The sequence below is a fragment of the Oryctolagus cuniculus genome, chromosome 1, assembly GCF_964237555.1.
Source record: "Oryctolagus cuniculus chromosome 1, mOryCun1.1, whole genome shotgun sequence".
In the NCBI taxonomy this organism is placed as follows: domain Eukaryota; kingdom Metazoa; phylum Chordata; class Mammalia; order Lagomorpha; family Leporidae; genus Oryctolagus; species Oryctolagus cuniculus.
The window spans coordinates 208,896,885-208,968,973 of NC_091432.1; the positions used below are offsets into that span (position 1 = coordinate 208,896,885).

Consider the following 72,089-nt stretch of genomic DNA (forward strand, 5'->3'; position numbering starts at 1 on the left):
AGAGAAACAGTGTACTATGTTGCTAAGTAGGATATTTGGTAGGTTAGGTGTAGTAAGTGCAATTCTGATATCACATTTTCAACTTAAAACAGAATTTTTGGAACATAAAACATCGTAAGTCAAGGAGCATATGTAGCAGCTACTCACTTAATATTTGAAGAAGTGAAAGAATGAACAAACAAAAAAAGTAGTGACTCAGGGCTGGCGCTGTGGCGCAGTGGGTTAAAGCCCTGGCCTGAAGTGCCAACATCCCATATGGGTGCCAGTTCTAGTCCCCGCTGCTCTACTTCCAATCCAGCTCTCTGCTGTGGCCTGGGAAAGCAGTAGAAGATGGCCCAAGTCCTTGGGCCCCCACACCCACATGGGAGACCCGAAGGAAGTTCCTGGCTCCTGGCTTCGAATCGGCACAGCTCTGGCCATTGCGGCCATCTGGGGAGTGAATCAGTGGATGGAAGACCTCTCTCTCTGCCTCTACCTCTCTCTGTAACTCTGTCTTTCAAATAAATAAAATAAATCTTAAAAAAAAAAAAAATTAGTGACTCTTCACACTGACTCTCTAAACCTACTCTTCTCCCATAGTACTCTTACTTCCTATCCTGATTAATAGCAACTCAATCTTTCCATTTGCCCAAATCAAAAACATAGTCAGTCTCTTTCTCTAACATATATAGCAAATTCATCAGCAAATCCAGTTGCCCTAATTGATATCTAGAATCCAACTGCTCCTCACCAACTTCATTGCTGCCATACTGGCTAGAGCCAGCACCTCCCCTAGAGTAATTTCCACATAACAGCTGAAGTGATTCTTCAAAAAATATTACCCATGTCAGGTTACTTTTGCTCTAAACATTTCTTTTCTTCTGTTTTTTGTTTCTTTTTTGATTGACAGATGCTGTTTTATCCATATGGGAGAAACACTGTGCAGGAGCTAAGAACATGCATGTGATCTAGGGAAGCCTTGGGACCTTGGGACACCTATCTTGAGGCTACTAATTTAGGTTCTGGATCCTTACAGCAAGGCCAGACTGCCACAGCCAATCTCATTCTCAGATTTCTCAGCTACCACCTGTTGCCATGGTCACAGAAATTCCTTAGAAGTCCTAAGTGGCCAATTGCTGGAGACCAGAAAGTTCACAGCTCCCTTCTTTTGTCAGCTGATGTGGGACAGTGAAATTATTCTTGTCCTGTTTAGTGAAATTGGGTCTGCGTACTGAAATCAAGAAAGGCACAGCCTTGGGAGAAGGTTCTACTTTTTTCTTTATCTTTTTACCCGTCCTGCCAGGAGCAAAGAGTACTGGCCACTGCCTGCCCAAGTCTCATAAATCATCATTATCCCTGCTTGCTAGGCCTGTTGAAAAAACTTCAATAGCTTATCAATTCACACAGAAGATAAAGCCAAGTCCTTACCATGACCTTCAAAACCCTTTTCGATTTTTCCCTCCTTTACCTCTGTGAATTCATTTCCTGGTCTCGCTGACCAGTGTGGTACCTGGCCAAGCTTGAGTTCTGACTGCTATTCATACATGCCAGATACACTCTCACCTCTGCCCTCTACAATGTGTTTTCTCCACCTAGAATTCTCTCTCCAAATATCAGCCTGTGTTGTTACCATTAGACCTCAGAGTCTTAGTACTACAGAATCTCAGACCCCTTTACCAGTCAGGTCTCAGGGTGACAGAATTAGCTCAAATCCCCTATCTAAAAATTCTCAAAATGTCTAGATAGCCACCTTTTTATCCGTGCATCAGAGTCTGGTAAATGCTCACATAGTCTCCATGGGGTAGCTGGATGGAATATTTATTGTATATTTTTAGGGTGACAGTAGAGCTATTCCTTAGCCAATAGGTTCTGACTTAAATATAAGAATGGGTGAGAGATAACAATTTCTTCTTTTTTTTTTTAAGAGATATATTTATTTATTTGAAAGAGAGAGAGTCAGAGGGATATCCTCCATCCACTGGTTCACTCCCCAGATGGCTACAACAGGCAGATCTGGGCCAGGCCAAAGCCAGGGGCCAGGAACTCCACCCAGGTCCTCATGGGTGGCAGGGGCCTAAGCACTTGGGCCATCAGCATCAGCCTCCCAGGCACATCAGTAGGACACTGGATTGGAAGCAGAGTACCTGGGATATAAATCGGCACTCCTAAACAGGAAGCTGACATTGTAAGCTGCACTTAGCCCACTGCACCACAAAGTTGGCTCCAAGATAAATTTTCCATTCAATCATTGGTATGAGTCTTCTACTTGCCAGGGCTTGAGTTTTTAATTTCTTGTTATGGAAAACAAACAATACGTGGGTACTAATTTCCTATCTTTCCTTAGTAGTCTCTGGTTTATCAGCCATGGTTTGGATGTTGCTACTGGTGTCTTCTAAAGGTCCATGTGGTAAAGGCCTGGTCCCCAGGGTGTTTGTAGTAATGGTCATTGTAGTGATGGGAAGATGATTAATACACATACTGTAATATCTCTGTAGGCTAAGGTCCCTGGATGGGACTGTAGCCCATTAAGTTTACTATACCTCCCTTGCCTGAAATGATTAAGTGAAGCTGCCTGACTTCCAACATTCCAGTGTGCCCTGAACCCAACTGCGTCTAGGAATCCCAGTCTATGGCAGCATCTCCTACTTTAACCTCAGGCACAAAGGACCCCTGCCACTCAGATTTCCGACAGTGCTAACAACTCTTTTTTTTTTTTTTTTTTTTTTTTTTACAGGCAGAGTGGATAGTGAGAGAGAGAGAGAGACAGAGAGAAAGGTCTTCCTTTTTACCATTGGTTCACCCTCCAATGGCCACTGCAGCCAGCGTGCTGAGGCCGGCGCACCGCGCTGATCCGAAGCCAGGAGCCAGGTGCTTCTCCTGGTCTCCCATGGGGTGCAGGGCCCAAGCACTTGGGCCATCCTCCACTGCACTCCCGGGCCATAGCAGAGAGCTGGCCTGGAAGAGGGGCAACCGGGACAGAATCCGGCGCCCCGACCAGGACTAGAACCCGGTGTGCTGGCGCCGCAAGGTGGAGGATTAGCCTATTGAGCCATGGCGCCGGCCGCTAACAACTCTTTTGTAACACCTTAGTGATATGGGTGTCATCCAGGTCCTGCCAGAGAACCTAGTCAGCTGGTCAGTTTCACACAACAAACTGCTTCTAACATGCGTACCTTGGGGGATTTGGGCCCCTTCCTAAGCTCTTTGCAAAGGAAGTTCTGCCTTCTCCATCATTACTCTATGATGTCATCAAGGAAACACCCCAATGGTATAGTTTGGCCAGTTCCAGGAGTCCTTTTTCAGGACATTCACCACACGTCATGAGACTGTGTTCCCATATCAATACATTATCCCCTCCCCACCCTTATATCCCACCTCTCTCTGACTCTATATCCCCTAAGACCCACTCCATATTTGTTGCCTTGGCTCCAGTTGGCCAATTCCTGTGCTGCTTTTGTTTGTATCTTAATTCCTTTTGGAGTAGGGACTGTATTTTTTCACTTAGGTTCCAGTGGGACTTTTCCCTAGTTATTGGACTGAAGGCAAAGGCAAGAAGCATAAGTATCATCTTGTAAGGGACCCTCTTAAAAAAGAGTTCATTGCAGGGCTCCAGTCTAGGGGACACTGCTTTCCTCTGACAAGGGTAAAGGGATTGATTCTGCCAACTTCAGCATTCCGAGGAATTTGGAGATGAACAATTCTTACACTGATGTCCTCAGATGTCTCCATCCCAAGTGCTGATTCCTACTCTTCCTATCAGGGCTCTGTGTGTGAACCTGGTGAGGCTTTACATTCTGTCTTCTTTATAGCTCTGCTACTCTTAGATCCTGGGCCTGAGTTTCAGCACTGTCTTCCTGAAGCTGCAGGAGCTGAGGTTCTCAAAGCTGCTGTAGGGTCTTTTAGATTTTTACAACATAAATTTAATTGATCGTAGCTGACTAGGGTCAGTCATTTATCTTCTTTATGGCTTCTAAAGAAAGTAATGAAAGTCAGCTAATGCCACAATCCATAAAATGGAAAACAATCTCATTACCTCTATGCCATTCATGTGCCTTAGCTAGCTCATAACCCAGTGCTTCATCTCCCACCTGTACTGCACCATAATCTACCACCAGTGAGATGCACCAGCATGCCACATGAGCACCACCACCCTTACCATCAGCTGTGGGGTGACTGGCAAGTGAACCAGTTCCAGAGTCCAGCCTGGGAGTCTGCTTTCTAAGACCATTCTTGGTACCAATTGTCTTAGGCTGGGCTCCTCTTTAAACAGAGCATAAAACAAGAGATGTCAGAGAAGAGCAGTGAGGAACTGGAGGGAAAGAAAGCAAAAAGACAAGTCAATGTATTATCAAGTTGGTCATCACTTTGAGTAATCAGGGCTTGACACTACCAAGACCTTCTGAGGCGGCATACAGACTGTAACACAGAATTATCTGCCTGAGAGAGGAATGAGGGCAGGTGGTATTTACCCATCAGCTCCCACTCCCCATCCTCAAGGGTTGCCCCATAGGATGTTATGTAATTCCCACCTCCAGGCTGCACTACCAGGACGACTTCCATGGGTGAGGGTGGAGGTGGGGGTGGAGGTGGGGTGGGGGTGGGGGAAAAAAGAGATGCTCACTGCCTCTAAGGACAGACACTGGCAGGTCACACCGATGCAAAGCTGATTATCAAAGCAATGGCACCAAAGCAGACCAAGTCTGAAAATTCTCTGTTAAAGGTTAAATGGTAAATGTCCTGCAGGTTAGAAATAGTCTCTGTCATATACTCTTTGTTTCTTTTACAAAATTTTGAAAATGGAAAGAAAGTGTTCTTTGTTACTTTGCATAGAAGGCCACAGCAGATACAGCCAGTGAGTGGGCTGTACCGTGACACCTTCTGACAGGCCTTCCCTGACCCCTGCTTATGCGTAGCTTGTCTCTTACTACTCTCAGTCTCCCTGCTTGCTTCATTTCTCTAACATCATTTTCTAAAAACGTTATACAATTTACATAGTTTTAGTTTATTGTCCAGACACTGGAAGGTAATGTCAGCTTCACACATGCGTGCTATCTCCTCTACTTTGTTCACTGCAGTATTCCAGCATGTAGACAAGTGCATGCCACATAGTAAGTTATTAGTGTATTTTTTCATTACATAAACTAAACATCCACAATAGCACACTTGTGTTTAGCACTTTACAAATAACAAGAGTCTTTGACCCACATTTTAATATCGATTTTTTATTCATCTTCACAATCCTGTTGTCACCTAGCAAAGCAAGCTAAGCAATGAAGACAGCATGGGAATAGAGGAAAAATCAGGAACTTTGAAGCATGTAAACTTGGCTTTGAATTCTGGCTCTAACACTGGGATCTTGCACCAACTGAACAACTTGTCTGCAAGCAGCTCCTTATCAGTGAGATGGAGATAATACTCGCCTTACAAGGCTGTGTGAAGAGTAAATGAAACATGTACTTGCAGGAAGTTAACAGCGAAATGCAGTACAGAAGTTGTATATTAACAAGCTTTGGGCAGGGGTGTAGGAAGGAGTTTGAACAGGGTACTTCTTATATCACTATGTGCCATTTTGGAAGAAAATGGCAAAAAAATATGAATCTTTGCAAAGTCTAGTCGCACTGACAGAGGAAAAGGCACATAAATCTCCACTGTGCACGAGTACCACTTACGGCACTGTCCTCAGGCTGAGTTTTGTTTAAGTTCGGTCTTGCCAGTGGAAAGGCAGCTTTCTTAGGCAGGTATTCAGCCTGGTTGCAATATAAGCTGTCTCTTGCCAGGTGTCTTACTCTAGTTTGATGCATTTATGGAGGCTGTCTGGATTCATCGACAATTTGAGCAATCTACCCTTGCTTAGTGTTAAGAATGTGGGGCCATAATCAGACCGAGATTTGAATCTCAACACGAGAATTTATTTAGTCTCTCTAAACCTCAGTTTACTCATTTATATGCCTCCCCACAGCCATGTGTCCCAAAGTTGAACATGTAAGCTCCTAGATTCGCAAGACTGCCTGTCTACTCTTCTTCCTGATTTTCCAAGTGTTCATTGGCTTACAGACAGGTGGATAAAACGAACTTGTATTTGCTCTCAGGGCCCTGGTGTTATCTACAGAAGAAACATTTGTATTCAGAAGAGATGCCTTAATCTTTGTTGTTGCCATTAGTGGGTCTGGAATAACCACCCAGGAGCGTACAGTAGTCCCCAAAGGCGGCATCCCAATCATCCCTGGATGCGAGCATTTACTCTCTTAAGTGTCTGCAGACAAAGAACTAACTTTTGGCCAATAGCTGTGCCTGAAGTGATACTGCAAGTCTTACAAGGCTGGGTTATAAGAAATGTAAGGAGGGGCCGGCACTGTGGTGTAGCGGGTAAAGCCACTGCCTGCTATGCTGACATCCCATATGGCTGCTGGTTCGAGTCCTGGCTGCTCCACTTCCAATCCAGCTCTCTGCTATGGCCTGGGAAAGCAGCGTAAGATGGCTCAGGTCCTTGGGCCCCTGCACCCGTGTGGGAGACCTGGAAGAAGCTCCTGGCTCCTGGCTCCTGGCTTCGGATTGGCCCAGCTCCAACTATGGTGGCCATTTGGGGAGTGGAACCCCCACTCCCAGTGGATGGAAGAGTTTTCTCTCTCTCTTTGCCTCTTTGTAACTCTGCCTTTCAAATAAATAAATAAATCTTTAAAAAAAGAAAAAGAAATGTAAGGAATGCAGTTTCTCCCTGCTTTCTTCAGAAAATGCATTTGGGGAGAAGCCACCTTCTTAGAATTCCAACTATTCTATGCCATGAAGACCCCCATGCTATGTAGAAATCTAAGCCACTCATATGAATACGCCCTCTGGAAGAAAATCAAGCACCTGGCTGACTGCTCCAGCTTTGTTCCAGGCAATAGCCAGTACCAATTCGCTGGACATGAGAATGGACAGGCCATTTGAGTATTATATTAGTCCGCTTTTTGCTACTTTAACTAAAACACCTAAGAGGCGCTTCTTTGGGGGAAGAAAAGGTTTCCTTCAGCTTACAGTTGAGGTTGCAGGATCAGGTGGCCCCACAGTCCAGTATCTGGTGGTGGCCAATTATGCTGGTTGTGGAGGCACATCCATGTCATGAGCTCAGGAGAGAGAGAACCTGGGCCAAACCTGTGTCTGTGCAGCTGTTCCCAAACAAAATTAGCATATGCATTGAGTGTGCAAGGTAGGAAGATCAAGTCTCAGTGTGAGCAGGTACCATCAATTGGCTGGAGGTCTGGGAAGACTAAACAAAGGTGATTTTGTCCCTCTCTGAGAGTTGGAACACATTCAATTCCTGCTTAGACGTCAACTGCTGGCCTTTGGACTCCAGGACTTACCCCTGTGGTCCACTGGGTGACTTTCAGACTGTCAGCCACAAATTGTCCTTCCTGCCAATCTGGTACAACTCAACAGCTCCCAACAATATTTTTTTAAAGATTTATTTATTTGAAAGGTGGAATTACAGAGAGGCAGAGGCAGAAAGAGAGAGAGAGGTCTTTCATCCGCTAGTTCACTCCCCAGATGGCTGCCGTAACGGCTGGAGCTGCGCCGATCTGAGGCCAGGAGCTAGGAGCTTCTTCGGGGCCTCCACATGGGTGCAGGGGCCCAAGGACTTGGGCCATTTTCTACTGCTTTCCCAGGCCATAGCAGAAAGCTGGATCGGAAGTAGAGCAGCCGGGACTCAAACTGGCGCCCATATGGGATGCTGCAGCAGCTTTACCCGCTGGCCCCTCTCAGAAATCTTAACTCCTTAGATAGGCTCTGAATCTTTTGCCTTCACAAAGGCCCATGTGTTCCTTTAGTAGATTTGTCCACCTGCTCTCCAGAAATTTTCAAGTCTCAATCTTTTCCTTGATATTCCCTCCAAAAAATTTTATAAACAGAACATTTCTAGAAGGCCATCCAAGAAACTCATTACTGTGATTATGTTAGGTGCTGGGTAGAAAAAAACCTTCTAGTGTTCATTTCTTCTTCCATTCAAAAAAGGATTTTCACCACAGTCAGTTTCTATAATTAAAGTAAAATGAGAATAATAATGTATATCTCGTAGAAAAGAATTAAATTAGTGGATAATTCACCACTGGGCACAGGCAAATGTTAATGGTGTTTTTCTACTTCTGCGCTCTTCTTTAAGTAGCTTGCCTAATCATAATAAGTGCTCAGATTTGACTTCAGGGCTCTGAATTACAAGTGGAGTGTACTTTCTACTATATAATACTTTGAATCTTGTAAACAAAAACATTTTTTTCCAATAAATGGGGGGAGACTCATGACCTGTTTGTACCTGCAAACAGCAGGTCCTGCATTCAGACAAGGAATAAATTCACTTCTACTGTGTCTATAATTTTAAGAAATCACAGAAACCTCTCTCATAGTACTTCAAAGTTACAGGCACATCACTTTATCCCCCTGAGTATTCCCTTCCTGCTCCATAGGGCTATGGTGGGGTCCAAAGACAGGGTGTTCAGGAAAGCATGCTGAATTCTTAGTTAGTGAACCTGCAAGCTCTTAATGAAGACATTTTTCAAGTGTGCTTCTATCATGTCAGCTCTGTGTCACTTCTCATCAGCTCCATCAGCCAAGTCTCAGCCCACCACACCTCGAAGGAACTTTTTATTAGTTCCCTCCAAGGCAGGTGGCCCTTTGGAAAGAGCCCCTCTCTACATATTCCTGAAAGTGCTAAGTCACTGGAGAGGAACCACCTGATGCTGCATACGCATGTACCCAGCTGCCCCAAACCAGCTCCAGATCAGGGCTGAGCTCCTCCCCTCTCTCTGCACAGCCGGGACATCTATGAGTAGCAGGGGGGCAGCCTTTTCTTCCATTCTATGTCTAGAAGCTTCCATCATTAATTTATTAATTTAGAAAAATAATTTATTAAGCCTTTGTTTCAATCTAATAGGGAAGGCATTAAATAATTATAACAAAATAATTATTATAAACAGGAAATAATGGAAGCTCATAGGAAGGCCACCAACTCTAAAGGGACGGAAAAAGCTTCCGAAAGTGTCCTTTAATGTGAATCTTGAAGAATAAGTGGGAGTTACTTAAGTAAGTGAAGGTGGGAGTGGGAGGTGGGAGTGGACAAGGGTACAGAGTTAAAAAGGCAAAGGGGAAAACAGAGTTAAAAGACAAACTTGGGGAGTGAGAGCTTGGTCAGGCCGTTAAGATGCCAGTCAGAATTCCCACATACCACATCAGAGCACCTGGATCTGGTCTCCAGCTCCAGCTCCTGATTCCACCATCCCTCTAATGTGGATCCTGCTGGAGGCATTGATGAGAGCTCGAGCGCTATGCACATGGAAGACATGGCCCAGTCCAGCCCTTCCCACAGTGGGCATTTGGCCAGTGAACCAGCAGATGGGAGCTCACTCTCTTTCCCTCTCTTTTTCTCTGGAAATGTGGGTGTGTTGTGTATATATGTGTGTTTGACTCTGTTTCTCAAAAAAGTGTAAGTAAAGGATAAGTTTAGGAGTAGGCGTTTAGCCTGGCAGTTGATTCTTACATATCCCATATCAGAGGTTCAGTTCCTTGCTCCAGATCCTGACTCCAGCTTCCTGCTAACGCAGACCCTAGGAGGCAGCAGTGATGCCTTAAGTAATTGGGTTCCTGCCATCCATGAGGGAGACCTGGGTTTCATTTCCAGGTTCCAGCTTCAGCTCTGGCCATTTCAGGTATTTGAGAAGTGAATCAGCAGACAGGGATACTCTCTCTCTCTCTCTCTCTCTCTCTCTCTCTGTGTGTGTGTGTGTGTGTGTGTCACTTTCTCTCTAATGAACAAATAAATATTTGTAATACAAGTTTATTTTTATGCAAAAGATTTTGAAATCCAGGAGAGTGTTTGACACAGCAGTTAAGACACTACTTGGATCGCCAACATTCCATATCACAGTGCCTGGATTCCAGTCTCAGTTCTACTCCCAATTCCAGCTTCCTGTTAATGTGTACCCCAGGAGGCAGTGGGTAATGATTCAAGTAGTTGGGTCTCTGATCCATGTGGGAAACTGGAATTGAGTTCTCAGGTCCTGGTTTCAGCCTTGCCTAGCTATTGCAGGCATCTGGGCACTGAGCCAGTGGTTGAGAGATCTGTCTCTCTCTATATATATATTTCAAATAAATAAAATAAATAATTTAAAAAAATTATGTGTGAATTTCAAATTTCTAAAGATTTATTTACTTGAAAGAGTTACACACAGATCTTGAACATTTTTTCATGTGTCTGTTGGCCATTTGGATTTCCTCTTTTGAAAAATGTCTATTGAGGTCCTTGGCCCATCTCTTAAGTGGGTTGTTTGTTTGATGTTGTGGAGTTTCATGATTTCTTTGTATATTCTGGTTATCAACCCTTTATCTGTTACATAGTTTGCAAATATTTTTTCCCATTCTGTCGGTTGCCTCTTCACTTCCCTGACTGTTTCTTTTGCAGTACAGAAACTTCTCAATTTGATGCAATCCCAAATGTTGATTTTGGCTTTGACTGCCTGTGCTTCTGGGGTCTTTTCCAAGAAGTCTTTGCTGGTACCTATATCTTGCAGGGTTTTTCCAATGCTCTCTAATCATTTGATAGTGTCGGGTCGTAGATTTAAGTCTTTAATCCATGTTGAGTGAATTTTTGTGTAAGGTGAAAGGTAGGGGTCTTGCTTCATGAATCTGCATGTGGAAATCCAATTTTCCCAGCACCATTTATTGAATAGACTGTCCTTGCTCAAGGGATTGGTTTTGGATCCTTGATCAAATATAAGTTGGCTGTAGATGTTTGGATTGATTCTCTGGTGTTTCAATTCTGTTCCATTGGTTTATCCATCTGTTTCTGTACCAGTACCATGCTGTTTTGATAATAACTGCCCTGTAGTATGTCCTGAATGGCTCACATTCAGAAATGTACCAACAATAGATGCTGGAGAGGATGTGGGGAAATAGGGACACTAACCCACTGTTGGTGGGAATGCAAACTGGTTAAGCCACTATGGAAGTCAGTCTGGAGATTCCTCAGAAACCTGAATAAATAAATATCATATGTTCTCCCTGATCGGCGACAACTAACTGAGCACCAAAGGGGAAACTTGTTGAAGTGAAATGGACACTATGAGAAATGCAGTGACTTGATCAGCTCTTGTCCTGACTGTTGATGTACAATGTAATACTTTATCCATTTTAGTATTTTTTTTGTTCTAGTACTATTGGTTGAACTCTGGAATTAACACACAATTATTCTTAGGTATTTAAATTTTAACTGAAAAGTGATCCCTGTTAGGAATTTGGAAAACATCATGTTGAGTGAAATAAGCCAGTCCCAAAGAGACAAATATCATATGTTCTCCTTGATCGGTGACAACTACCTGAGCACCAAAAAGGAAACCTGTTAAAGTGAAATGAACACTATGAGAAACGGTGACTTGATCAGCCCTTGCCCTGACTGTTGATGAACAACTTAATACGTTATCCCTCTTAGTAGTTTTTTTGTTTGTTCTACTTAATACTTTTGCTTGAATACTGTAATCAATACACAGTTATTCTTAAGTGTTGAAACTTAACTGAAAAGTGATCGCTGTTAAATATAAGAGTGGGAATAAGAGAGGGAAGAGATGTGCAATTCGGGACATGCTCAAGCTGACTTACCCCAAACGGTAGAGTTAGAAACATACCAGGGGATTCCAATTCAATCCCATCAAGGTGGCATGTACCAATGCCATCTCACTAGTCCCAGTGATCGATTTCTGTTCACAATTGATCATAATGATAGGACTAAGAGCCAAAGGGAGCACATAAGCAAGACTAGTGTCTGCAAATACTAGCTGATAGAATAAAAAAGGGAGAGAACGATCCAGCATGGGAAGCGAGATACACAGCAGACCCATAGAATGGCAGATGTCCTAAACAGCACTCTGGCCTCAGAATCAGCCCTTAAGGCACGCAGATCTGGCTGAAATGCCCATGAGAGTATTTCAGGCATGGAAAGCCAAGACACTCTGGCAAAACAAACAAACACCTAAATAAAAGATCTCCGTGAGTGAGATCCCAGTGGAAAGAACAGGTCATCAAAGAAGGAGGTACCTTTCTCTGAAGGGAGGAGAGAAGTTCCACTTTGACCATGGCCTTGTCTAAATATGATCAGAGTCGGTGAACTCAAAAGGCTTCCATAGCCTTGGCAATTCATGACAAGAGCCTGGGGTGATTACTGATGCCATAAACAAGAGTGTCAATTTGTTAAGTCAACAACAGGAGTCACTGTGCACTTACTCCTCATGTAGGATCTCTGTCCTTAATATGCTGTACATTGTGATTTAATGCTATAACTAGTACTCAAACAGTAGTTTTCACTTTGTGTTTCTATGTGGGTGCAAACTGTTGAAATCTTTACTTAATATATGCTAAACTGATCTGTATATAAATAGAATTGAAAATGAATCTTGATGTGAATGGAAGGGGAGAGGGAAAAGGAAAGGGGAGGGTTGCAGGTGGGAGGGAAGTTATGGGGGGGGGGAGCCATTGTAATCCATAAACTGTACTTTGGAAATTTATATTTATTAAATAAAAGTTTTAAAAAAAGAGTTACACACAGAGAGAAGTAGAAGCAGCCCACCAATAAATTTTTTTAATAATACATATTTTCCATGTACTTTATAAAGATCCCTTGCTTGCATGGATTTCAAATTTTTGCCCCAAAATAAGCTTATCTTTTAATTAAATTTTCCACAAACTTTCTGAGGTGCCTCTGGGTGTCTGTGTGTGTGTGTGTGTGTGTGTGTAGCAAGAAAAAATGTTTTTTTTTTTAAAGATTTATTTTATTTGAAAGAGTTACAGAAAGAGGAGAGGCAGAGAGAGAGAGAGAGGTCTTCCATCTGATGGTTCACTCCCTCCCCAATTAGCCACAACAGCTGCAGCTGTGTCACTCTGAAGCCAGGAGCTAGGAGCTTCTTCCAGGTCTCCCATGTGGGTACGGGGGCCCAAGGACTTGGGCCATCTTCTACTGCTTTCTCAGGCCATAGAGAACTCACTACACCACAGCGCTGGCCCCAGAAAAAAAATGTTTTAAAAAGAGAAAATGGCATGTGGGTCAAAATCAAGGAAGCACAGAGATTTTAAGAAAAAGGAAAGGTGGGGCTGGCACTGTGGCACAGTGGGTAAAAGCTCTGGCCTGAAGCACCAGTATCCCATATGGGCACCAGTTCTAGTCCTTGCTGCTCCACTTCCAATCCAACTCTCTGCTATGGCCTGGGAAAGCAGTACAAGATGGCCCAAGTCCTTGGGCCCCTGTACACATGTGGGAGACCCAGAAGAAGCTCCTGGCTCCTGGCTTCAGATCAGTGCAGCTCCACCGTTGCAGCCAACTAGGGAGTGAACCAGTGGATGGACGATCTCACTCTCTGTTTCTACTTCTCTGTAACTCTGTATTTCAAATAAATATTAAAAAAAGAAAAAGGAAAGGTTGAGTATAGCCAGAATATAGCATTTGAGGTGGGAATGGGGATGGTGAGAGAGAAAGTATACAGATGAGAAAAGGGCAATTTTTATTTGTCCTCTTTTTGGATGTTTTCACATATGTATTTATTCAACGAATATTTATTAAGCACTTCACATGTCTATTAATGGGAGATCATGAAAAGCCTTATAGGCTAGGTAAAGGAACTAGAACTTTTATCCTAAAGACAGTGAAGATACTGACATGTTTCCCTCAAAGTTGAGCTAGCATCCTGAGAAAGCTGGTATCAATCACCAAGACCCACAACTCAGAGAGAATCGAGGATCCTGAGAGGGATGCAGTGAACACAAAATTTCTGACCTGAATGACCAGTGGGTAATTGAAGAAATTAAAAGACAAATCAAAAAATTTCTGTAAATGAATGAAGATGACAATAAAACACAGCAAAATTTATTGGATATAGCAAAAGCAGTGCTAAGAGGAAAGTTTGTAGCAACTGGTGCCTCCATCAAGAAATTGGAAAGGCACCAAATAAATGAGCTTTCAATGCATCTCAAGGGCCTAGAAAAACAAAAGCAAACCAAACCCAAAAATAGTAGGAGAAAAGAAATAATTAAAATTGGAGAATAAACAAAATCAAAACAAAAAAATACAAAAGATCAGCAAGACGAAGAGGTGGTTTTTTGAAAAAAATAAAATTTACATATAATTGGGCCCAACTAACCAACAAAAAGGAGAGAGGAGACTCAAATTAATATTAGATATGAAAAAGGAAAGGTAACAACACCACCACAGAAATAAAAAGAATCATCAGAAATTACTTCAAAAAGCTATATGCCAACAAACTGGAAAACCTTGAAGAAATGGACAGATTCCTGGAAACACAACCTACCTAAATTGAGCCATGAAGATACAGAAAACCTAAATAGACCAATAACCAAGATAGAAATTGATTCAGTAATAAAGACCTTCCCAACAAAGAATAGCTCAGGACCGGATGGCTTCACTACTAAATTCTATCAGGCATTTAAAGAACTAACTCCAATTCTTCTCAGGCTATTCAAAACAACTGAAAGAGAGGGAATCCTCCGAAATTGTTTATATGAAGCCAGCATCACCTTAACTCCTAAACCTGAAGAAGAAGCAACTGAGAAATAGAACTACAGACCAATTTCCCTGATGAACACAGATGAAAAAAATCCTCAACAAAATACTAGCCAATCAAATCCAACAACACACCGGAAATCTCATTCACCCAGACCAAGAGGAATTTATCCCTGGTATGCACGGATGGTTCAACATTTGCAAACAAATCAATGTGATACATCACATTAACAAACTGTTGGGGCCAGCACTGTGGTGCAGTGGGTTAAAGCCCTGGCCTGAAGCACCGGCATCCCATATAGGCACTGGTTTGAGACCTGGCTGCTCCACTTCTGATCCAGATCTCTGCTATGGCCTGGGAAAGCAGTAGAAGATGGCCCAAGTCCTCGGTTCCTTGCACCTGTGTGGGAGACCCGGAAGAAGCTGCTGGCTCCTGGCTTCAGATTGGTGCAGCTCTGGCCATTGCAGCCAATTAGGGAGTGAACCATCAGATGGAAGACTTCTCTCTCTCTCTCTCTCTCTCTCACTCTGCTTTTCAAATAAATAAATAAATATTTTTAAAAACATTTAATGTGATACATCACATTAATAAACTGTTGAACAAAAACCATATGATTATCTCAATAGACACAGAGAAAGCATTTGATAAAATACCACACTGTTTCTTGATGAAAACCCTAAACAAATTGGGTTTAGAAGGAACATTCCTTAACACAATCAAGGCAATTTTTGACAAACCAATGGCCAGTGTCTTATTGAACAGGAAAAAGTTGGAAGCCTTCCCACTGAGAACTGGAACCAGACAAGGATGCCCAATTCTCACCATTACCATTTAATATAGTCCTGGAAGTTTTAGCCAGAGCCGTTAGGCAAGAAAAAAAAAATCAAAGGGATACAAATTGGGAAGGAGGAAGTAAAACTACCCCTATCTGCAGATGAAATGATTCTATAAGAAGAATGTAAAGACTCCATTAAGAGACTATTGGAACTCATAGAAAAGTTTGGTAAAGTAGCAGGTTATAAAATCAACACACAAAAATCAATAGCCTTTGTATACACAGACAATGCCACAGCTGAGAAAGAACTTCTAAGAGCAATCCCATTCACAGTAGCTACTAAAAACATCAAATACCTTGGAATAAATTTATAAGGATGTCAACATCTCTATGGGGGCTGGCGCTGTGGCGTAGCGGGTGAGGCCACTGCCTGTAGTGCCAGCATCCCATGTGGGTGCCAGTTCAAGTCCCGCTACTCCACTTCTGATCCAGCTCTCTGCTATGGCCTGGGAAGGCAGTGGAAGATGGCCCAAGCCCTTGGGCCCCTGCACCCGTATTGGAGACCTGGAGGAAACTCCTGGCTCCTAGCTTCGTATCAGCGTGGCTCCAGCCATTGCAGACAGTTGGAGAGTGAACCAGAGGATGGAAGACCTCTCTCTCTCTCTCTCTGTGTAACACTGACTTTAAAGTAAAATAAATAAATCTTTTTTAAAAAAAAAAAGTCTCTATGATGAGAATTACAAAACATTAAAGAAATAGAAGATGATACAAAAAATGGAAAAATCTTCCATGTTCATGGATTGGAAGAATCAGTATCATCAAAATATCCATACTATCAAAAGCAATTTACAGATTCAATGTGATACCAATCAAAATACCAAGGACATTCTTCTCAGATATAGAAAAAATGCTGAAATTCATATGGAAACACAGGAGACCCAGAATAGCTAAAGCAATCTTATACAACAAAAACAAAGCTGGAGGCATCATAATACCAGACTTCAAGACATACTACAGGGCAGTTATAATCAAAACAGCCTGGTACTGGTACAAGAACAGATGGATAGAACAACAGAACAGAATAGAAACATCAGAAATCAATTGAAGCATCTCCAACCAACTTATCTTTGACAAAGGAGCTAAAATCAATCCCTGGAGCATGGAAGTCTCTTCAATAAATAGTGCTGGGAAAACTGGATCTCCACATGCAGAAGCATGCAATAAGGCCCCAACCTTACACCTTACCGAAAAATCCACTCAAAATGGATTAAAGACCTAAATCTATGACCCAACACCATCAAATTATTAGAGAACATTGGGGAAATCCTGCAAAACATTGGTAAAGGCAAAGACTTCTTGGAAAAGATGCCAGAAGCACAGGTAATCAAAGCCAAAATTGACAAATGGGATTACATCAAATTGAGAAGCTTCTGCACAAAAGAAATACTCAGGAAAATGAAGAGACAACTGAAAGAACGAGAGAAATTATTTGCAAACTATGTAACTGATAAATGATTAATAACCAGAATATATAAAGAGATCAAGAAACTCAACAGCAACAAAATAAACAATCTAGTTAAGAAATGGGACAAGGACTTAAACAGGTATTTTTCAGAAGAGGAAATCCAAATGGCCAATAGACACATGAAAAAATGCTCAAGATCACTATCCATCAGGGAAATGCAAGTCAAAACCATAATGAAGTTTCACTTCATCCCTATTAGAATGGCACTCCTACAGAAATCAACAAACAACAAATGCTGGCAAGAATGTGGGGGAAAAGGTACCCAAATCCACTGTTGGTGGGAATGTAAACTGATAAGGTCACTATGGAAGACAGTGTGCAGATACCTCAGAAATCTTAATATAGACTTATCATGATCCAGCCATCCCACTTCTGGGAATTTATCCAAGGGAAATGAAGTCAGCAAATGAAATATTTATCTGTACATCCATGTTTATTGCAGCTCAATTCACAATAGCTAATACATGGAATCAACCCATCATCTGAAGACTGGAGAAAGAAATTATGGGATACGGTCTCCATGGAATATTATATAGCAGAAAAAAATAACAAAATCCAGTTGTTTGCAACAAAATGGATGAGGCTGGAAAACATCATACTTAGTGAATTAAACCAGTCCCAAAGGAAAAAATACCATATGTTCTCCCTGACCTGTGATAACTAATAGAGCACCTAAAAGGCAATCTATAGAAGTGAAATTTTCACTTTGAGAAGCAATGACTTTGAATAGCCCTTGTCTTGCCTATTGAGGAACAGCTTTATTTTTTTTCAGACTATTTGTTGAAATCTTTATTTAACATAGAGTTAATCATATGTATATAAAGTTAATTAGGGGCATGGTGGCATGGGGGTAAAGCTGCCGTCTGCAGTGCTGGCATCCCATATGGGCACCAGTTCCAGTCCCAGCTGTTCCATTTTTGATCCAGCTCTCTACTATGGCCTGGGAAAGCTGTAGAAGATGGCCCAAGTCCTTGGGCCCCTGCACCCATGTGGGAGACCCAGAAGAAGCTTCTGGCTCCTGGCTTTGGATTGGACAGTTCTGGCCTTTGTGGCCAACCAGGGAGTGAACCATCAGATGGAAGACCTCTCTCCCTCTCTCTCTGCCTCTCCTTCCCTCTCTGTGTAACTCTGACTTTCAAATAAATAAATAAATCATTTTTTAAAAAGTTAATTGAAAATAGATCCTTAAAAAATTAGAGTGGGAATGAGAGAGGGAGGAAGAAGAGCGATAGGAGGGCAGGCACAGTGAGAAGAATCACCATGTTCCTAAAAATGTAATTATAAAATGTATGAAGCTTGTAACTGTAGAGCTGTATAGTTCTGCATACATTCCTGCAGACTTTCTTCTAAGGGTACAGTTTAAAAACTTGCCAAGGGACCCCAAATCCCCTTACAATGAGTGGTAAAAATAGCATTTTAAATGGTAAAGTGATAATATAGATATAATTAAGTGTTAACATGATCATTTAAATAGGATTAAGTGTTTGGCAATAATAACAGATATAATTAAAAAGGAGTGAATGCTCCAACATGGATATAGTCCATAGAGCAGACCCATAGAATGACAATTGCTTTAAGTAGCATTCTGACCTCAGAATCAGCCCTTAAGGCATTCTGGTCTGCCTGAAAAGCCCATAAGAGCATTTCAGGCATGGAAAACCTAGACATTGTGGCAAAAGGTGTCCTACATGAAGGACCTCTGTGGGCAAGACCCCAGTGGAAAGAATTGGTCATCAAAGAAGGATGTACTTTTCTCTGATGGGAGGAGAGAACTTCTACTTTGCTTATGGCCTTGTCTAAATACTGAAGGAGTTTGTAGATTCAAAAGGTTTCCATAGCCTTGGCAGCTCATGTCAAGAGCCTTGGGTGTTCATTGACATCATACAAGAGTGTTAATTGTTAAATGTAACAACAGGATTCACTGTGCACTAACTTCCCATACAGGACCTCCATCCTCAAAGAGCTGTATTGTTCTGCCTTTACCATCACTAATTTATTTCAATGTATAACTTTATGCTGTTAATCCCATCAAGTGTATGTTTCATCTAGTGTTAATCTTTAGAAATTCCATGTGGGTAATTTTTACATCTTCAATGTCTACTTAACATGATCAGTTTTTACTGAAATTCTTTAAACAGTTACAATAATTGATTCAATAGCCATGTCTAAAAATTTATTAATTGAGCCATTTCTGAATCACTTTTTGTTCATTTTAAGATCTACAACCTGATGTTATAATATACATGTATATAATAAAATGGTTACTACAGTGAACTAAATTAACACATCCATCAAGTTACCCATTCCTTTCTCCCACAAGAATAGCTATAGTCTACTTATTTAGCAAAAATTCTGAATATATACACCATAACTATTGTCCTCATGTTATACATTAAATCTTTCTACTCGTTCATCCTATGTATTGCTACCTTGTATCATTTAACCTATATCTCTTCATATTCTTCCTACACCATCCTTAGTATCATAGTATTGTTTTATTCCACATCTCTATATATTTTAATTGTTTTTTTTAGGTTCCACATGTAAATGAGACCATGCAATATTTTTCTTTCTGCATCTGGATTATTTCACTTATCATAATGTCCTCCAGATCCATCAATCTTGTAGCAAATGCCAGGATCTTCATAAATTATATATATATATATATATCGCATTATATATATTTCCCATTTTTTTATTCATCCATGTCCATATCTTGACTATGTATGGATAATATTTCAGTGGACATAGGAGCGCAGTTATCTTTACAAGGTGGTGATTCCATTCCTTTGTGTATATTCCTAGAAGAGGGACTGATGGATCATAAGGTGGTTCTATTTTTAATTTTTTTAGAAACTTTCATGTAGTTTTCTATAATGACTGCACCAATATACATTTTTACCAACAGTGTACAAGGGTTCCATTTTTTCCATATCCTCAACAATACTTGTTATCGCTTGCCTTTTTCATAATAGTTATACTAACAATATGAGATGGTGTCTCCTAGTGGTTTTGAATTCTCTGATGATTTAGTGATGTGAGTCAGTTTTGACCAGTTGATTTCTTTCACACTATGGGTAATATTTCCTGTTTTGTTGCAAGTTTGATAATTTTTTACTGGATGCCAGGCATTGTGAATTTTACTTTGTTGAACAATGAGTATTCTCAGTCCCAGAAATGATCTTGAGCTTCATTCTAGGATGTCATTAAATTATCTGGAAATATTTTGATTCTTTTGAAGCCTGTTGCATGGGACCAGTACAATATTTTGCAATCCATGAATTATGATATTTTCTACTTTGGCTGACAGGATCAAAAACTGGTCAAATCAGACAGGTTCAGCTCAAATTTTGGCTCTAATCCTGACTGTGGTTTAAACAAATCACTTACTTAATTGAGGGCTTCGTTTCTTGAGCCATAATGTCAGGTATGGAAATAAATAACAGATGATACCTGTTATCAGGTAAAGAGCCATCAGTCAGTTCCATTCATTATCTTCCTTACTAGCATCCTTGCTTCCCAACTGTCAACTCCTGCTGTGAACAAGGTCTCTGCTTTCTGAGAAGTGTTATCCGAACCACTTCTGAAATAATTCCTCCTCAACTTTAACCTCCTCTTGTAGATTATGTCCCATTGTTCTTTTCATTTATTTGTGCACAGGGAGAACTGTTACATTTCTCACACTGGGTTAATTAGAGGACTCAGGAAACAGTAAAACATAATCTACCCCAAGAGAGCTGATAGTTCAGGAAGTGTGGCTAGTATTCCAGTCATTCTGAACTCCTTTCCTTTCTCTCTGTCAAGCTCACAGGCAAATGAAATCAGGTTTAGAGGGCGTTTTGAAAGAGCAAGAGCAGAAGGTAAGCTGTAGCTCAGAGCTGTCTGAGTAATTAACTGTATGGGGTCAGCTGAGGGGACATGGATAGAGTTCAGTGGTGATGACAGGATACGTCATCCAAAAGTATTCATGGGACAGCAAGGCCACAGGTTTTGGAGTGGGGAGCAGGAAGCCTCCAGTTATGGGGCTGTTATATAACCAGGACAGAAGAAAGCAAAGCAAAAGGCCTTGGCTTCAGGAGTACTGTGGGGGCCTAGGAACATCCTGGAAACTTCTGAATCTGAAAGGGGAGAAGACAAGCTACCTGGACAGGTTGAGGCTTCAGATGCAGTCATGAACCAGTTAGCCATCAAGAACTGGGGCTAAAACAGAGACTCACACACCAAATCTCAACTCACACTTCTCTCTGGGATGCCTTCCTCCCTGTAACACCTGTCCGAATCTTTCCTGTATCTTTAATCCAGCCCATAGCCCTCTTCAACAGAAACCCAATGGGCCATGAATTTACTATTCTAAACCTCCAATCATCCTGCCCTGTACCTCCCAGAGAACACAACACATTTTGCTTTTCATTTGCAGATGTGATTTTGCCTCTGTTTATCTTAGAAGCATCTGGGGGCCAGTGACTACTAACCTTTTTTTATGGATTTTAATCCCATCCCTGTATAGAGATACATAAAGCTGAAAAACTCATTTGGCCTTTAGGAGCCTCATTTCTCATTTATAAACAAACATAACACAACCTGTCTTGCCCATACCTCCCAGAATTGTCCGAAATGCCATCAAAGTCGAGTTCATTAATGTACCTTAAAAATGGTGACATGTTGGACAACTGTGACTACTAATGGGAAGCCCTGAAACACTAAATATGTTAAGAAATTTCTTTGCTAGGTCTCTACGCAAGTAATGGCAGAATTAAAGTGAGGCCATTCTGCCCACTACCATTTGTACTCTTTTGCAAGAACAGCTAAGAGCACAAACCCTGAAGCCAGCTCTACTCCTCACATGCTCAGTGACTTTGGGCAAGCTATTGAGCTTTTCAGCAGGCACTATTTTTTTATTCACTCTTATGTATCTCAGGTACACAACTGACATTCAGTGCAGAAGGACAAGAGCAGTGTCTAAAGAAGCAGAGGATCAAATATCAGCTGCTGTTCCAACTGCTGTGACATGGGTACATCACCTAACCTCTCTAGATGACTTTTTGACCTTCACCTCCAGACCTTAGGCTAGCTAAGCTGCTTTTAAATTCTCTTACAAAATACTTTAACATTCCTTTAGTAAGTCATTCATTTTTAAAACAAAGATTTAATTTGAAAGGAAGAGTGACACAGAGAGATGAAGAGACAGAGATCTTCCATCTGCTGGTTCACTCCCCAAATGGTGGCTGAAGCCAGGAGCCAAGTACTCCATCTGGGTCTCCCATGCGGGTAGCAGGGACCCAAGCATTTGGGCTATCATTCAGTGTTTTCCCAGACACACATTAGCAGGAAAGTGGATCTAAAGCAGAGCAGCCAGGTCTCAAAAACTAGCACTCTGATATAGGATGCCAGTATTACAAGTGACATCTTAACCTGCTACACCACAAAGCCCAAAACTATTTTATACTTTATAGTAGAAACTATCATTTCAGCTTTTAAAAATGACTTTAATACTGCAAATATTATCAAAGAGTAGAAATCTTGCTTGACCTCTTACTACTTTGAGATCTTAGCAAAGCATTTAAATTTCCTGAGGCTTCCTACTTGGTAGCTACGTCATAGAAGTTTTGTGGATATTAAATATTTAAAATACATAACACAGTTAAGTGCATGGAATAGATGCCCAACAAATGACAGCCAGAAAGCCAAACAATTAATTAAATTACAACCTCACTTTAAAGACTAATTTCGAAAAAAAAAAAAAAATAGGTCTTAAAGTCAGTCTTCATGGACCCCATGTGTTGAAATACCAGTTATTGCCATGTACATCACCAGCCACCATGCTTACCACCCAAAGGGATCTATTCTTCTCTACCTTTGCTTGTGTTACACTTTATCTGGAATAGCCTTTCCCTCTTCCCCACCTGATAAATTTTTATTCATCATCTAGTAATCAAATCAAATGTCACTTCCTCCCATGCCTTCCCCAGTCCCCTGGACAAACAGAAGCTTCCCAGTGCCCACACACTTCTACAACAAAGTCATCATGTGTCATTCAGATACCATATGTCTTTCTGGATGTGTCTCCTCTACTAGGCCATGAGCCTAGTAGACAAGGACAAGGATGAGAACAGGATCTGACATGTAGCACATATTCAACATATTTTTATTATTTGAATGAATGAATAAAAACAAAAAATTCTTTGTTGTGTTTTTAGCCAATACTTAATAAAGTCACTCATTGTTTATGACCAAAAAAAAAAAAAAATGACCAAGTTAGTTAGAGGCCTGGTGCAACTCGACAGCCTCAGGTGCAAGCTACAAAAACTAATCAGATTTGTAGGAATTCAATCTCAGATAGAAATAAAAAAGAGTTTAGGATGGTTACTCACTGCCTTGTGACCCGAAAAATTCTTAAAATAGACTCTCTATATGCTGTTTTGTTGAAAGCATCAGAAAGGCTCCACACTCTTGGGAATCATGCAGATCATCTTTTTAAGTCAACACAAATAAGAACATGAACAAATCCAAGTGTAGTATACTATAACTGACGCCCCCCAAAAAGGCTTGAAGTTTCAGCCAAGTTCGGAGGAAAACCATGCTTTAGCCTATTATTTGAGAGAGAAAATTATAACTCTGGTGCCCAATTATGGATGTTAGAAAACTCAAGCTCTGCCACACACATTTATAATCTGGGATCTATTTTTCCAACACGTGAGGAGTTCAAAAGTTCAGGCAGGGCAGGTTTATAGCCATCACTAATTACCATGGGGAGCTAGGGAAAGTTACTTTATCTGTCTAGGTATTAATTTTGTTCATTGTAAAATGAGAGCTTTGGAATGCATGCTTTTCAATGTCCCATATGACTCTCAGCAAAGTTCAGAAAAGGAAGCATAGAAGTATCCTTTGGAATAAGCAGAATCGGCATCTGCTGACACACTGTTTTGAGAGCCAAGAAGAGCCTCCATCCAAAAATATCCTGGTCACAGTAGCTGAGGACCAAGCCCTACAAGCTAAGTTGTGGAGAGCAGTGGAAGACACAGAGCCTTTGAAATCAGCCCTGGTCTCCAATCCCAGCTCAGTCACAGCTTGCCATCAGTAAGTGAGTACTTCATCTTTCTGAGCCTTAGTTTTCTCACCTATAAAATGGTCATGCTTGGCTCACACTCTTATTCACATCCATCAGCAACGGTCCAAGTGCAGTAGCGGTGGGCTAGCATTGCGGCAGGGTGGGATAAGCTGCTGCTCACGATCCCGTATCACAGCAGTGACTCAAGTCCCTGCTGCTGTGCTCCCGTTTCCGCTCCCTGCTAACACTCCTGAGAAGGCAGTGGAAGCTGGCCCAAGTGCTTGGGCCCCTGCCACTCATGTGGGAGACCCGGATGGAGCTCCAGGCTCCTGGCTTTGACCTGGTCCAGTTCTGGCTGTTGCAGCCATTTGGGGACAAAAGCAGAGGATGGAAGATATGTTTCTGTCTGTCCCTCTGCCTTTCAAATAATTAAAAATAAATCTAAAAAAAAAATGTGCAGCAAATGTCAGAGGGGTGGGCCTCTCCAGCCTGCAGGGTCAGTAATGAGGCAGCAAAGATGAGTTCAGATCTAACAGCCTCTACTCTCAGGGGCAGGATGAGATGTCACCTGCGCCACTCTGCACATGGAGACTTGACTCTGGCGCCTCCCAAAGCTCAGCCTCGCTAGAAACATGAATGTTTCTCAGGTCCAGCCTGCACATGATTACAGTGAGTCATCTCCAAATAAAGGAGAGTTGCCTGTAATAGTATGTTAAGAGGCGATTTTATGGATTAATTTCCTTCTGCCCAGCGAATGGCACAGAATCCTCTTAAATGATTTTTAGAGTCTGGGAGACTAGAGTTCAATTTAGTTCATTAATTTCTAGAACACCAAAAAAACTGTAAGTAATGTGTTCAAATATGCTTCATTACTGTTTTTATAATCTTGGCTTAATTTTTTGTCACAACAACTTGAGGGCCTGCATGACAGCTTAAATCAACACTTACTTGTTGTGCGTCTAGAAAAAGGACCTCACATAGAAGTTCCAAAATGAGATCAAATGGAAAAAGTCTTTCACTTGGCTGCACTCATTAAATAATTATACCATTTTTATAATTATACCCACTGTTTATACAGAGGATTTTGCTGAAGTTTGTTGAAATCCCCATCATTTTTTTTAAAGATTCAGTCATGTATTTATTCGAAAGTTAGAGAGAGGCAGAGAGAGAGAGAGAGAGAGAGAGATCTTCCATCTGCTGGTTCTGGTTCACTCCCCAAATGCCTGCAATGGCTGGGGCTGCGCCAGGTGGAAGCCAGGAACCAGGAGCTTCACCTGGGTCTCCTAGAGGGGTGGCAGGGACCCAAGTACCTAGGCCATCTTCTGCTGCTTTTTCCCAGGTACACTAGCAAGCAGTTGGATTGGAAGTGGGGCAACTGGAACCCAACCCAGCGCCCACACACGATGCTGGCTTCACAGGTGGCACTTAATCCACTGTGCCACAGTGCCAGCCCCGAAATTTCCATCATTCTTGATGCCAAAATATTATACCTGCCAACAACTTAGAAGAGATTGCCTATTTATATCTGTTAACAAATAGATCTGAAATCCATTTAAATTCTGTAGGAGGTTACTAAACATATTAGAAATGTCTTTTAATTTTTGATTGACACATAATTATACACTCATATTTATTTATAGGGTAAAATGTGATGTTTCTGTACAGGTATACATTTTGTAATGATCAAATTAGAGTAATTAGCATATCCATTACTGCAAACACTTATCACTTCTTTGTGGCAAGAACATTAAAAATTCTCTCCTGGCTATTTTAATCCTCTCCTGGCTACAATACATCCTGCTATATAGAAGAACACCAGGACATGTTTTTCCTATCTAATTATTACATTGTACCCCTTGACTAACCTCTTCCTATTACCTCCCCCTTTGAAAACCACAGTTCTACTCTCAACTTCTATAGGAGCCACTTTTCTAGGAAACATATATGAGTGAAATCACGTGGTGTTTGTCTTTGAGTGTGTGGTTTATTTCACCTAACATAATGTCATGTAGGTTCATCTCTAATGTTACAAATGACAGGATCTTGACCTATTTTTATGGCTGATAAGTAATAGTACTCCATTTTGTAAACATACCACATTTTCTTTATCCATGCATCTGCTGATGGATACTGATGCTGATTCCATATCTTGGCTATTGTCAACAGTGCAATAAGGGTCTTTGGGCTTCCTGAATCTGAATACCCCAATCTTTTCCATAATTTAGAAAGTTGTCAGCAATTATTTTGTTGAATGCATTTTCTATATCGTTTTCCTTCTCTTCCCCCTTCTGGAATATCCTTTTTGCAAACGTTTGCTTACTTAATGGTATCCTATAAGTCTCAAAGGCTTTCTCTGTTCTAGCCAGGTTTTTTTTTTTTTTTTTTTCCTTTTTTGCCTGAGTTATTTCCTACAATCTGTCTTCAAGCTCAGGATTTCTTTTTTCTGCTTGCTTAATTTTTCTGCTGAGACTTTTTTTTAACAAAATTTCATTCCTTTTTAATTTTTTTGAAGATTTCTTTATTTATTTGAAAAGCAGACTTACAGAGAGGCAAGGGCAGAGAGAGAGAGAGAGAGAGAGAGAGAGAGGTCTTCTATCTGCTGTTTCACTCCCCCAAATGGTCACAATGGCCAGAGCTGGGCCGATCTGAAGCCAGAATCCTGGAGTTTTTCCGGGTCTCCCATGCAGGTGCAGGGGTCCAAGGACTTGAGCCATTCTCCACTGCTTTCCCAGGCCATAGCAGAGAGCTGGATTGGAAGTAGAGCATCTGGGATTCAAACTAGCACCCATTTGGGATGCTGGCACTGCAAGCAACAGTTTTACCCGCTACGCCACAGCGCTGGCCCCAGATCTATCTCCCTCTCTGCCTTTCAAATAAATAAATAAATAAAAATTTTAAGGATTGAAAGAGAGGTAGTAGTAGACTCCAAACACGAAGAAAGGTAATGGAAAAGCTAGTTGTCTGATTTGATTGGTTTACATGTATACATGTGTTGAAAGATTGCCTTATACATGTTAATAAAAAATTTTAAATAGGGGCTGGCACTGTAGTGTAGAACGTTATGCTTCCACCTTCAGTGCCAGCATCCCATATGGGTGCCAGTTCGAGTCCTGGATGCTCCACTTCTGATCCAGCTCTCTGCTAATATGCCTGGAAAAGCAGTGGAGGATGGCCCAAGTGCTTGGGCACCTGTGTAGGAGACTCAGATGAAGCTCCTGGCTCCTGGCTTCCTCCCAGCCCAGCCCCAGCTGTTGTGGACATTTGCGGAGTAAAACAGTGAATGGAAGACTCACTCTCTCTCTCTCTCTCTCTCTCTCTCTCTCTTTCTGCCTTCAAATAAACACATAAATAAATAGAGCTTTAAAAGAAAGTATGCGCCACCCAAGTTTTTCCAAGGTAGTGACAGCTATTTCATAGAACCTCAGAGTGGGAGGGGCCTCAAGATGGCTCCAGACAGCAAGATCCTGGGTGGGACTGGGCACAGCATGAGCTGGACTCTTTCTCAAGGGCAATGCAGCAGCTGACAACACAGCAGCTTCCCAAACTGGGCTCTGGGCCTGGGAGGGCCCCAGTGCTCAACTGTGATAAATGCCTCAGACACGTGGGGCCTGAGTGGGGGTTGCCAGGACTTCCTGCTTACCCTTGTCTCACTAAACCCTCTTGCCTCAGGGATGAGCTTAAGCGAGCAGCAAATGCTTGTGCTTAGGTTCCTTCTTTATCAGACCACATGCATCTCCTTGCTCGGGAAAGTGTTGCCCAGTGCTCGCTTTCCTGTTTCATGCCCCAGTGCGTGTTGTCTTCCCCCTGTACTGCTCTAGGTTGGAGGAGGGGTGCTGGAGGAGTCACGTGGCAATGGGCTGATGCAATTCCAGAGGCTCAGTCTGCAAGTAGTGGCTTGGAGAAGGGACCTTGGCCTCTGCCCAGCACTGCTTTTTCACCTTGGCAGGCCTCATAACTGAGGCCTGGAATTAATTCCTTCTCCCTCCCTCAAGCAGGAAGCATCTGTGTCCACACTGTGGTGCTTGGAGTTGGGGGAGGGGTACCTGGGCAACTCTTTCCTGTCTTCTTCAATGCATCTTTTGTCATTATAACACTAAAACCAGGCACTGTGGTCTTTGGCTTGGCTTCCCCAGCTCTTGTAAGGTAGACTGGTGTGTGAATTCATCTTGGTGTCTCTATGCAGAGTCCTATTCGACTGCCATCCTTTTCTGCCTCGGAACTTCTTTTTCTAAGTTTATTAAGTATGCAGGTGACAACGTATACCATTTCCACAGGTAAACAATATGAGAAGAGAAACATTCCCTAAGAGCTATTTTCAAAATTGTCCTATAGGTTTCTTTCAAAAGGCAGTTTGTTTCTCATTATTAAATGTCACTTTTACCTTGAAGAACAAGCTATTTAATCTGTGCTTTTTAATTTATCTGTTAGATGGCATACTGTGACACCCACTTGCCATTACATGGGAGATCAATAAATTAGAGATTTGTCCTTAACTTCAGTGACATTTTTGAGTTCTTTGACACAAGAAAAACAGTCAACCTGTATGTTCATGGCTATCCCTATCTCATAAAGCACAGGTTGGCAAACCAATGGCCCTTGAATCAAATATATTCCCCTCCTGTTTTATAACAAAGTTTCATTGGAACACAGTCACTTACCTATTATCTAATGGCTGCTTTCACCCTATTAGGGGAGTTGAGTAGTTGAGATAGAGACCATATGGCCTGCAAAGCCTAAAAAATTGACTATGTTCCTGTGTACTGAAGAAGGTTGCCAGTCACTGCTCCAGATAAAGATTTTAATACTAAATATTCCATTTTCACAAAATTCACCATACTTGTATTCCTGGAATTTTAACTATTATGGCTTTGATTTCTTTGCTGCAATAACTGCATATAAATTAGGTAGAGAGAAAATTTCACTCATGCTTCTCTCCCTCTCTTCTTACCCCTTCTTTTGTTTAAGAAATTATTAATACCTTTATAATTAACATAGCCTTTCCAGCATATCTTTTTCTTAGTGGAGAGGGATAAAGAGAATTGTTTTTCCTGTATTTCATTATAGTAACAGAATCTTAACAAATTCCATAAACTGAGACAAGTCAGAAGCATCTGTATTTTCACCCAATCATGTCAGCAATGTCAAATCTATCCTAATGCTTGGTTCTTCAAATATTCAACGACAGCTTCATAACTGACATCTGCTGACAAGGGCACACATTCTTGCTTATGATTTTAGCTAACTTTTACCATGGCAAAAGAACAGTGTTTCCTTAATGGAATGTAGATTTTAACCTCTGTTCTTAAGCAAAAAATTATAAAGTTAGTGAAATTATGTTAAGTAGAATTGAGCGTTCCCTGACTGAAATGTTACTATTTAAAAAGTTATAAAAATTTGCCTTCGTACTGTGACAGCTTCATTTCTAAATGTCAGGATAGCCATGACAGCTCCATGAACAAAATCCAAGCACAGGGTACACTCTGGGGCTATATTCATTGTCAGCAGTCTTAGACTAAAACCCGTAGTTCCTAGAGTCTCCATGAAAATGTCTTATCTTGTGGATCACTTCCTGTCAGATCCAACTACATCATCAGAGTTTTTTCTCTTAATGTTGCAAAGAGCTCATAACAGGAGTACAGGTGTTTGCTCTGCCATCTTCTCTTTGCTCCTTGTGCTTGCATTATAGGCATTATCCGGAATTTACAATTACTTTCTGGGTATCTTTTTAAGCCTTTTGTTTATTTTGTGAGGATTACTTTAGTTCAAACTAGATAATATATTATGAGAATCTACATAAGCCCATATAAACTGCGATATTCCACCATATGCTGAAAGCCAACATCCACAGAAAGCAACTTGCCTATACCCCATGTTGTGGAAGCCCCCCTTTCCTTCAAAACACCTGTGAACTACTCTTGACATTTGATCCACATGAAGGCAAAAAGATCAATGATCAATCTCTATCATGTAAATGCATAATACTTAGATTTTCTTGTTTTTTTAGATACACACATTATATAAATCATATATTCATTTTATACCCTGGTGGATTATCTTGTATAATCTACTTTGGAGACCAATGTACTATACAACAATGCTGTCACTAACACACACACACAATGCTTGGAAAAAGCGAGGTGAGAATTATTCTGTTGACACAAATACACACACACACACATACACACAAAATTATACCATATCAGATGCTATGAGTGTTAGAAAAATGAATCCAAGTTGGTCAGACATGGACTGCCTCATTGTGAGATAATGAACCAAGGTGAAAAAGTAGGGTCAAAGATACCATGAATAAAAAGAAACACATGCTCCGCAGAGAGAAATCCAGAAGGCACAAAAACAGAGATAAAAGGGAAAATGGTATAAGAAAAAGAGCTGTTTTATTTCTTTACTTTCCACTTCCCCTTTACAAATTCTGTAAGGCCCTACTATGCTTCATTCTTTTCTCCCACAATGTCTATTACATTGCTTCACTGTCCAGGAATTGGTTATTGGAGCTACATCATAAATATTATAATTTTACTTGAGCTGATCTAAGTGAATTCTCTTCCCTACAACCAATCAGTCCCTAACCAAGAATAATTTGGCACCAGAAAACAGAGTTGCTAGCAACAAACACCAGAGAAAATTAGGAATGATTATTGCAGAAAAACCATGACACTCTCCTAACTTCCCATCGTCAGCCTCCACCAAGATGAGAAGCTGGAGGTGTGAGATATGCAGAGAATTAGCTGGTTAAATTCTACCTTAAGTCTCCATCTCCAAGAAAATGTAAGCAAAGTATTATGAGAAGGAGAAGAGAAAAAAACAATTCCCAGTTGCCTGGCTTGAAACAGACGGAGAAAAAGAAGAATACTCTGGACTGATAACATCCACTTATTGTTATTCCAGCTCAGGGGTTCTGGGGAGTTTAGCTAATCTCATCTAGGTAGAGGTGTAGAAACTCATACCTACTTTTGCCTTGAGGGTCTAGGCATTCTCTTTAGTCTAACAACTTTTGCAGAAATCTGTAAGGAATAGTTGGCCAATGTCAGAAATAAACTTATGGTATAAGGTGTGCATTACTTCTACCAGGAGGAAAGCTATTGGAACACCTGATATAAAATAAGCAAGGTTTCATGAAGAATGCACACTTTCTTTTCAGAAGCCCTAGGAAGAGTTAAGGTGAGGTTTTCAACCTTATGAAAACTGCAGAATCAGCTGGAAAGGTTTCTGAATCAACATGTCTCCAGGTCTCAAAGACAGGGCCTATCATAGATGACCTCTCAACTTGCTTGCCCAGATTTTTCAGGTAGGGGCTCTACTCTTGAATCCCTTTGACTGTGGGCCAAGGGCTCTGATAATTTCTTCACAATATCCCTTTATCCTTTCTTTTTTAATTTAATAAATATTTTTTATTATTTTAATTTGTATTTATTTATTTTAAAGTCAGAGTTACACAGAGAGAGGAGAGAGAGCGAGAGAGAGAAAGAGGTCTTCCATCCACTGGTTCACTCCCCAAATGGCCACAATGGCTGGAGCTGCGCTGATGGTATAAGCCAGGAGCCAGGAGTTTCTTCCAGGTCTCCCATGCAGGTGCAGGGGCCCAAGCACTTGGGCCATCTTCTACTGCTTTCCCAGGCCATAGCAGAGAGCTGGATCAGAAGTGGAGCAGCTGGGACTCAAACCAGCGCCCATATGGGATGCCAGCACTTCAGGCCAGGGCGTTAACCTGCTGCGCCACAGAGGTGGCCCCCTTTATCCTTTCATACATGAGATTTTATTTTTTCTCCTCACCAACCAAGTCCTTAATGAATGGACTCAGGATCATGAGAAAGAATCTTTATATGGTCAATGAAAAACCAAAGCATGATAAGAAGAAAGGCACACAATCCATTAAATGGTGCCTATTTTTCAAATGTGTTAAAGCACTTTTGAAACAATAGTCTTTAAAATACTTATGCTTAAATCTACACTTCCTGAAAGGGAATGGAGATTAGAAAGATGATTAAATAGATGATGATGATGATGGAGTTTGTCTTAGTACATTTTGTACTGCTGTAACAAAATACCCCAGACTGAGTAATTTATAAAGGACAGGAATTTATCTACCATAGTCCTGGAGATTCAGAAGTCCAAGATCAAGCCTCTGGTAGTTTATGGCAGTTGTCTGATGAAGAATGTTCCCTGCTTAAAGACGGCACCGTGTTGCTACATCCTCTCACATGGAAAAATGCTGTGCCCTCTTATGGCAGAAAGGAAAGCAAGACAGATGCTATCTGAAGCCTCTTTTATAAGGGTCTGAATCTCATTCATAAAGAAAGGAGCCTTCGTGATGCAATCATCTCTTAAAGACCACCCATCAATACTATCACATTGCCCACTCAGTGTCAGTATGTGAATTTTGGAAGTACATATTCAACCCACAGTATGACTCCTATTTTCAGGAAGGTGTCCATTGCTCTAAAATGAGTTAAATGGTTCCTTCTAATTCAAACCAGTAGAGGCAAGCAGTCTTCGGTTTCCATTCTAACATAAGTTACAGATTAAGCAAATAAAAAATATATAACCTTATTGCAAAACTCTTCCAGCCTGCAGACAATGCTTTAAGTCCACTTAACATGAGTGCTTTCATTGAAAAACAATCAGAATCCAGGTGTTGGAATGGGGATACCTGAAAGGAACCAGAGGGACTTAGAAGGTTGACCCCTAGGAACTGCATAACTTCAATTGGGTACTATTCCTTCTAACAGGGAGAACCTACAGTTCCCACGTTCTGGGTCTAAAGAACTTAATCCTTTGCCACACAGATGAATCTTTGCTATCCTTCTGCAGCAGGAAGCAATAATTATCCTTTCAAAATGACCACATATCCTCTCAAAATTGGAGTTTTTCATTGTGATTATTACATTCCTCAATTGGACATGAGTTGCTAAGCCAAGAGAAATCTCATTCAAAGCAGTGTAAGAAAGAGGAAGATGCCTCAGAGATTTGGACTTGGAGCTGAATCTGCTAGTAAGGATTCCAGGGGCCAGCGCTGTGGCACAGAAGGTTAAGCCACCACCTGCAGTGCCAGCATCCCATATGGGTGATGGTTCGTGTCCCAACTGCCCCACTTCCAGTTCAGCTCCCTGGTAATGCCCCTGGGAAAGCAGTGGGAGATGGCCCAAGTGCTTGGGTTCTGCACTCAAGCGGGAGACCCAGATGAAGCTCTCAGCTCCTGGCTTCAGCCTGGCCCCACCCTGGCTGTTTGCACCATTTCAGGAGTGAACCAGTAGATGGAAGATCTCTCTCTCTCTCTCCCCTCCCCTCAACTTTTCCTTTAAAGTCAACAAATCTTTAAAAAAGATTCCAAATTGTATGACTTTGGGAAGGAGATGAGTCTCTTTTAGGGATCTGTATGATGGCTATGCTATTTTGGTGTAGAATTTTCTTAGAATACTTATTGGGAGAAAAAGTTTGTGTTTGAACCAAGGATTGACTGTAGTAATTGATTTTCCCTCCCAGGAAGCTTTCACATCTTCCTTTCATTAAGAGATTCAGGCAAATGATTTAGGCCTGGCCAATTCTCTCAGCAATAGCAAGGGCACAAGATGCAGCACATAATACAAAGACAACTAGAATCATTCAGGATTGTAATAGACACTCAAGGAGAAAGGTGTTGTTTCTGTTCTCTGAGTTACTTTCCCTAGAACTATCAGTACCATCAGTCTATATGGAGAAGTAGGAGAGAATGCAAAGAGAAACAAACACACGCAGAGATGACCACAAGAGCAGGAGAAAGTGTCTCCTGGTTGTAGGAAGGCCTCACTTAGAGTGCTGCAGCCCTGTTCTGTGGACTACTCCCTCCCTGCTCTGGGATCCTCTAAAGCTGCTAGTTTAAATCGAGTCTCCATCACTTTGGAGAGGTCTAATACATGACCAGAACTATGGGAGACTTGGAGGGATAATTCAACAAAAGTTTAGGAGTTAGTTGTTGATGTTGTTGTTAATTGTAATATATATCTAGGGTAAAAAAGTAAACAGCACACAGAACATGTGTTACGTAATTATAAAATCTGTCATCTTTCTACCACCCCCAGAACTCCTCTGCTGAGGAGAAAAATGCGAACAGTTTCTTCCGTGTCCCCTTCCAGGAATTTTCTTAAGTTAACTTGAGAGCACTCTAAAGGAACAAGGAGAGAACAAAGCTCATGAGATGTATTATTCTTAGATCTAACTCAGAAAGGCAAAGATGTAGCAATATTATGTCTATTTTTCCTTCTTTCCTCACTATACTGGGTTTAAACTTGCAGTTGTAAGATTCCCTCCCTATGAGCTTTTACATTTTATATTTTAAGTAAAATCCCACTAGGGAAGTACTAGCTAATGAGTTTTGTTTTGTCATCATGTAGAACTTTCACAGCATCCTTTAAAACATCTTGAAACAATTAAAAAAATCACTGAACTTCACAGGAAGCTGGTGTGTGTTTCTAAGACCTATAAACAGAGAGGGATTTATTTTTAACTCCATATCTATGCTGCCTGGTTTGAGATTTCACTTTTGCAAAATAGAGCTCAGATGACTGTCACCGTGGATTCAGTTTTTTTGTCTTTAAATTTGAAGGGCAACAGAAATTGCTGGAAGATTATGTTTAAGTGGTACAGCAAATTTAAATGTATTTTGGAAGTAGCTACACAATACATAAACATGTGACCAAAAATAGATGCTGCAGAACACTGTGATTGTACTAAATGCCACTAAATTATTTGCTTTAAATGGTCTATTTTCAGTTATGTGAATCTCACTCCAGTAATAATGACTTTAAGAAGGTGGTATTTAAAAAAGTTGTACCTATTGCAAAGCCAATCTAAATCATAGATTTTTTTTTTCAAAGTCATCATCTCTGGTAAAAATAGGAATTAACTTGTTAAAAATCTATGCTGTGGGTTGGTGTTTGGCCTCTCAGTTAAGACGTCACTGGGAACACCCATGTCCCTTATCAGAGTGCCTGAGCTCAAGTCCTGACTCATCTCCTGATTATAATTTCTGGCTAATGCAGACCCTGAGAGATGGTATTGAAGGGATCAAGTAGTTAAGTACCTCTAACCCACCTAGAGACTCAGACTGAATTCCTAGCTCCCCCACTTTTTTCCTGGCTCAGCCCCAGCTGTTGCAGGCATTTGGGTGGTGCACAGTAGATGGTAGCTCGCTTGCTCTTGCTCTTGCTCTCTCTCTACCTCTCAGACTTTTAAAAAGAACTTACTCTCAAACAACGCTTGTGCTAAAAGCTTTCCAATAAGCAGTGTATATGTTAAATTATTGGGGTTTGTGTTGTCATGCATTGGGTTAAGCTGCCTCCTGGGACACCTGCATCCTATATTGAAGTGTCTGGTTCAAGTCCCTGTTACTCTGTGCTTCTGATTCAGTTTCCTGCTAATGTATCTGAGAGAGAATAGATGATGGCTCAAAGACTTGTGATGATCAGAAGCTCGGATGAGGGCAAGTTGAATTTAAAATATCTATTTTTTTTATTTTATTTGACAGAGTTATAGACAGTGAGCGAGAGACACAGAAAAAGGTCTTCCTTTCATTGGTTCACTCCCCAAATGGCTGCTACAGCCAGCGCTGCGCCCATCCGAGCCAGGTGCTTCTTCCTGCTCTCCCATGCAGGTGCAGGCACCCAAGCACCTGGGCCATCCTCCACTGCCCTTCCGGGACACAGCACAGAGCTGGACGGGAAGAGGAGCAGCTGGGACTAGAACCTGGCGCCCATATGGGATGCCGGCATTGCAGGCGAAGGATTAACCAAGTGAGCCATGGCACCGCCCCTAAAATATCTATTAGAAAACCAAGTAAGATAGCTCCTAAAATTAAGGGGATTTTCAGAAGTATTGAGCTCTCCAGTCCCTGGGCCTCCCTTCAAAGCAATAACATTTAATTATACCAGTATCTGTCAAATCCAGTGTTTTATTTTTCCCTGAAAAGTGAGGTCCTTACCTTGTTCTATTCTGAAACTGTGACATGATTCACTTTGAATCCCTTCACTTGTTTTCTCAGATAAGAATATTAATTTATTTCAGGCAATATTTACCACTCTTTAAAAAAAGATGCTACTGTACTTTGATATTTTTTAAGAAAACAAAGGTTAAATATTTTCCAAAATTTATATTAAAAAGAATCCACAAATGATGATTACAAAGGTGTGTTTTCCCAGACTGTGCAGGAATTTCTGCTAAATGAATCATGACACCCCTCAAAGGAAACCGGACCCTATGACTGTGCTATATCTGACATATGTTGCTACATCTGTGTTCATTGCCTAGGGCTACTACAACAAAACACCATAAACTTTGTGGCTTAAGACAACAGGAATTTATTCTCTGTCAGTTCAGGAAGTTCTAAATCCAAAATCAAGGTGTTAACAGTACAACACTCTCTTTGAAGTTCCCAGGAGGGGATTCTTTGCCCTTCTTCCCTGTGTGTTTGTGTCTTTACATGGCATTTTCTTCTCTGTGTGTCTGCATCCAAATCTCCCCATCTTACAATGCCAGTCATCAGACTTAGGGCCTGCCCTAGTCCAATATGACCTCCGTTTAAACTCATTATATTTGCAAAGACTTTATTTCCAAGTAAGATCACTATCATGGGTAGCAGGGCTTAGGACTTCAACATATCTTTCTGAGGGGACACACGTCAATCCATAAAACACTAAACCTCATTCATTCATTCACTGAGAATCTTCCCTGTGTTTGACACATTTGTATTTACTGGCAATCCTAGTCCTTGCAGTTAGAGAATCATGGTCTAGTGTGGGAGACAGATACTTGAAGCTTAGTGTGGTAAAAGAATTTAGAAACACGGAGATTCAGATAGGAGACCCTTATCTCAACCTGGGAAATCAAAGAAATCCTTGCTGGAGAAGTGGCCTCCAATCTAAGACCCCGATGGTGAAGTTGGATGCACAGGAAAGACAACTCCAAACAGAGGGACAACACTTGTTGCAGCCTGGATGTCAAAGAAATCGTGCTGCTATCTGGGGACCACTGTAGAATCCAAGTGGTGGTAGTGGTCACGACAAGAAGTGAGGCTGTGCAAATATACAAGGAATAGGTCAGGAGGGACTTTATTGGCATACTAAGGATGGCATTTGTCTTGTAGACCAGCAGCCCTCCAATGCCATCTCCAAAGAGTGTCCCATCACTCTGCAGTCATTTGATTAATCTAAATTAGATTATATCCTATTATATGCCTACAAATCACATCATTTTCTCATCTACCTTATAATGATGGGAAAAAGGAGGTGGAGTGACAGCTATCACACAGGAAACCAAGTACCGTGTGATATGCCCATAATATGAATGTCCTCCTTCAGGTATATATCAAGAAGGAGAACATACCCACAGGCAATGGGACACGACTGAAAGGTTTCCAGCAGAAAATAATGTGATCACATCATGTATTCTGGGAGAGAGTCGAGACTAGAGAACAATGAAAGGCCATTGTACTAACCCAAGTGACAGATAATGGTGGCCTAAACTATAGTAGTGGCAATGAAGATGGAGAGACGTAAACAGAGTACATTAAGATAAAAATCAAATGGATTTTCAGTTTAGGCACGCACAAGGCACCATAGGCATCTCACAGTTGTACAGAGCAGACAGAGAGGACAAAACAAAATCCTGACCCTTTATGTACACAGCTGTATTTTAAGCAGCAGGAAAATAAGCCTGGCTACGCTGGCAAATATCAGACTGGTAGGCAGATGGGCGAGGTATGGCCAAAGGACAAAGCAAGCCCATGCATGGTTGACCCAACTGTCCCAATCAAATGAGTGGAGCACAATAGAGAAGAATCCAAGCATCTCATTTCCCTCCCATCAGGCAAACTGGCCAGCAGACAGGTAGGAAGCTATTTGTAGACAAGTGTCCATAGGCAGCAATGGACTAGAACAAAGATCCAGCTTTCTGTCTTAGGGAGATGTGCTGGCAATTGCCACATAGGAACAGGGCCTGGTACCAGGCTGAGTACAGCCCTAAAGTCAGATCTATGAGTTGTGCTAACAGTGGCCAAGGGAGAGAGCAGACGTCACTTGAGAAACAGTGTCACAGCATGACACTAAATAAAACCATAAATGCAGGCGGATGACTGGCCACCAAGCTTCACCAGTGGCATTAAGGTAATTGATATACTTCCTTGCTGACTTGGTTTTGACTCAGAAACCCAGGGCATGAGTGAGAGGGCAACTGAAAGTCAGGTGTCCAAAGGAGAGTATCTGGGCAACATAAAGCCATGGGAACTGAGGGAGCAGGCCAATAGGTCTAAATTGTTATGCTTGCCTGTGCACTATGTGCTCCTTTGATATAGATGCTCATGAAGAAGACATAGTTATAGCAGAATTGCCAGGTTGGAGGTCTAAGGGGGTAATGTTAAGAAACAGTCTTGCATTCTATCAACATTTATGGAGCACTTGGTGTGTTCCTAGCTCTTGCTTTGGAGCATACTAAGATGCCAAATTCATCATAGTCTCTGCCTTCAAGTATTCTGCAGTGGATCAAGCATGATGGGAGACTCACAAATAACTGTGAGAAAGCCCAGTCAAATGCAGTGGAGCAGAGAGGATAAATGAAGAACAAAAAAGTCTCGTAAGGTTTTTGAGAAGAGGGGCTGGTGTTGTGGCATAGCAGGTAAAGTTGCCACCTGACATTCATGCCAGCACCCCATATGGCTACTGGTTCATGTTCTGGCTGCTCCACTTCAAACTAGCTCCCTGCTAAAGGCCTGGGAAAGGCAATGGAAGATGGCCCAGGTGTTTGGGCCCAGACCACTCACGTGTGAGACCTGGATGAAGCTCCTGGCCTGTGACTTCTGTCTGGCCCAGCCCTGAGCATTGAGGCCATTTGGGGAGTAAACAAGCAGATGGAAGATTTCTGTCTCTCCCTGTCTCTCTGTAATTCTGCCTTTCAAATAAATAAATAAATACATCTTTAAAAAAAAAAAAAAAGACTTTTGAGAAGAGGCCACAGCCATTTTCTACCTAGACACCATTATCAGAGACTTAACCACTTCTGTGTGGCACCACCTGCTTCAACTCCAGGTCTGGCACAACAGCCATTGTTAGTTTATCCACATCTCCCTCAACTCTCTCTTTTTATTTTTTTAAAGATTTATGTATTTGAAAGTCAGAGTTACAGAGAGGCAGGGGCAGAGGCAGAGGCGAGAGAGAGAGAGAGAGAAAGAGGTTAGAGCTGGGGTGATCCGAAGCCAGGAGCCAGCAGCTTCTTCCAGGTCTCCCATGTGGGTGCAGGGGCCCAAGAACTTCTTCTACTGCTTTTTCAGGCCTTAGCAGAGAGCTCGATCTGAAGTTGAGCAGCCAGGACTCGAACTGGTGCCCATATGGGATGCCGGCACTGGAGTCGGTGGCCCTTCCCTCAACTCTCTGTCTTGAGTATTGTGTGTAATATAACAGAGTTAGCCTAGGATTCCACAGGCCAGGACTGAAAGTCCCTAGGTCTGTTAGTCACTCAATAAGTAGGCACACAGACATTTTCTGACCTTGAATGCACTTCCATTTTACTCACCATAAGATGAGAATAAAGACAAAGCATACTTCACAGGGCTGTTTCAGGGACTAAATGAAGTAATGTACATAAATCGGGGGTATAAACTTTCAAGAGTTGGAAAGACATTATTTTCATGGAGTCCCAATGTGAGTTCAAATTGTTGCTTTCAGCTATACCTGGGTGTGTGTGACAAGCTGGTACAGGGGCCTCTGGGAGTCAGTCCGCGTGAGGATGAGGGAGTCATTGTGCTCATGTGCCAGAAAAAGAGACAAAGACCCGTGGGAAGCATGTGGGAAGCTTCAGATGTCTGTGTCCGTGCCCCACCCAGACCCCCTGCTGGGAGTCAGAACTAAGCAGAGAGAGAGGCTCCACACACAAGCTGAGGGAGCAGAAGGGGACATGGCATTGCCACTTTAGTTGCCTGATGAGAAACTAGGATGCAGAAAGGCACATGCTCTTCCCAGAACAGGCGGAACTCCAGAGCAAAGTTCCTAATCTGGGGGAAAGTGCTCTTTGTGCAGGCACAACCACAAGAGGTGCCTGCTGCACCTCACCCTCAGCAGGCCAGGGGGCCTGGAGACTCTGTCAGTACGGAGCGTGAGACAGAGAGTGGATGGGAAACGCTCCTGGGGCCAAGTCTCAAGGGCACGTGATAGCAGTGACTGGTCATTGCTCCTCATGTGAGTCCAGCAGTGGGGGTGGTGTGGGGGATGCCTGGACAAACTCAAGTCGCATTATTATGAAATCAGGGTGAGTTTCAGATGTCGTGTGAGTCCAGACGCCATTAGTTGCTATTTCCATTTGCTTCAGTTGCTTCATGTTCTCAGCAAGTCTGAGAAGGGAACTCTGTCACCCCACAAGGCAAAAGTCCTCCTCTTGACAAAGACCACCCAGAGGCGAGCGGAGGCTTGGAAAGCACCTGACACGAGATTTCAACAAAGGCTGCTCAAATGAGCAGCAGTGGCCAGTAAACTCACTTGGCTCTCATCTCTCTCGGTGTTTTCCAAGCCTGGAGGGGGAGGGAGGGGTGAAGAGAAGGATGTGCAAGGTTATGATACAGGAGCAACATGGTGAGGCAGGGAAGCAGGAGAGGCCCAACAGCTGTACACCAAGAAAATGCAAAATGGCCCTTTTAATTGGAGGTGAGGCAAAGATGAGGCAGTGAGAAGAAAATGCACACCCCTCCCACCTCCAAAGATATAGCAGGAGGTCTGGCCAATGGTGAGAATGTCAGATTTTTCCTTTCTCTCAGCCCACTGCTGTTAAGTCTAGAATTCTGGCCGAGGCATCTTGAGAAAAGCTGTGGACGTGCCCAGCATTGGACATGCCACACAGACGCCTGCACTCACTCAACAAGGAGAGAGGAAATAATTCATCCAAGCTCTGCCAAGACAGCTTTCTGGCCCTCTGATGCTCTCAGAGGTTGAAGGTTGGCTTTTGCCAGACAGGGCGGAGTCCAGCAAAAAACAGGGGTCTGGGTCTCCTGGGCGATCTGAAATCTGTGCACAAATGCCAGCTCTCAGACCAGCTCCATCCAGCCCAACAGTGCCCCGGGCCCTTGCATATCCTCAAGTCAGCTTCACCTGGCAAATTCTGCCTCTGACAGAGTCTGAACACCCGTTTCTTAGCCCATACTGCCTTCCAATCATGGCTCCGAGGGAAAGAGACTTGGCCCTGACTGCTGTGGAAGAGCTCAGTCTTACAATCAGCTGGGGTGGAAGGACAATAGAGCCGTGAGTCCCATCGTCCGCAGTATGGGTCTGGGGAGAGGGTGCCGCATCCTAGAGGCGGAGTGATTTCAGTGGAGTTTGAACAGGAAGGAGGCAGAAGCCAGTGCTGTGGTAGCTGGTAAAGCTGCCTCACTGCTGGTATCCTATCGCTGGTTCAAGCCCAGCTGCTCCACTCTGACCCAGCTCTCTGTTAGGGCCTGGGAAAGCAGCCCCTGGACCCGTGTGGGAGACCTGGAAGAAGCTCCAGGCTCCTGGCTTCAGATCTGCCCAGCTCCAGCCCTTGCAGCCATTTGGGGAGAGAACCTGTGGATGGAAAGCTTCTCTTTCTCTCTGCCTCTGCCTCCCTGTAACTCTGCCTTTCAAATAAATAAATACATCTTTAAAAATTAAAAAAAAAATAGGAAGTAGGAGCTCACCAGGCAGAAAAGGAAATAAAAAGGAATAGTAATTTTGTTAGTGCTTACTGTGTGCCAGGCAGTGTGTGAGTGTGTGAGTGGTGTTTCATGGAGAGATAAGAACAGGTACAGTCTTAGACTTGTACATGTTATGATACATGGACAGAATGTAAATTCCACATAAATATAGGAATGTATTGTGACAGTTGTCAAAAGATAAGGCTAGAAAGGTAAGTCAACATTGAGAAGACATCAAAAGTTTATATATATATATATATAGACTCATAGGTCTGGAAAGATAACATATCAATATACTAGCATTGGTTATAATGGTGAAGATTTTAGTGAGTTTTATTTTTACTCTTTATGTATCTATGATTTTTTTCTATCTACAATTTCTATGTATCTATGATTTTTTTCCAACAAAAAGAAAAGAGGATAAAGAGGTACCTACAAAGTGTGTACTTTCTGCAGGTACTGGAAAGCCACTGAAAATTCTTGAGAAGACCTAAAAAACTATGTGTGAGCTATTGAGGGCTGCTGAAGTAGAAAGGCCCTTGGTGACTCACTTCAATTCCTGCTTCCCAGGAACCAACTTCATGCTACCTGCAGTCCCCGAAGTCAAGGCTATAGGATTAAACTTCCAGTCCCATGAGATAGGAGGCTGCCGGTCATGAGCAAAGAGGCACAGTCCATGTGATGCATTTCTCTGCCCACTCAGAGCTCCCCATAAATTGACAGCAGGCACAAAACAACCTGGCTCAGCACCAAGCACAAAAACAAGGGGGAAAGAGGACAGGTGACAAAGTATTCACAGAAGCTAGAAAAAAAAAAAAAGCAGATTTTTTTTTCCACAATGTAGGATCTTTTATTACTAGAAAATAAAATCCTGTCTGAGTAAATGCCAGGAAAACGATTAAGGGCTCAATTTAGATCAGGAGGCTTGGCTGGGCACTGCTGAGCAGGGAGCTGAACAATGTCTGCCCCACTCTCTGTGCACATCACGTTTGGGGTGAACAGCCCAGGCCCCAGCCAGGCCTCTGGCTGCCAGTTCTGCAGAATTACAGTTAAGCTTTGGCCACTCGGTTTCAGTTAAAAGGATTGTGTGGAAGGAAGGATAAAAGGCCCTTGCGTACAGCCCAGCTACTGCCTCTGAGGTCTAGGAAGAAATGCAGCCAGGGTGGTGCCAAGTTCTGCAGAAAAGCTTCCTCCCTGGGGTTCTCAGGCTCCCCGGCCTGACCCAGGAAGGGCATGAGATGGAGCAGGAGCGTGGGCTGGCTTTGGACTTGGGCCGGCCTGGGTTGGAGGCCCCATTGTACTACTCAAGGGGCCTTTAGGCAAGATTTTTAACTTTGCTGAGTCCCAGTACATTACCCCTATAAAATATAGATAATAGCATTATTATGGGAACACAATGACATGATGTTTGTAAAGCAACAACAAAATAAACACTTAGTAGTTAGTAGCTCCTTCCTTTCCCTTCCTTTCTCCAAGGCCTCTTAAGCCAAAGAATTGTGGTGCAGTGGGAAAGGCATGAGATTAGAGGCTGGGAAAGTAATGTTCTATTCCTGATTCAACTCTGTGTGACCTTGGGCAAGTCACTCAGTCTATCTGGCCTCCCTTTCCTCCACTGAAAACAGCAGGTCTTGGGTTAAATAATCTCTGAGGATCCCTCCCACTTCTGATTCTCAATATTAATTCTGACTATTAGGTAGTTGTTATGCATAGGCACGTTGCTCAGCAATGCACGTGCATTATTTTACAAATATTATTATTCTTGTTTTATGAGAAAATGAGCCTTATGGCATCTTAGGAACTTGTCCCAGATTGCCCAGCCAGAAAAGGCAGATGAAGAAGTGTTTGTCCATGGGGCCAGTGCTGTGGCTCAGCAGGTCTGCAGTGCCAGCATCCCATATGGGTGTCGGTTTAAGTCCTAGCTACTCCACTTCCAATCCAGCTCTGGCCTGGGAAAGCAGAAGATGGTCCAAGACCTTGGGCCCCTGCATCCGAGTGAGAGACCCGGAAGATGCTCCAGGCTACTGGCTTTGGATCAGCCCAGCTCTGACCTTTGTAGCCATTTGGGGAGTGAACCAGCAGATGGAAGACCAATCTCTCCCTGCCTCCCTGCCTCCCTGCCTCCCTGCCTCCCTGTAACTCTACCTTTCAAGTAAATAAATCTTAAAAAAAAAAAAAAAAAAAAAAAAAAGAAGGAGGAGGAGGAGGAGGAGGAGGAGAAGTGTTTGTCTAGATTAACTTCTTTTTAAACCAAGTTATAAAGTCCCAGAGTTCTGAGTCTTCTTACTGAACAGTAATAAAATCAAATCATTCTACAGGTTCCAAGAAAAGTTTAAAGACTTATCAATGCTTGAACTGTAACTGGGTTTTCAGACCTGAGAAATATTGGTTCACTCATAGTCCTGTGAAACAGGCCCCAGGGAAAATACAATCTCCTAGCAGGAGGTGGGAAAGAGAAGCTAGAAACAGTCTTTCCTGGCACTTTCAATCAGGGCAGACAGAGGGTATTGTGGTGGGGCCCCAGCGAGCAGGAAGACAGGCAATTGTCAGCCCAGGGAGCAAGTAGCCCAGAGCTGGTGGTCAGCATAAACAGGGCTGCAGAGGCTCAAAGGCCAAGTGTGTATTCCAGCAGAGATGCAAGCTATTTGAACTATACCACAGTGGAACAAGTGGGGAAGAGGGAAAGTTCTGACTTGGCAGTCCCTGGGAGCACAAGGCCTGAGCCTGACAAGCCACAAGGAGCCTCAGGAAGAAATATTAGAGCCCAGGACTCATGACCCAACTCATGGCTGGGTAAGTGAACACTGCTAAGCCCTGGACCAGTTGTCTGTTGTTCTAAGACAAACCACCCCAAAGCTTGGAGGTTTAGAACAACCAAGTTGTACTATTTCTCACAGTTTTTTAGGTTTGCTGAGCTGACATAGGCAATTTTTCAGGTCCATGTAAGGCCAGCTGGGTCCACTCATATGGCTACATTCAGCTAGGCGTCAGCTAGACTAGAACATCAAAGACGATTCCACTCACAAGTCTGGCAGTTGGTACTGGCTATGGCAAGGACACCTCAGTTCTCTGCCACAGAGCTTCTCATTCTCCAGGACCCCTCTCCACGTAGTCTCTCTACTAGGAAAGTCTGACATAGCAGGTGATGCTATCGGGTAAAACAGCATCAGGTCAATAGGCAAAGAATCAGCTGCACCTCTTCATGCCAGCAATGAATAATTTGAAACGGAAATGTTTTTAAAAGTACCACTAATAGTTCTAAAACATGAAATACTTAGAAGCTAAAACTCATAAAATACTGGAGAAAGAAATTTTAAGAGTTAGGTAAATGGAAAGATACACCACATTCATAGATAGAAAAATTTGATAAAGTTAATACATCAATTCTTATCAAAGTTCAAAAAATTAAACGGAAAAAAGGTAGACTTGTTTGTAAGTGGTATTGAAACAAATAGACATCCATATGCAAAAACATAAACTTTCACTTAGAACTGACACTTATACAAAATGTAACAAAATAGATTATAGAATTAAGTGTAAAAAGAAAAATTAGAAAACTTTTAGGAGAAAATAATTACAATCTTTGATTGTTCTTAATAGGCCAACAAAAACAAAATATAAAAGAAAATATAGATAAATTAGACTTAAAGTTTAAAATTTATACTCTATTATATCATTTGGGAAAAGACAAAAATAGAGTGACATAGAATAGATCAAAATTTGCCAGGATTAAGAGTTGGCAGAGGGTTTGACTACAAAAAAGTAGCAAAAGGGAATTTGATGGAATGACAGCACTATTTCTATTCTGATTTTATTAGTAGTTATACAATTCTATATGTATGTGTCAAAATCACAAAACTATACAACAGAAAAAAGAAATTTTACTGTATTGATTTTTTTTTTTTTGACAGGCAGAGTTAGTGCGAGAGAGACAGAAAGAAAGGTCTTCCTTTTTCCGTTGGTTCACCCCCAAAGTGGCCGCTACAACCAGCGTGTTGCGGCCGGCGTGCTTTGCCAATCTGAAGCCAGGAGCCAGGTGCTTCCTCCTGGTCTCCCATGCGGGTGCAGGGCCCAAGCACTTGGGCCATCCTGCACTGCACTCCCGGGCCACAGCAGAGAGCTGGACTGGAAGAGGAACAACCGGGACAGAATCCGGCACCCTGACTGGGACTAGAACCCGGGGTGCCGGTGCCACAGGCGGAGGATTAGCCTAGTGAGCCGTGGAGCTTGCCTACTGTATTGAAATTTAAAATAAAACTTAGTCCCCAAAATTTAGTCAGCATTCCTCCAAATGCACACCCAGAGAAAATATGCTATTATTCCCACACCAAATATTTTTAAATGTTAAAAGCCTCCGTTAAAAAATGATAATTTAATCAAACAACTGCCTCTCCATTATTTGTGTTTGTATGAGTTTTGTTTACTTGTTTCAGTAGTACCCAGTGTTGAGAAAGGCATGATAAAGTGAGCACAACTGGGGTCAGCATTGTGGCAAAAGAGGTAAAGCAACCATCTGCAACACCAGCATTCCATATAGTGCAGGTTTGAGTCCTGGCTGCTCCATTTCCCATCCAGCTCCCTGCTAAGGCACCTGGGAAAGGAACAGAAGATGGCTCAAGAGCTTGGGCCCCTGCACCCATGTGGGAGATCCAAAAGAAGCTCCTGGGCCTGGCTTTGGATCAGCCCAGCTCTGACCATTGTGGCCATTAAAGGAGTGAACCAATGGATAGAAGGTCTGTCTCTCACTCCCTCTAACTCTGCCTTTCACATAAATAAATAAATCTTAAGAGAGAGAGAGAGCGCGCACAATGAAATGTAAGGAGGGGACATGTGAATTGGTATGGGTTTTCTGGAAGACAATGTATCTCAAAAGCATTAAGTGCTCTTACTTATTGGAAAATAAAGCCACTTCTAGGAATCAACTCTCATGAAATAACCAGACTCTGGTGAAGATAGTTGTCTTGTCTGCATTGAAATTCTGTCTCCTTCATCACAGAGACTGACAACACAATGGGTCCAAAATAATTATTGCCAACGATCTGTAAGGCAATTAACTCCCATAAAATGTCTGCCTCCAGCCAGGAGCCTGGTAGGAAGAGAAGCTTCTATCCCTTGGGCATGTTTGGTCAGGATGCTGCCCTTTGTGTAACAGCATTCAACAGCTATCTACACTCACTATGAACAACAAACATTGTATTCCTAAGGCGTTAGCAAGTGATATTCCTTGCCATGCCTGTAGACTACTTCATGAGAGCAAATCAGGCCAGGGAGTCGGTTCTGAAGACACCAAAGACTGCTGGGAAAGCCAGGGGATTTGGACTGAGAGCCTTCCTGGCATGAGCTCAGCCTACAATGGCAGATTCAGGTGAAACTTGATTTCTAAGGAGACCAGGGGATTCAGGAAGATAGCACAGCTTGGTTTGGCAGTCAAGAGAGAAAAGACACAGACTGCTCTGCGGTCAGAAGGGCCTTGGCTGAAAAATGCCAAGTACTGGCTTTTGGAATCATCAGAAAAAACAGAGACACTTTAAGATGGAGAAAGATCCTGCCATTGGATACAGGATCTGGGTCTTGTCTCTGGACTGCCCCCCAACCCAGGGATCCCCACCTCCTAATAACAGCTGTTCTCCTTGACCCCAGTTAAGTGTGCCATTTGGCCCTTACCCTGTGTTACCTGGATGCTGCAACTTCACCTCTCAACCCTGGCTGTTTATACAACTGCCTCTTCCCAAGACTATGGTTCTCAGAGGCTCTCTTAGTCCTGATACCTGGGCTTTCTCCTGTGCCCCATGTTCCTCCAGCCCCCACTTTACCTACCTATCCTCACACATACCTCTCACTCCCCCAGAGGTCACCACAAGCACTGGGCAGGACCTAGTTATTCAGGAAAGAAGGAATTGTTCCAAATAGTGTCTCTTCAAGTTAGAGACTCTGCATACTGACTTTAATTACAACAGTGACCACCTCCAACAATTACTGAGTGAGCACTCACTGTATTCTAGTTACCATGCCAAGTCCTCTACATGTACCACAAATTATTACAATTTAATCCACATAGCAATCCCACGACATGGGTACCAGTATTGCCACAATTAATATACAAATTTACATACAAGGAATTAAGAGTTCAGAAAAGTAATGTTCCCAGGACAATGGGGATAACAAATAAATCAAAGATATAACTTTGAACTCATTCACTTAGCAAGTTTTACATTAACAGAGCCCCTATCACACACTAGAGTTACATCACTAGCATGGCACTAGTTATAGTGGTGAATAAGACAGACCCAGTCCCCGTCCTCCAGAAGCCTATTGCCGAGATTAGGCAACCCACAGGCCTCTTTTGCTGCCATAGAGCCAAGATTCAAACTCATGTTTCCTATGCCAAAGCTTAAACACAATACTTTCTACCCCACTCTTTCTGGAAATTAGTCCCTCTTGAGCAACATGAAGTCTTGGAAGTTCTCCGGCTGAGGTCAAGCTGCCTGCCTGTATGACTAGGTATTGATGCTGAGCAGATGTTGTACATAGGTATAGATGCTAAGAATCAGAGTACTGGACTCATGGAACCTAAGACTTTTCTTCATAAAGACTTCTTTATTTGAAAGGAAGAACTACAAACAAAGAAGGAAAGAGAGAGAATCTTCTATCCACTGGTTCACTCCCCAGATGGCCGTAACAGCCAGGGCTGGGCCAGGCCAAAGCAAAGAGCTAGGAGCTTCCTGTGGGTCTTCCACATGCGTGCAGGGGCCCAAGTACTTGGACTATCTTCCACCACTTTCCCAGACACATTAGTAGGGAGCTGGGTCAGAAGTGGAGCCCTGGAAAGCGGTGGAAGAAGGCCCAAGTCCTTAAGCCCCTGCACCCACATGGGAGACCCGGAAGAAGCTTCTGGCTCTGAATTGGTGCAGCTGTGGCTATTGCAGTCATCTGGGGAGTGAACCAGCGGATGGGTACCTCCCTGTCTCTACCTCTTTCTGTAACTCTGTCTTTCAAATAAATAAAATAAATCTAAAAGAAGAGGAAGAGGAAGAAGAAGAGGAGGAGCAACTTGGATTCCAACAGGTGCCCAGATGGGATGGTGGCACTGCAGGCAGAGGTTTAACCTACTATGCCACAGCATTGGCCCCAAGACTTTTCTTCAATGTCACTTTTTCACTAAGGTCACTCTAACCACCTGCCTCCCTATCAGCACAGTAAACTCATCTTACCCTGCTCATTTTTTTTTTGTACTAAAATATTATTGTGTCTATTGTTTAGTACAAGTATATGTCAAAAGGTTTGTGGAAAAAATAATAAGTAAATAATCTGGGGGCCGGCATTGGGGTATAGTGGGTTAAGCCATCACCTTCAATACCAGCATTCTATATGGGTACCAATTCAAGTTTCCGCTACTTCATTCCAATCCAGATCCCTGCTAAGGCACCTGGGAAAGCAGTGGGAGATGGCCCAAATACTAGGGCTCCTGCACCCAAATCGAAGACCCAGATGGAGTTCTGGGTTCCAGGCTTTGGCCTGGCCCAGCCACAGATGCTGTGGCCACTTGGGGGGTGAACCAGTGGATAGAAGATCTCTCTCTCCATCTTCCTCTATCTGTAACTCTGCCTTTCAAACAAATAAATATTTTAAAAATCTTATTTTGGTGCAAAAATTTTTTAAATCCATGGATTTTTTTATAACACATACCATCAGAACTTTTTCAGGATCCCTCATATGCATGGATTTCAAAAATTTTTGCACCAAAATAAGCTTATCTTTTAACTCAATGTTTATGAACTTTTTGAAGTTCCTCACACTTTAGTGTAAATTCCCCCGAGGGAATCCTTATTTCTTTTGTTTACTGATATATCCCCTGTGCCTAGACAGCCTGGCCTATAGAAAATACTCAATAATCATTGTTTGTGTGAATCAGTGAGTATGTAGCTATGTACAGGTTTAGCAGACAGATGATGCTACTTAGCTAGGAGTAAAGGACAGGAAAAACAGAAGTGAGCTGGAAGCTAAAGTTCCCACCAATGCCGCATAGGCGTTGACCTCCTGGAAGTCCAGAGAGGGGTGCTGTGAGAACTGGGAGAGGGCCAAGTAGGCCACAGCTTGGAAAACAGAAGACGCTGCAGGAGGAAGATGTCTATTCTTTGTGCTCAGAAGCATGTCAGCCACCTGACTGCCAGGAAGCAAGGGCGGATCAGGAAATGTGTGGCCATCTGTGTTCTGCCAGAAGCTCACAGAGCCAGGGGGTCAGAGGAGCAGTGGGGGGTTGAGGATCAAAGCAGGCAAAGACTGAAGTCCAGGAAGTCTGAGTGAGCAAGATAATGGTACCCATGCACCACAACACAGAGAGGGGCCTAACGTTCCTTTCATGTTGTTTCCCAGGTGTGTGGTCCTTAGGGCTGCATAAGTGAGCACAGAAATATGCTACAGAGAGAGAGAGAGAGAGAGAGAGAGAGAGAGAGAGAGAGAGCTGATGGTACATGTCTCTTCCAAGTTTCAGGTTTAGTGGTCCCATGTTTATAGCTTGAAGTTGTCTGTAGTGGAACTATTTACACCCTGGAAATTGGCAAATGTCATAAATCAGGGATTGTTTCCTTGTTCATTAAGCAGCTGGTTGTTAAATCCTTACCAGCTTACCACTGGTATAGTTTATTATAGAACCGAGGTTGCAGGGAGACTCTGTTCTTGGCTGAAAGAAGGGACTGGAATGACAGGTAGGCAGTTAGGTTGAGTCATACTGTGTGGAAAGACACCTGCACAATTGGGCAACTGCACATACAGCAAAGAACCAAACTTAACAGAACCCTTCCCTGGGGTTCTTTTATGCACTATAGAAATTATGTAGAGATCTTTCTTTTACATTTGGAAGCCAGAGACTCATTTGAATTCATGTATTCGTTCATTTAACAAGTACTAATAGAGGGCCTTTTGGTGCCAGGTGAGCCGGTGGACAATAGAGATGAGCAGACTTATTCTTGCCTTTACAGAACATACTAACACAGGAGTCCAAAAATTACGGCCTGTGGTCTAAATGTAGTTCATGACTGCCTTTAGTACAGCACTCAAATTAAGGGTGGCTTTTATATTTTTAAAGGGTTGTAAAGAAGAAGAAAGGAAGGAAGGAAGAAGGGGAAGAAAGAGATGTGGAGGAAATAGGAGAAGAGGAAGAAGTTACAGAGACCACATATGGTCACAAAGCCTAAAATATTTACTCTCTGGATGGTTACCACAGGAAAAAATTTGCTTACTATTGTTCTATCAAACTGGATAGACCTTACTTCTGTACAGCCACCCTAATTGGCCATTTAATGGGCCAAGTGTGAGATAGGACTTGGCTCGAGGAAAGAAGCAGGAGTAGGTGAGGTGACACTGACACAGAAGGAGTGAAGCTGGGAGTCTCAAAGTTACCAATTAGAAATGTCTATTTGTGAATATTTGCCTGGGTGGACCAGAGGACGAGGTTGGGGTTCAAGTAGAATACAAGGAGAAGATAAGTCAGCGGTTAGCCCAGAGATGCATGAGGAAACAAAGTCAGAGGACACAACAATAGCAGCTGAGGCCTCCAGAACATCTGCTGTGTTCCACACGTTCCAAGCATGTCACATACACCAACACGCTTAATCCTCCCAGCGGCTCTGTGAAGTTGGCTGTAGTCTTCCCGGTTGGCAGATGGGGAAACTGAGATACAGAGCAGTGAAGGGACTTGCCAAGACTCACAGCTACCAAGTAGCCAGGCCAGGATTTAAAAACAGATTGCCTGACCATCATGTGCTTAACCACAGAGCAGTAGAGGAAGGACAGTAAGGAAGGAGTGTGGTGATAAGCTGCTTGCAAACCCAAAAGCCAGCAGAGAAAAGCAGGTGTCAGGCCATAGTCAGACAACAGCATTGTGAACATGCCCGATCCTGTGGCAGACATGACTGAGCTCTCTCGCTGCCAGGCTTGGTGCTGGAGGCTGTGGGACGGAGATGAGCCAGACTGGGTCTGAAGTGGGTGGGCAGTTGTGAGTAACCAGGCCATGCTAATGCAGTCTGGATTAAGCCCTGTAGAGCACTGTTAAGGCTCATCCCTGGGAGCTGCACCTGTAAGCTTGGAGCCAGGTGTCAGGGAAGGATGTGGGGCTCAGGCTGCCTACCACCACCTGGATGAACCACCCTCTGGAGTAGGTGACAAAGCAAACACCTGGTGTGCCCAACACACCTCAATGTGAAGAGAGGCAAAGGCTACGTCCTGAAGAAAGCCAGAGAAAAGGCCAAGTGGCTTAGAAATGGAATGGTAAGCAGCTGGCAAGCCCAGGTCAGCCAGCAGAAGCCAGAAGCAAGCAAGCAGAAATGGAAGAAGGGGATCCAGGCAGGTTTGTTTGGGTCTTTAGGCCACATGGCCTTCTCCACCCCCCATAGCTTCATCCATCATCTTATTTCCAACAATTTCATAAACTTGAACCTACTGACACTGACACCCCCTAGGAGTGAAAAGATGCTGCCATTGTTTACACCAATGTTCTCCTATCCCCTCCCCCTGCCAGCCACCTGACCTTTCCAGAATGAGCTCATGGCATTCCTCTACAAGGAATGGTGTCAGCTTCCTATTCATATTCAAATTTCTCCCCAGAAAACTACCATCCACAACCTGCTGGTGTTGGTGACTTCACCATTCTTCCTCTAAGAAATATCTCAGCAGTCACAAAGGCAAAGATAGCAGCACAAGTAGTCAACAGTTCTTGCAGAGAGATGTCAAGGTTTTTGGGTGTTTGAGTGAAACTGGAAGTCTTACGGTTTACATAGCAGGGAAAACTGACAGTTGACAGAGTTGCAGGCTATTCCAATCATTATCATGTCCCCAGGAGTAACGCTCAAAGACTCATTGATTTTTTTTCTGACAATAGGAAGAGTAGTATGTTAGATTTAGTTCTTCCTTCCTGGTTTCCAGCATAACCATTGACAGGCAAGTCCTGAGTATTACCTGGGACACAGGTGCTGCTGTGCAACTATGTTGCATGTCCATTAACTGCTTACCCAGAACTCCCTCTTCCTGAGAACAACTCACCCTGCGCCCTCCACCTGACAGGTATGTTCTTTGGTGGCCTTGTCTTCTCCCACCATGATTGTTGGGTCAAGGTTGGCAGTGGACCCATGGTGAGCCAATCAAGGCCCTTCCTTGGGATCCTTCCAAGTAAAATTAGAGAATCAGTCTCTCTTTGATGGTAGAAGTTGAAAAAGTTGAAAAGAGCTTTTAGTTGCTGTATAAACAACCAGCTGGAAAAATTAGGAAAGCGGCAGTTAGAGAAGATGAAGGTAGACATAGTACCAGGTGTTACTGAGGTGAAAAAGAGTCTTGGCAGCTTCCAAGTCAAGAATCCGGTTGTGCCTGAAGCCAAGCTGCAGGCATACTTCCTGCAATTTGGTTACTCAGTTGTTTATTGGATTCTGTGAGGAAGTACTATCAGTACTATAGGTGTTATTTAAGTTGCTTCCAGCTTAAGTATTAACCTGGTGTCTAGTTTCTCCTCTACCTCTGATGCTACTGACTAACCGATGGCATGGGAAAAAGCAGAGTTCTACAGAATGCCCGCAGAGAACTCCCAGCTTTGCTCTCGTTGTCAGGGCACGCTAAAGGAAAGTGCCAGGTGCAGTCTGTCCCCCGCACACCAAATCCAGCAAGAAAGGAACAGTCACCTCCTTCTCCATCTTTATCCCCACCTTCCTGCCTCTCTGCTGGCTCTAGCATCTCTGGCTTCTCATTTGCTTGGCCACTCCAACTCGTGTCTACATGGTGTGTCTGTCTGTCTGTCTCTCTCTCTCTCTCTCTCTCTCTCTCTAGATTCCAACTCACTGCTCCACTCCAGGCTATTTCTCTCCTTTCAGCTTATCTTCCAGGTGTTCAAATATTCTAGCCAGCAACCTAAGCTTGTCTCTGCTTGTCAGCATCCAGGACCAAGCCTGGTAAACACAGTGAGTCAGTAAGTCTTAAATGGTTTGGGATCATCTAGAACACTCACAGGAGCACTGAAAAAGACAAAATTAATGCCGGCACCGCAGCTCACTAGGCTAATCCTCCGCCTTGCGGCGCCGGCATACCGGGTTCTAGTCCCGGTCAGGGCGCCGGATTCTGTCCCGGTTACCCCACTTCCAGGCCAGCTCTCTGCTGTGGCCAGGGAGTGCAGTGGAGGATGGCCCAAGTACTTGGGCCCTGCACCCCACGGGAGACCAGGATAAGTACCTGGCTCCTGCCATCGGATCAGCGCGGTGCGCCGGCCACAGCGTGTCGGCCGCAGCAGCCATTGGAGGGTGAACCAACGGCAAAGGAAGACCTTTCTCTCTGTCTCTCTCTCTCACTGTCCACTCTGCCTGTCAAAAAAAAAAAAAAAAAAAGACAAAATTAATGTGGGGGAAGAAATGGTCATGAATTTGGAGAAACAGAAAGGACATTCCAACCAGAAAAAAGAAAGAAAAAGGAATAGACAAAAACACTGAAGCAGAAAAAAGCATAGACAAGAAGATTAGAAACAAGAAATAATCCAGGCTAGGCTACAGTGTTGTCAGAAAGGGAGCAGCATAAAGTAAAGATGAGCAATAAAATGGAATCAGATTACACAGGGTCTTAACTATCAGGCAGAGGAGGTTATACTGATATATAGGCTGCTGTCATGATAGGTGACTGAGCAGAGCAATGACATTAGGAAGTAATATTTTAGGGGCCAGCACTGTGGTGCAGCGGGTTAAAGCCCTGGCCTGCAACACTGGCATCCCATATGGATGCCCGTTCAAGACCCAGCTGCTCCACTTCCAATCCAACTCCTTGCTAATGGCCTGGGAAAGCAGTGGAAGATGATCCAGGTCCTTGGGCCCCTGCCACCCACATTGGAGACCTGGAGAAACTCCTGGCTCCTGGCTTCAGATCGTCCCAGCTCCGGCTGATGTGGCCATCTGGGGAGTGAACCAGTGGATTGAAGACCTCTCTCCCTCTCTGGCTCTGCCTCTTCTGTAATTCTGTCTTTCAAATAAATAAAATAAATCTTTAAAAAAAAAGAAAGTAATATTTTAGCTATATGCTTCTTACAGACGATGAGAGACAAAGAAAGTATCTCTCTGGATTACACAAGAGATAATGCTTATTTTCTCTGCCAAAACCAATCTTCATTTTCCTAGAGGATTTGTCATTAACTGCTTGAATATTTTTGTTTTTAGCGATGCTGCTTTAAAAATAATCAGTTGTGGGGCTGGTGCAGTAGCGCAGTGGATTAATGCCCTGGCCTGAAGCGCTGGCATCCCATATGGGCGCTGGTTCAAGACCTGGCTGCTTCACTTCCGATCCAGCTCTAAGCTCTGGCCTGGGAAAGCAGAAGATGACCCAAGTCCTTGGGCCCCTGCACCTGTGTGGGAGACCCAGAAGAAGCTCCTGGCTCCTGGCTTCAGATCGGCACAGCTCCAGCCATTGCAGCCTACTGGGGAGTGAACCATCGGGTGGAAGACTCTTTCTTTCTCTCTGCCTCTCCTCTCTCTCTGTGTAACTCTTTCAAATAAATAAATAAATCTTTAAAAAAATAATCAGTTGTGGGGCTGATGCTGTGGCGTAGTGGGTAAAGCTGCTGCCTGCAGTGACAGCATCCCATATGGGCACTGGTTCAAGTTCCAGCTGCTCATCTTCCAATCCAGCTCCCTGTTATGGTCTGGGAAAGCAGGGGAAGATGGCCCAAGTCCTTGGGCCCTTGCACCTACATAAGAGAGCTGGAAGAAGCTCCTGGCTACAAGTTGGCCATGTAGGGAGTAAACCAGCGGATGAAAGATCTCTCTCTCCCTCTTTCTACTTCTGCCCCTCTGTAACTCTGCCTTTCAAATATATAAAGAAATCTTTTTTAAAAAATCATCAGTTGTGTTCAGGGACAGTGATGTGGTGCAGTGGATTAAGCTGACATCTTCAATGCCAGCATCCCATAATGGCTCTGTTTCGAGTCCCAGCTACTGTACTTCCAATCCAGCTCCCTGCTAATATACCCAGGAAAGCAGCTGAAGATGGTCCAAGTGCTTGGGCCTTACCACTGATGTCAGAGACCTGGAGGAAGCTCCTGGCTCCCGGCTTTGCCCTGGCCTAGACATGGCTCTTCTGGTCATTTGGGGAGTGAACCAGTTGGTGAAAGATCTCACTCTCTCTGTCTCTCCCTTTCCCTCTGTAACTCTGCCTTTCAAATAAAATAAATCTTTGTAAAAAAAATAAAAATAAAAAAAAAAAAAAAAAACCAGGGGCCTGAGCTGTAGCTCAGTGGGTTAATGTCCTGGCCTGAAGTGCCGGCATCCTAAATAGGTGCCAGTTCTAGTCCTGGCTGCTCCTCTTCCGATCCAGCTCTCTGCTGTGGAGTTGGAAAGCAGTGGAAGATGGCCCAAGTCCTTGGGTCCCTGCACCCACTTGGGAGACCCGGAAGAAGCTCCTGGCTCCTGGCTTCAGATTGGTGCAGTTCCAGCCATTGCAGCCAACTGGGAAGTGAACCATCGGATGGAAGACCTCTCTCTCTGCCTCTCCTCTCTCTGTGTAACTCTGACTTTCAAATAAATAAATAAAAAATTTTAAATAAAAAAAAACTTTAAAAAAATCAGTTGTGTTCAATACAGAAAATTTGAAAATACAAAAAGTTAAATTTCCCCCCAAGTTTAACATATAAGCTATTTCTATACATCATTCCAGAATGATTTATAATACATATTAACACCAAAAATTGATTCATACCACATAAATACTGCCCTTTGCATTTAGTAACATATTTCTCTTTGGTTGCTCTTGAGTGGCAAATGCCTCCTATTACATTTACAGTATTTGGCTCAAAGAAAGCCTAAATTTTCCACATACCTTTTTTAGAATTTTATTCCATAGCTCAAATTAGCATTTTCCTAAATTTGTTGTATAAAGCAGTTCCAGTTATAAAATATTCTGACCCAAATAAGAGGGTTATGTTTAGGAAAGACTGCTGTCCCTTTGTAAATTAAAAATGTCCAGGTGGTCTATAATTGACAAATGTAAGTGAACCTAGCTCCAGGAAATTCACCAATATTTGTATAATTCTAGCTGAAATTAATGTATTCAAAAGCAGAGTTCAAAACACTTTCTGGTCCAAACATATTCAACATTCATGAAAAATCACCAAGGGAAGCCCCGTGGGTGGGACAGTGTTGATCTCCCCATTACCCGAGGAGGCCAGTCGTGGTCATATGGCCACTGTCCAAGGACACAGAGACCAGAATTCAAGTATCTGCTTGAGGTGGGATATATAATTGTTAAGATTCTGAATTATAATTGAAATCATTAAAAAGATCTCCTTCCCTAGCTTGTTTTTTCATCTGTGAAATGAAGGGGCTTTGTATGAAGCCGGGGCTGCCATCTGACACTGGGTCACAATCTCTAATTCCCTTTGGGGTCCCTTCCAACAGCAACACATTTTGTCCTCTGGCTTCTACAGGCTCATCAAGAGCCTCTATTACTTCTCTGTGAAGAGGAAGAACTGTTGTAAGGTATAAGCAAACAATCAAGAATCGCTCACATGCCCAAAGAGCATGGACCAAACAGCTGGGAAACAAAGAAAGGAGGTGAAAGGTGAAGTTGTTTTGCTGAATGGATGTCAGAGGTTGGCTTACAAATCCACAGGGAGGACCAGGGCTCCATTAATGCTAACACTTGTTCTGAAAAATCTGGTCACTGAACTTCCCTCCTGGCAGCCCAGCCTCCAGTCCTTGGTGCAAGAAAAGTCTGGTTTGGGGAGGTTTTCTTTTTTCCCTCCAGGAAAACAAATCAAAGTTAAGTTTAAAAAAAAAAAAAAATGGCAGAGAGCAAAGGCTGAAGCCCAATGAGAAAGAGCCCCTCCCTGTCCCTGAGGAAAACACCTTGGCTGCAGCAGTGCAGCCCCACACCCACGCCGTTTAGCATCTCAGCCTTGGGAGAGGATCTTGTTTTGTGTTCTCCACGGAGCCCAAAGAAACCCGTTCTGTGAACCTCTTTCCTCCTGGTGTTGAACAAGAACAAGAGGAAGTTATAGGACAGTCTATTTTCTACGGGATACTCCACAATGAGAAATAAAATAGTTTTGAGCTGTGGTCACTTCTTTTTTCTTTGATGAGGATTATTTGTTTGAAAGGCAGAGAGACAGACAGAGGTATCTCCTGTCCACAGGTTCACTCCCCAGTTGTCTGCAACAGCCAGGGATGGAGCAGCCTGAAACCAGGAGCCGAGAACTCAGTCTCAGTCCCCACAGGAGGCAGTGAGACCCGAGCACTTGGGCCACCACCTGCGGCTTCCCAGGATGCGCATTAGCGAAACAACAGAACAGGCAGCAGAGTCAAGACTCAAACCCAGGCACTCCAGTATGGGATATGGATGTGCCAAACGGTGGCTTAACTGCTGTGCCAAATGCCTGCCCCTGTGGTTACTTCTTGAGATGACCTTCCACCCATCCTCCTGGCAAAATATCACAAAGGCCATCCAAACCTGAATCTAATTAAGTCTGAGAAAAACACAACACTGCTTCTCTGATTGAATCCAACACCCCGTGAGACAGGTACTCTGCTCTGAAATGTTCAGGCCCTTCCTTCACTGACTGCACAGCCAAACCCATGGCTCATGTTTGAATAAAGTACACAAATGTAATATGCAGTCTAATAGTTTTAGTGCACTGCCTGATGTCTAGTGTTTCCTTGATCCTGTGTCACTCTCCTTAGTGGCACTCACTTGATCCTACCACAAGATCAGTTCGTCCTGTCACCATAATTAACTTGTGTCTCCTTGACAGAGAACCTACTGTGCTTGTACTGTCTGAAGCAGGGAATGGATCCTCCCCAAAGCACCAAAAACCAATTGGAGCATTGTTCTTTTGTTGCTGCCTAATAAACATTCATAGCTTTAGCAGAATGTTGTCAAGATCTCAGCTGGTATAAAGGTTTTTTAAGGCAGGGGATGTGTAGCCCTTACTCATCTCCAACCACTGGAAGCAAAGTGATCAGCTCATCCTGGGTCGTTCGGGATTATCCCAGTGGTAGCCCTAAAAACCCCATGTCTCAGCAAACGGCAGAGTGCCTGGCAAATCGGAACCCTAGTCATCCTCTATGTCTACTGAAAGAATTTAACAATTCCTGAATGCCAAGTCAGGGAGAGTCTATGCAAAATATGTCTCAGAAAAACAGCTTCTTCTTCCATGAAGAACTAAAGGAAAATGAGATCTAGCACCTCACACTCAAAGTGTGGTCACAGAAAAACATTATCTACATAACCCAGGAGCTTATTACAAATGTAGACTCTCAGGCTTCACCTCACCTAAATTAAATTAAAACCTGCAGATGCTAGCAGAGTAGGTTAAACTGGCATCTGCCATGCCGGCATCCCAAGTGGGCACTGGTTGGATCCCTAGCTGCTTCACTTTTGATCCAGTTCCTGCTAAAACACCTGGGAAAGCAACAGTAGATGATCCAAGTACTTGGGCCCCTGCACCCATGTGGGAGACCTAGAGGAAGTTCCTGGCTCCTGGCTTTAGCCTGGTCATTACAGCCATTCAGGGAGTGAATCAGCAGATGGAGGATTCTCTCTCTCTCTCTCTCTCTCTCTCTCTCTCTCCCCCACCCTGCCTCTGTAGTCCTGCCTTTCAAATAAACTTACACATAAAAAAATTAAAATCTGTAATTTCACAGGACCCAAAGTGAATCCTTGCACGTGGACCTCATGCACACTGAAGTCTGAGGTGCAGGGGCCTAGAACAAGAGGCATCACGGAGAGATTGACCACTGCGTCTTGAAGACAGGAGGAGGCAGTCAGCAGAAAGGGGTGGGAGGGAGCAGAAGGAACCAGAAAACAAGGGCACAAGGGCAAAGACGATGACAATGTCCTCATTAACTGTGAGTCATTTGTTGTTTCTGGGAGTGAGAGACAGGAAACGACCTGGGAAGGCAGCTGGGGAGAAGCGTGAGCCTCAGACTGGAGCACAGCTCTGTGTCTCCCCAGCTCTCTACTCTAAAGGCGCCATCGCTTACTAAACCGCTTCATTTTCTGAAAGCTAGAGTTCCTCCTTCCCCTGGGCCAGACTGGCAACGGCTGAATTTGCAAGGTGCCAGCAGAGAAGGGGACAACAGGCCAAGGAAGATCCTTGGCCAGGGCTGTGTGCAAGTCCAAGTTCTTCTCTCCAGAGTCCTTTGAAGAGTCAGAGCCTTGAGTTCTCTAAAGAACTATCTCTGAGCAGGGAAGGTAGAAGGGATGGCTTGCAGTTAAATGGAAGCAGATCAAGATCCCTGTTTCCAAATGAGAAAATGATGGAAAACGGAAGTCTCTGGCAGTGCCTCCTGCATTCTGAGACACATTACAGAGCTATGGTTATTTAACCACTTTGTGCCTCCGTTTTCTGAACCACAAAATGGGGGTAACCCTTGTACCAACCTGAATGAATGCATGCACAGCTCTTAGAACAGTGCTTACATCCTACTAGCTCCCTAGAAGGCACTACCCTGAATTAAACAATTACTTCTATCATCACGCGGGAGTTGGAGGTGTAGTTTGCTGAGTGGGGAGCTGGGTTGTTGATCTCCAACGACCCCAGTCTCCTGGTGTTCGTATTCCTGTGCAGTCCCCTCCCACACTGTCAAGGTTGGCCTGTGTGATCAATAACATGTGGCAGAAGTGATGATATGGCACTTCTGAGATTAGATCGTAAACGGCTATAGCTGCCAGCTTGGGCTCTCTTTCTCATACCATTCACTTTGCGGGAAGCCAGTTGCAATGCTGTAAAGTGCTCTAGGGAGAGGCACATGCGGTGAGGGAGACTCCCACCAACAGCCAGTGAGGAACTGAGGCCTACAAACAACAAAATGACTAGGCTTAGAAACAAATTCTCCTACTATGCAAAGGGACTTCAAAAAGTTCAGATAATGGAATTTAAAAATAAGTTTATTTTGGTGAAATTTTTTTTAGATTCATGAATACAAGAAGTTTTCAAAAGATTCATGAAAATGTACATTATAAAAAATGTGCATAGATTTTTAAAAATTTTTGCACCAGGGGCTGGCGCCATGGCGCAGGTTAATACTCCACCTGCGGTGCTGGCATCCCATGTGGGTCCCAGTTCTGGCCCCAGATGTTCCTCTTCTGATCCAGCTCCCTGCTGTGGCATGGGAAAGCAGTAGAACATGGCCCAAGTTCTTGTGTCCCTGCACCCCCATGGGAGACTGGGAGGAAGCACCTGGCTCCTGGCTTCAGATTGGCGCAGCTCCGGCTGTAGCGGCCATTTGGGGAATGAACCAACAGATGAAAGACCTTTCTCTCTGTCTCTCCCTCTGTCTGTAACTACCTCTTAAATAAATTAAATTAAATTAAAAATTTTGCACCAAAACAGATTTAGCTTTAATTCCATTTTTCACAAGGTTTTTGAAGTACCCTTGTACCTCATGGGGTATTGTCCAGATGAGCTGGATCAGGAGAAGAGAGAATCGGGAGAAGTGACAAATTTCAGGAAACAACAATAGAATTTCTCCTTAGGAAGATTCCCAGGAGTGTCTTCATAAATGCTGGCATTGGAAATATATTCTTGTTTGCTGCTAATGTGGTCATCCAATATGAAATGGACTCAATCAAACCCAGGGTAATCTGAGACCAACTGTGTGCATCAGTCAGGGGTTGATCAGAAAAGCAGAGCCATGAAGAATGATGTAGAATAAAGAATTTATTGTGGAAATTAGACCTTAAGCTAGATGGGCACAGCACAAAGCCACCATGCTTTGTATTCCTAGCATGGCTGATGAGTTTTGAGAACTTCATCAAAAAAATTCTTGCTCCGTATGTGAAAGCCCAGGGAGCCTCCTGGAGGAGTCTTTGCTTTAGTGCCTCTGGGGGAGTCCTGGCTCATCTGTAACAGAATCTGCATCACTTGTGCTCCCAATTATTTGTGTCCACCTCCTCCCTGGACTCAGTGAGTGGCTTCAGGCCAGAGGCCATGCTTCATCTTTCTGCATCACCAGCTCCTGGCACAGTGCCAGTTGTATGTTAGGTCAAATCATGAGAAAGGGCCACAATTTTATTTTCTTTGATCTGGGGTGGGGGAGGCAATTTCATAAATTTTAGAGTAATGTGAAGCTCTAGGCAAATACAGGCCAAATAATTGAATATAAGACAATCAAATACCTACAAATTCTGGTTAAGTATTAAAAAAAAACACATTAGATCTATCAGGTTTCTGATAACTTGCCTCAATTATCTTTGTACTCTTAAATGTAGAGGCACCATGAGTGCTCCCCAAGAGGTGAAATGCATAGCTGTCATACCATTTTCCTGTTTCTGGAGGTTGGCAATCTCTTCACAGGGAAGATGAGTGACCCAAACAGGTCAAATGCACCCAACAGGTCAAATGTATTAGTTTCTTTTTAGTGTTTTCAGAGGCTGGCAGTATCCTCATGCAGCTGATGAGTGGCAGACTCTGGGATGAATGAGATTAACTTCTGGGATGGCAGGTGTCCAGGATGGCTCAGAAGCAGCTGTTGAGCTCTGTCTTTCAGTCCCAGCATCTCTGGATGGCAAGGAACCACAGAGGTCACAGATCTCAACCATCTATCACTTGGAACTCAAAATTAGCATATGCAAAACATTCTAAAAAATCACAAGGTGTGTCCAGAAGAGAGCCTTAAAACATAAAGAGAAAGGAAGGAGATAGCTGGTTCCAGACTCCAGCACTACACAGGTGCACCTGCCAAACGGCTTTGGGCTGCTCTTGATCTGGCCTGCTGTAACAGTGCTAAAATTAAGTGCAAGGTTTGCCAGGTCCACTGGCCACTGGACCCCAGTGACCACTGCTTGGAGCTGCAGAGAGGTCCGAGTTGTTATACAAGGGACAGGTTGTTCAGAATGTTCTGAAGGGACAAAGCTCCAGAGAAATTCTATCCATGTGACATGCATCTGCTCGGGTTCTGGCCCTCCTCTCCCTCTCTGTTCCTGCTCCTTGTTCCTGAGCTCCCGTGTCCTCTCCTGCCCCTTGCGCTTGGTTACCTTGTGACACAACTCATTTCCAGCCAGGATCCTGTCTCTCTGCCAGCCCCCGGAATGGGGAACAGGGAAAATGAGCTAAGAAGAGCGATAGCATTACAGTCTCCCTCAGTTCAACCTCACAATAAAATGCTATGAGGTAAGGATTGTTATTCTCCTACGAAAGATGAGGAAATGGTGAACCAGAAGTTATGTCATTTGCATCAAGTCACAGAGCTACTAAGGGATGAAAGCAGAATCAAAACCCGGATGGGTCGGACTCCAAAGTCCACGCTCTCCAACATGCTACACTGCCTCTCTATGATTCCTTTCCACCTCTTCTTGAGTCTCATTAGTTGAGGCCCCACCCCTGATATTCATTCTGACTCCTACTTCAACCTACAGTTCATTCCATCACCTCCAGCAAGCTCCCTTCTCCCAGACTCCAACCAGCTCAAAATGCCTCCTATACTAGAAGAGCTGCCAACCACTTGGAACCAATAAATGAGGTGAGAATTCTCCTGCTCTCACCTCACCTGCCCTTCATGGGTCTCTATGGATACAAGAAAGGATTCAAATACCTCCACATGACACGAATGCCCTAAAGTGCAGCCTGTACAAGTGCCTCTGGGCACATAGCTCACCTAGCCTTCCTATTTTCTCCTTCTTTTAGCATGTTTCAGCCACACTAAATCTCTTCCCTGAACAAGCCTTCTACAAGACTAAGCAGCCAACAAATTGACCTACAGTATTTATTGTAATAATATGGAGACTTTTTATTAAGTTGGTGTCTGGTGCTAAAATTTTTTTTCTGGACAGGACCATATTCACTGAGAAATTCCTTAAAAATCCCCACTGGGGAGAAGGCATTTGGCCTACCAGTTAACACCACTTGGTATGTTCACATCCCATGTCAGAGTACCTTGATTCAAGTCCCAACTCCTCGCCTGATTTCAGCTTCCTGATAATGCACCCATGAGAAGTAGCAGATATGGCTCAAGGACGTGGGTCCTTGCTGCCGCTCACATTGGAGACCCAGACTGAGTTCATGACTCCTGGCCCAGCCCTGGCTGCTGTGCGTATCTGGGGAATAAAGTAGCCAATGAGGTCTTGATCTCTCAGTCTCTTTCTCTCTCCCAAACCATCAAACAATAAGTTTTTCAAATCAGTGCAGAAAGTGAAGTCTTAAACATCGCAAGTGTGGGGAGTTTGCAGCAGGGCTCTACAGAAGTAGAGGCTGAGATGAAGTGTAGAGCAAGATGTTTACTTAAAAAAAAAATTATCTATTAGAAACGCAGAGTTGCAGAGAGAGATTGATCTGCCATCTGCTGGATCACTCCCTAAATGGCTACAATGGTCTGCACTGGGCCAGCAGAAGCCAGGAGCCAGGAATTCCATCTTGGTCTCACACATGGATGGTGGGAGCCCAGCAATTGGGTCATCTTCTATTGCTTTCTCCAGCACATTAGCAAGGAGCTGGATTGAAAATGGAACAGCCAGTACTTGAATTGGCACTTCGATATGGTATGCTGGTGTTGTAGGCAGCAGTTTAACTAACTGAGCCACAACCCCAGGCCCAAGATGTTTATTATCAATTATTTTCATTATTAATTATTATTAACTGATGAATGAATAAACTGGAATCTGAATTTTTACCATATTTTGGAACATAATTCACCCATGTAAAGGAATGAAGTACTGATATATACTACACATGGATAAACCTTGAAACCACTATGCTAAGTGAAAGGAAGTAGTCAAAAGTAACCCCATATTATATGACTACATTTATATGAAACACCCATACTAGGCAAATCTAGAGACAGATAGATTAAGAGGCTGGGGGAGGAAGGAAGGGAGTGACTACTAATGGGTACGTGGTTTCTTTGATGGGCAGAGCAAATATTCTGGAATTGGATGGTGGTGATGGAGGTCCAACTTCTTGATTATGTTAAAAACCTCTCAGCTGTAAACTTTAAAGGGGGATATTTTGTGGTATAAAATTATATCTCAATAAAACTGTTATAAAAAAAAAACATTTTAAAAGGTGTTTGTCAGGCATAAGTATCTGTGAAAAGAGGAGGAATTGAGTAGAGGCATAACAAAGCCTCAGTTAACCAGGCTAGGAGCTCCAAAGCAAGCAGCACCTGTCAGAGGGGTTCATTTAGGCCAAAGTGGCTCAGCCTCTGTGTCTCCATCCTGCTCAGTCATTGGAGGAGGGCTGCCCCAGAAACGATATGACCTCAGGCATGGCCACCTTTGCTGCTTGAACAGACCCTGAAGGAACTGACAACTGGAGGCTACCTGCTGACCCACTCCCTGCAGATAGGCAACAAGTCCTTCTTAAATGGGAATGTACATTTAAATATCCTGAGGACCACTAGGCAAGGAATGTGACAGTGTTCCTGAAAGGAACGAGAAGTTGACAGGAGAAAATTAGAGCACAAGAGACAGAGCCCAGAAGAAGCTAGGAAGCTGCACATTGTGTCCTGGGACCCACCTCAAATAACTCGCCATCTTCACTCACATTAAGGCACAGAGTGCAGACTCTCCACATTTTGTCCAAATCAGTAATTCTGTTTCAACACTCCACCTGTTACCTTTTAGGCTCTCATTTCTCCCAGAGCTTCTAATAGCTGGAGTGGTTATGCAACAAAATCCTTTGTAAAGGTTTAGGAGAAAAGAACACTACCTTTGTCCTCCTCTTCGCAAATATATTCAAAGATGTTAAGGTATAATTTATGAATTAGGGTCCATAGTATGTTTAAGATCTATAGAATCATCAAGAAGAGTAGTGAGGGAAAAACATTACTGTTTAGTGTCAGGTGCTTGGTTTATTCACTTTTCATAAAAATCACATCTGGATACTGGAAGAAAGACTGTATTTCACACACTGCATCTGGTTAAGACAAGAGTAATAGGGAAACCAGCAGGAAGAAACGCAAACAATAAAGCCAAGATGCTTTCCATATATCATCCCATGTAGCCCTCTCAACAACTCCCTAAAGTAGGAAGGGCAGAGTTATTATTATAATTTCATTTTATAGTTGAGTCAACTGATGTTCAGAGTTTAAATGATTGACTCAAGTTTACATAGCCACTAAGCAACAATACAAAGACTTGTGCACCGAGCTGGTAACTTCAAATGCAATACTCTGCCTGACCCTATCAAGCTATAGAGCAAACTCCATCACCTCCCTACCCTTGGTGGCCAGAGAGGCAACTGTGAGTGGAGAGAAATATGCTCCACAGCCCACATGCATGAGTTAACAACCATCTGAGGACTGTATTTTATTAATGAGTGTGGCTTTCAGCCAACAAATAGGGCAAACAAAACTACCTCTAGAACACTCCAGAGATGCAAGAATGCATTTGTGTGTGGCCATGAAGAAGTTAAAAAGTAAAATTCCAGATAGGGAACCAGTAACCATTTTTAACTCCAGCTGTGACAACAAAAATAATTTATTTTTATTATTTTATTGATTTATTCGAGGGACAGAATTCCCATTTGTTGGTTCACTCCCTAAATGCCCACATAGCTAGGGCCTTGGTGGAAGCTGGGAGATAAGAATTCAATCCTACATAGGTAGCTGGACTCTAATTACTTGAAACATCATCATTACTTCCCAGGGTCTGCATTAGCAGGAGGCTGGAATCAGGAGCTAGAGCCAGGAATCGAAGTCAGCACCCTGATAGAAGGACACCTTAACCACTAGGCTAAATGCCTACCCCACAAGAAGAATTTAAGAGAAAAGATAAAGAAAGAAATGATCAGATATAGTCTCCTGAGAGCAGGTTAGCACTCAGCCCAAGAGTTTCTCTTCCCCAAAAAAAGTCACTTCAGCAACATTGGGAAATCCAGGACACCCATGAGCAGTGATGGTGGACATTTTTACAGAACTGGAGCCATGTGATACCTCTACCTTCAATATGAGTTTGCAGAGTTAGCAATGAAGGGACAAAAAGATATTTAAGAAACTCTGACTCAACCAAGTTAAATGGACTTCTTTATTCCAGGATTTCCCAAGAGGGGAATAGCTTATACAGCAATTTTAAGAAATGGCGAGTTCTAGCAATAAAACACATTTGATGTCATCTGTAACACTGCAGAGAGAAACTGATCATTCTAGACCACTAGTTCTGGTATGACAAATAACATGGCATGTTTGTCTTCATTTCTACCTCTTGCCTCTGGGGCAAGCATGACGAATCACTGCCCTCTTTGCCACTGACGCCAGCATCACAGTTTTTAAAACAGCACTCTAAAAGGCTACTACTGGTTAATCATAAATACATTATCAGCTTTGAAACAGAAAACGGCTTCAATAAACATGCAGAGGGTAAATATGTAAGCTGGATATTTCTCAGGACACAACAGATAAAAACGATTACAAAACAGAAAGATCTGCTCCCTTCTAGATGAGGAATTAAGGACTAGGGAGTAGAGCTGGTATGTCATTGGATCCCCAGCATCTAGCACAGTGTCTGAGAGATGGCTGATGCTGCATATATTTGGCGAATAAATGAGTTAACAGCCAAGTCACATGGTAGGGATGCTTTTACACACTCCGTAGTTACTACACAAGTATATTAGCTATTAAGACAGTTGTATGTGGGGCTGGTGTTGTGATGCAGCAGGTAAAGCTGCTGCCTACCTGGGCTGGTATTCCACGTGGGTGCCAATTCATGGACCCACTACTCCAGTTCCCATCCAGTTCCCTCCTAATGGCCTGGAAAAAGCAGAGGAAGATGGCTCAAATGTTCAGGCCCCTAATACCCACAAGGGAGACCCAGACGAACTCCTGGCTTCAGTCTGGCCCAGAACTGGTCATTGCAGCCAACTGGGGAGGGAATAAATAAATAAATCTTTTTTAAAAATTGTATGTAATAATTCCCTCTTATGGGTTTTTTTTAGCATTTATTTATTTGAAAGAGTTAGAGAATTAGAGAGAGAAAGAGAGAGAGAGAGAGAGGTCTTCCATCTGCTAATTCACTCCCCAAATGGCCACAATAGCTGGAGCTGAGCCAACCTGAATTCATGAACCTGGAGCTTCTTCAGGGTCTCCCACATGGATACAGGGATTCAAACACTTGGACCATAATCTGCTGCTTTTTGAAGCACATTTGTAGGGAGCTGGATTGGAAGTGGAACAGCCGGGACTCAAATCGGTACCCTTATGGGATGCCAGCACTGCAGATGGTGGCTTAATCCACTATGCCACAGTACTGGCCCCTTCAGCTTATTTTCAGCTATTTTTCCTACTATCTCTATAAGAACCCTTATAAGGAACCTCATCCAGTATGATTTAAAGAAACACCAGGAACCACAGAGAAAATAAAATGAACAGACCTCACTTTGCTACTCCACACTCCTTTGCTTTAGAGCCTGGAGAAAATTATGGGACCTCTGCAAGCTTCAGTATCTTCATTTGTAAAAAGAAGATCATAATATCTACTTTGTATGGCTTTGCTATCATTTCAATATTTGTGTCCCCCAAAAATTCATGTTGCAAACCCCAATGTGGGATCACATGAGACCTCTAAGAGGTGCCTGGTGAGCAGAGCTCTCCTGCATGGATTAGTTCCCTTATAAAAGTGGCCAAAAGAAGCCCCATCAGCCCTTCTGTCAACTGTCAAGGGGTACACACAGCAAACACCATCCATGTAGAAGGGGCCTCCCCAGAGTCTGAATCTGCTGGTAGCTCAATCCTAGACTTCCCAGACTCCAGAACAGTGTGCAATAAATTTCTTTTGCTTATAAATTACCCAAGCTAAGGTATTTTGTTATAAGCAGCAGGAATGGATGAAGGTTGTTATGAGGATTAGGGATTTATTATGCAAAGTACTTGATATAATTCCTGGTTTCTTTTCTGTATATGCCTCTCCTTGTTTCCAAAAGGATTTAAAGTGGCTTAAAAAGTTGCCTACAATGAAGTAAGGGAGTTTAAAATAAAGAGACAAAAATTTCAGTGCAAAAAGAAACAGAAGATATTCAGGGGCCAGCAGTAGGTTAATCCTCCGCCTGCGGCACCAGCATCCCATATGGGCGCCAGTTCTAGGCCCGGCTGCTCCTCTTCCAGTCCAGCTCTCTGCTTTTGCCTGGGAAAGCAGTAGCAGATAGCCCAAGTGCTTGGGCCCCTGCACCCACATGGGAGACTAGGAAGAAGCACCTGGCTCCCGGCTTTGGATAAACGCAGCTCCAGCCACTGCAGCCACATGGGGAGTGAACCAACAGAAGGAAGACCTTTCTCTCTTTCTCTCTCTCACTGTCTGTAACTGTCTCTCACTGTCTGTAACTCTACCTGTCAAATGAATAAATAAATAAATAAAATCTTTAAAAAATTTTTTTAAATAAAAAAATATTTAAAAATAGAATAAGCAAGGAATGAGCTACAGCATCTTTCATGTAGTAGGTGTGGGGAGCAACTCGGACTAGACTAAGTTACTGGAATTAAGACTTATTCTATGCATCTGCTCTCCCACAATATGGCGCTGGGAGAGGAGTAAACAGCTTCTACGCAGCTGCCTCTCGCCAATTTGATTGACTGAGCTGCAGGAGCTGATCTTGCTCCTGATTGGAGGAGAGCAGCGTGCTCGGCATGTGGTTAGCAGAGTTGGGATTGGTGGAAGAGGACTATAAAGGAGGAGAAAGACAACATGCACCAGGAACATCTAAGGGGAACATCCGAATAACATCTGAGCAGCCCCCGAGAGAGCCGGCCGGCGGTGTGCCGCTCCCCCACGGAAGTGGGGAAAGTGGCAGGGGGAACCGCCCTTCCACGGAGGTGGAAGGGTCGGTAGCCAACCCGGGAAGAACCAGCAGCAAACCCGGGGAGGGCCAAGCAGACAAAAGAACAGCGCAGGGTCCTGTGTCATTCCTCCACGAAGAGGGGGAGCGACAGTAGGCATACAGTAAAATGTTGGTGAACAGTTTGTACCGATTACATTAGTCCTCAATGTTAATGTTGTCATCTCTTACTGGAGAATTCCATTTACCTTTCAAGTGCCCATCTAGGGAACAGCCCTCTCAGATAGTAAACATAATGTAAAATCTCAAAAATTAAAGCAGAGTGTATAGGTACATGAATAGATAGACCAATAGATCAGAATAGAGCAAGCATAAGAGATTTTAGTATATGACAAAGTTGCACACATATATACATAAAACATCTGATAACGATATGAAGTTTGATACTCATACGATAAAGTAACAAGATTTTGAAAACCTCAAATACAGATGCAGAAATTAAGACTAGGAGAGGTTAAGTAACTTGCCAAATTCACAGCATTAAATTACAGAACTGTGCTTTGGATATAAGATTCTGATTCCACAGTTCTTTTTGTCAGCCACCAAATGATAATATTAAGTTTTAAATGGAGGGCCAGCATTGTGGTGTAAAGTTAAACCATTGTCTGTATTCCATAAGTGTGTCAGTTGGAGTCCAGTTGTTTCACTCCTGATCCAGCTCTCTACTAATGGCCTAGGGAAAGAATTGGAATATGCCCCGGGTGTTTAGACCCCTGACACTCACATGGGAGAACTGGATGAAGCTCCTGGCTTTGACCTAGCCATTGTGGCCTCCTGAGGAGTGAGCCAGCAAATGGAAGAGCCCCCTGTCTCTCCCTCTAACTCTTTCAAAATAAATCTTTCCAAAAAATACAATGTGCACACTAATAAGTATAATATGCTATGTTTGGAAAGAAATTTAAAATTTATGCTTGCTTGTGTATGCATACGGAAATTCCGGGAGGGCATTCAAGAAACTAATAGCAGTAGTTACATTGAGAGAGCACAGGATGAGCAAATGAGTAATGGGGGTTAAAGTATATGTATGGAACATATATGTACTATATTAATGTGACCTAAAATTAAAATGCAAAAGCAGGCCGGCGCCGCGGCTCACTAGGCTAATCCTCTGCCTGCAGCGCCAGCCCCCCAGGTTCTAGTCCCGGTCATGGCGCTGGATTCTGTCCTGGTTGCTCCTCTTCCAGTCCAGCTCTCTGCTGTGGCCCAGGAAGGCAGTGGAGGATGGCCCAAGTCCTTGGGCCCTGCACCCACATGGGAGACCAGGAGGAAGCACCTGACTCCTGGCTTTGGGTCAGCGCACCGGCCGTAGCAGCCACTTGGGGGGTGAACCAATGGAAGGAAGACCTTTCTCTCTGTCTCTCTCTCTCACTGTCTAACTCTGCCTGTCAAAAAAAAAAATGCAAAAGCAAAAAGCAAATTATTGTCCTAAGCAAATGTTTCTTGACTTCCCCTACTCTTGTATCTCTAGCACAAAGTGCAGTCCCTGGCCGCGCACCAAGAAGTAACGAGGCAAAAGAGAAGTGGTGCAGACCAGCCACATTTAGTAGTACTAGGTGCTCTGCAAAGAGGAATTGACTGGGCCTTTCATGTAATAGTGGGAGTTTGAAGAGGAAGTGAAGAGGTAGGAAAATACAACAACTCGTGCAGAAAAGGTGTCTTCAACCCAACTAAGGCAAAAGGGGAACGAGGGTTCCAGGGCCAGTGCTAATCAGGGGTAATGACGGAAGGGGAACACAGGGCTGAGGAAATGCTGACAAGTGCGCCTGGCCCTGGGAGGGCAAGAAACAGAACATGCAACTAAGACCCCCAGAAGGCACTGCTGCCAGCCCAGGAGATTCACCGAAAGATGTGCCACCCTCTGACTACTGAAAATGGAGCAAGGGCACAGGAAACATCAGCATTGGAGGAGACTCACAGGTAGCATAGGCCAGGCACGCATCTGGTCTGTTGCTTTCTGTTCCTTTAAATTCTGTACTCACTCATCTGAGAGCTGGAGGAAGAACCACACTGGGTCAGGGGTGTGTTTTCCCCAGCAGGGTAAGTGCTGGAAACCATACGCAGGTGACTCGTCCCTCTCCAGTCAGATCATCCCACCCTTTACAAAGCTGTGCTTCTGTGGACAGTGAGGCTATCCTTACTATGACTCACAGGAAGATCATTCATTATTCCATTGTGTCTATCATCAAAACTGCCCAGATTCAATAGTTTGTATTTTAGAGATTCATACCAGATCAGATTTAATTGACATGAAATAATGTTGGGATTTACTTTAAAATAACCTAGAAGGAGGAGAGAAGGATGGCATGTGTTGATAAAATAAGATTGGTATTGTGTGGATAACTTTTGAAGCCATATGTGGCTATATCAGGTTTATCACAAAGTTTTCTTTACATTTTTGTATATCAGTATGCCTGAAATGTTAACAGAGGCAGGCACTGTGATGCAGATTAAGCTATGCTTGGAATACCTGCATCCCATATCCCAGCACCTGGTTTGAATCCTAGATACTCCATGCTTTCGAGCCTGCTTCCTGCTAATGTGTCTGGGGAGCAGTGGATGTGGGCCCAAGTACTTGGGTTCCTGTCACCCATGCGGGAGACCCGGATGGAGTTCCTGGCTCCTGGCTTCAGCCTGGCCTACCTCTGTCTATTGCAGGTATTTAAAGAGTGAATCATTGGATGAAAGATCTCTCTCTTCTTTCTGTCACTCTGCCTTTCAAACAAATAAGCAAATCTTGTTAAAATGTTAAAAAAAGAAAAGCACTTATTGTTTTAAGCAT

The 72,089-nt window shown here is 43.2% G+C and overlaps 1 long non-coding RNA gene across 1 annotated transcript; it reads left to right on the forward strand.

The window, feature by feature from the left end:
* The first annotated feature begins 23,525 nt into the window (after positions 1-23,525).
* Positions 23,526-55,073, forward strand: LOC138847438 (uncharacterized). The gene is made up of 2 exons (XR_011385268.1): positions 23,526-23,890; positions 54,717-55,073. It is a non-coding gene; the product is annotated as an uncharacterized lncRNA (long non-coding RNA).
* Positions 55,074-72,089: the final 17,016 nt, after the last annotated feature.